General features: G+C 36.6%; 1 protein-coding gene across 2 annotated transcripts; it reads right to left on the bottom strand.

Moving 5' to 3' along the window:
• Positions 1–5,683: 5,683 nt before the first annotated feature.
• ITGB6 (integrin subunit beta 6) lies at positions 5,684–34,702 on the bottom strand. Of its 2 annotated transcripts, XM_088519463.1 has the most exons (13): positions 34,657–34,702; positions 33,527–33,773; positions 32,484–32,649; positions 31,718–31,879; positions 30,947–31,042; positions 24,856–24,945; positions 19,459–19,593; positions 18,825–19,242; positions 17,695–17,917; positions 15,010–15,107; positions 10,238–10,357; positions 7,219–7,385; positions 5,684–5,909 (listed from the first exon to the last, which is right to left on the bottom strand). In XM_088519463.1, the coding sequence occupies exons 2-13, from the start codon at positions 33,703–33,705 to the stop codon at positions 5,808–5,810; spliced, it is 1,956 nt and encodes a 651-aa protein (XP_088375589.1). In that variant the 5' UTR covers positions 33,706–33,773; positions 34,657–34,702; the 3' UTR covers positions 5,684–5,807. The 2 variants fall into 2 exon arrangements, with proteins under 2 accessions (XP_088375589.1, XP_088375590.1); XM_088519464.1 differs by lacking the exons at positions 15,010–15,107; positions 17,695–17,917.
• Positions 34,703–54,752: the final 20,050 nt, after the last annotated feature.

Here is a 54,752-nt window from a genome sequence, read left to right as displayed (position 1 = left end):
AACTCTGCCATGTAACTGACCTCAGCATTTACTTAAATCTTCAAATATGGCAAAGAAGCTAATATGATGCTTAAATTTTAACAATCTATGAGCTTAAAACGATTTAAGCCTTTTGTATGTGCCCCCTGAAATTAAGGTGACAGACATACTCTGTCATACTTTGTTCAAAAGATGAAGGTATACACAGGGAAGCTAACATTATTAACACTATTATAGTGAAATCAGTGTTAGAAGAAGGCAGGGAATTTCTGCAAAGGTCTGCTACAAAAGTATGTGCTCCAAGAAAAAATATTAGAATGTAGATTCATGTACTGAACAGACTTACAAGATAATGTGATCAATATACCCATACTTTGATCAACATCTTACAGATGCTATATTTTTTAAATAATCTGCTAAAGCTATCAGCTAAGTGCCTGGCAGAAATTTTAGAAAAAATACATAAATTCCATAAAGTTTTCATGTTTAAAGCCAAAACACAAAAGTAATATCTGAGACCAATATTTTTCTCTGTTTCTTATGCATATGCAAACAGTTTTGCAAGCAGAACCATTTGGGATTTGGCTGGCCATGTGTGGACCAATCATTCACAGTGACTACGTTCCGTGACAAGCATCTCATTTTGATAAAGCACTACTGATTAACCTCTTTATTCGCCAGATTTAGATAACATAAGAACTGAAATTTGGAACCCATAATTAGCGGAAGGAGACGTTAGGCGGGTGTCTTGCAGCTGCTGCCCCAGACAATATGAAGCAGTAGCTGTAAATACCCAGGCAGAGGTGCACATCACTGTGCCTATAAAAAGTCCAATTCTGCTGCTTTCTGCTCATTTGCTTGTTGCCTTGTGCACTGGCTCATGACATTACCATGGAGGACTTTTCTTGCAGAAACTGAAGGGGAATGAGGGGGTCATGATTCCCTGACTTTAAGGATTTTTAGAGCACTGTGCCCTTCTTGATTCTTTGCAGGCTTAATTTCTCTAACACCTTTATGGTTCTTGTTTTTTTTTTTTTTTTTGTCTTGTTTTTATTCTGTCTGTCATTTTTCAAATCAACCATAACCTGAAACAGGAGCAGGTTTGTAACTTGGTAATTATACTATAATTATAGGTCTGACTTTTAAGTTAGTTGAGAGTTTTAGAGGAAGCGGGTTTTAACCACTTCAAGATCAACAGGAGGGACAACTTGTCTTTGAACTAGTTATTAACTCTGAAGCCAGAAGTTTGCAGCACATGCTCTCACAAACACAGGTAACATCCAACTGCTGAACATCAAATAAAATTTTCCTGTTTCTTCAAACATAAAGACCTTGATTTTATTTATCCTCCTACCTCATTCAGATTTGGAGAGTAATGAAAAAAAAATACTGTTGAGAAAACTTACCCCATGGAGAAATGGCATTTGGCATTTAAAAAATATACTGTGCTTTTAGAACCTTGTCTATTTGAATATGGAAATTTATTAAAACAGTTTTAAGTTACACTATTTAATTTCAAATAAATGTAAGCTGTAACATAAATAACATGAGGAAGGGAGAGGTTGCAATTAAAACCAATTTTTGTTCCTCTCTGCTCTTTGCACTGTGATTGGTGGCAAAGCAAAAACTTAGCAGCTTCCAGGGATATTGTGTCATGCCAAGATCTTGAAAAGGAAAAGCTTTTTTATTTAACTGTACTGTGTCTCATTGTGCTTTCATTGATATCTCTCAGTATGAACTGATATGTACTTCAATGGAGACACAGAAAAACAAAAATTTTGAGGCTTGAGCCATTCATGGAAACCATCAAAAATGAAAATGTATAGACTCCATGTCGAATACGTTCTAAATGACACAGCGTATGTATACAAATCATGCAATCAAATCCATTTCAGTTTTCACAATCTGCTGTGAAATGCAAGAGGATGTGCTCTTATCGCGTGCCTGGAGAAAACAATAGACTTAAATATAGTTCTGTCAAAGATGTAGAGGAATACTAATTTCCTGCTCGAAGGAGCAGCTATGACAAAACACATGAATTTTCATTACAGGAGAAAAAGGAGTATTAACCTTCAGATTAAACAGAAGAGAAAAACTTGGCCATGTAGTTCTAAAGATGTAATGCTGTTACTACACTTCCAGAATTAGCAGCTCTTTGGCTTTCAGCAAGTTAAGCACTTCAAGAATCACTATATAAAAAAACATGCCTTGAATAGTCAATCATATTTTCAGGATAACACTGCTGACAATTGCTTACAATATTCATTCATTATCTTATTTCCCTAAGAAGCAAAACAAAAGAACATCCAGACATAGTGAAGTTCATGTATGGTAAGGTGACACAGTGAAACTGCGTGAAGAAAAGGCAATGAAAGTATGTTTAACAAAGGAAAAAAAGCTCACTCAGTTTTACAGTCTTTATTCAAGGTTAAATAACACCACTTTACAGCAACAAGCTCATGGGATTTACCTGCCTCTTGCAAATGGACTAAGATTTTTTTTTCTTTTATGTTATGTGCAATCAAAATTGTGGAGCAATAACTGCTTTATGTCCACTGGAAAACAAGCAAGAATAGGATAGACAGCACACAGAGTATTGCACTTGACATCTGAGTCTTGTGTCTAAGACTCATTACCCACCACCTGTTTTACAAAACAAAGATGAATGCGAGCTGGACATAAAAATACAGGATAGCATGCAACTTTTAAAAATCAAATGAAAAATTATCTAATTAAGACACATTACTGAAATTACCATTTGTAAAGTGTAAAAGATAAACAAAAGAAAAATCTTCAGCAATTTTATTGTATTTAGATAATTCTTCAGTGAATAGAAGTATGTCTACTAAAAATGTTTTGGCCTTTCCCAAGGTCCAGCCTCAGGTCAAAACAATACTCATGAAAAGAGCAGAAAGACTTTTCCATCCCACTCACTGCATACAAACCCCGTCATATTTGGTGGGGAAAGAAAAGAAAGAAAAAAAAATCTGACAGTGCTACAAGATAAAAATAATACAGTTAACAAAGAAATGAACACTACACTTGTTTCAAGGGCAAATCCCAAGTAAGACCTTGAAAGTTCTTTAAATCTAGGATCTTAGTCAAATTTTATGGTAATTAATGATTTTAAAAGAACGACTCATATGAACAAACCTCCCTCAATGATAGAGGTCTTTCTCATCGAGCCTTTCTGTTTTCTCTCTTCTATGAATGGAGTGATTTTCCTTCTGACAATTTTGAAGAAGCACAGAAAAATTACAGTACAATACGAACAGGAAACTGCAAGATACTTTGCCTGATTTCTGTATGCCACTAATGATTTTTAGAAAGATTGCTAGGAGGATTAATTGGAGTATAAACATTATCTCCATACCCTTTTGGATCTTTGCTGATGAACAGAAGATACAAATGGGAACTGTTTGATCGGTCTTGTGAAATGAAACCTCCTGTAAGAACAGGCAGTAGACCACTGGTGTTTATGTGAAATGCGAACATGATTTCAGTTAAAATCTTGCAATACTGAAAAATAATTTACTACTGAAATGGTTGACCTACAGAAGGGGTCTCAACCTCAGTCCTAAGCTGCAGAATCAGCCATCTGACAAACAGAACTTAAAAGCTATATAACAAGCAATATAGCTTACTAGTTCAGAAGTAATATTTTTCCGTAAAAAGATTGTCATGTGATGACTTCTATTTGGGAAAAAGTAACAGCTATTTTCCATAGGCTAAATCCAAATTTCCCTTGTCTTTTAAGCAATCCTGACCCAAGTGGAGCCTGAGACAAAACTCTCACTGAATGCAGGGGGCCAGCTTTACATCCAGTGAGATTATTCATGCACTAGGGAAACCAGATTGGGTACCATAAATAACCTGCACTGACATCTGTGAGAGTCTAGTGGCTGGAAGGATTGCAAATTGAGGCCTCTGTCCATATATATCTTTCATTCCGAGATATGCAAGAGTACCAAAGAGTATAGACATGAACCTGTAATTAGCCTGTTCCAGTTTAACCATAGCTGTCATTACACATGTGGTTATAGCATCACCTTCTTCCCAAAGGCTTCTGATACTGTTTATTTCTCTTTGTGCAGAAATAGATAATGCAGATTCTAGACCACTAACAGACAGTATTAATCAGTTTGTTTAAACAAAACAATCTTTGTAAACCAAAACTAATAGTTTCACTGAAACTAGATCCTCATCTGTAGCCATTGACTCCAAGAGGCTTTGAATCAGGCCCTAAAACAGGCATCTAAAATATGAGTCTCACATCCAATAATTGCAAAGGATATAGAGACTGAAGTTGCACAGACTTTGTTAATATTTATTGAAAAAAAATGGATATCAAGTTTTTTAGATCAAATACATGCTTTACCTAAGGGAATGAACATTATTGGTGTGTCTGTGATATGTATCAATGTACCTTTGTTTCCAATCCTTCTCTTTCATGTACATCCATATGTACAGTTTGACCATACATTCCAGTATATAAAAGAAATTTAAAATAAAAATCATATCTAGAAGGTACATTATTGTTAGCTTAAAGTAATCCAATAAAGTAATCCATTTTAATGCCATCATATGCTGATTTGGGGATTTTTTCCCGGTGATGTGTATGATAACAGCATTACAATTTATGACAAGTCATTAATAACTGCAGTTAAAACTGAGGTTTAAAAATCCTCATTAGTGTCATAGAAATGAATATCAAGTGAAATTCATAGTTCTACTTACTGCCTAATTTGAAAAAACTGCTAAAAAGAGCTGAATAAATTATTTCTCATACGCATAAAAAGCAAAAAGCTTAGTTGCTGGGCTTAAATAAAAGGAAAAAAAACTCCTAATTTGAGATGCATCAACGAAAGACTAGTGTCTTTAGGTGTGATATTAAGTCTTGTGTGTGAAATTTTCCTGCATGTAAAAAGCTCGTGCCACAGCTCATTATTTTGAGTGTCTAAATAGGATGGAAAGGGTAAAAAAGATTTTTTTCTTTGGTAATCCTCTGGTATAACATTTCTCATCTGGATTCTCTAATTTACCAATACTTCTTTTCACTCTGGGTCCTCTCTGCAGGAATTCAAAGGAAACAAAATAAAAAGCAGTGCATACCTAGAACGAATAAGGGTTGATTTATCTTACCCTGAAATAACTCCAGGGAAGGATTTTTAAATAACATCAAACAGGAAAAGATTCAAGGACATGGAGGGAGGGAAACAAGGCAAGAAAGCAGAATTAGAAAGGAAGTATTTCTAGATACCTTAGGTACATTCAAGACAGGCCATAACACTAATTGTTTCTGATGAAAAAAGTTATTCAGTCCCACAGCTGAGTGGAGCTGAAGTTATTCAGCCCCACCTCTAACCTCTGTAGTTTAAGCAGCATTCATGAAAAATTTATCCTTTTTAAACTTAACCCATCCCACCAAGTAAATTGCTAAAAATACATGCCTAGACACAAATATATAGCATTGCATGGATGAACAAGGTAATATAAAACTCATTGTACATACTGAAGTTCACAGAAATAGGCTTGCTTACGATACTTTTTAATCCTTGTTATTAATGAGCAGATTAAATTATTGGGGATGCCATCTAAGATTAATTCGGGGCGGGGGGGAAGGGAGGCTTTAGTATTAAAGCTTTTTTTTTTTTTTTTTTTTTAAATGTTCCTATTTTTTCCCTAACACAATACATATTTAACTAACAGAATTATTAGACCACTGCAGCGTGCAAACAAATACCACATAATCAGCTGAGAAGAAATAAGGGCAGAAAAATGTTTTTAGGTTTCCTGCCAGTCAAATGAAGTCTGCAGCACTGGAAGCACTAGTAGAAATCTGCAGTCATGGCCCCTTTTTGCTTTTCCTGGTTCTTGTAAGTTACGTTTTTGAATGTGGTTGTTGAGCCTATGTATAGTGGATTTGTTCCCTAAAAACAAACAGAAGAAATGGAAGTCACTGCATGTCACCTTGCCATTGTTTCAGCTGCAGCACACAGAGCTGCAAGGCGCTGTCTTTAATGCACCTCTTCAGCACTGGAATAACGTTGACTCATGACACCAACCATCCCCAACCCAGCCCTATTGGGCAACTCATACACAGTTGAACAAGTGCCTTTCTGCTTTCAAACATGTGTCCTAAGACATCAAAGATGCATCCCAGCATATGTCTAATACAATTTACATATCAAATCTCATGGTTGTACAATTCTAAAAAATGAAAATATATTCTCAGATGTGAAGTGTTAGTTGCCATGGGTCTCTCCCTTGAGACTATCATGAACTGGCAGGAGGGTTTAAGTCCCCTCTCAGCTTTTAATACCTGCCTCTCATTCCCTTTGTGCCATTTTTTTTTTTGGAACAAAAGAAATTGTTCTGGAACAAAAGAAAAAATATATATATTTCTATCTAGCATATTCTTCTTTTCCATCTTACCATATAGCTCTCTCAAAGGATTAGGAAAATATTCTGAAGTGACTCTGCCTGTAAGTAACCATTTTTTGTGGTCTCAAAATCCGAAAGGCAGGAAGTATCTGCTCTTGCAGAAATGTTGCAATCATAACGTTTTGGACAAGAACACAGCTGAGCAAACTGCAATGTATCACATATCCTTCCGACACTCTTTGGACTGCTAACTTAACATTCATTTTTTTCAAATAGTCTCACGAGTTTAAAAACCATTGCAGAAGGACAGAAAAAGCCATGGGCAGGAGGGAAAGAGGAAAAGGGAACATATGGAATAATCCTGCATTAGACATGTGCAAGCTATAGATAGAAGCTGTGCCCTAGATTTCTCTGTCCTTTTACCTACATTTTGGACAGCTTACATTGCTCCTAAATATAAGTGGGCTCTCAGCATAAAAGAGGCAACTGATAATCTCTTCTTCCTAAATCAGCCTCAGTTTGTGGGAGGAATTGTATAATGCTGATAATTCTAGAGACAGTGGCCAACTTTGGTAAGATTAATCAGAGGCCAGGTATCAATTTAAAAGAATAAAATAAAGCAATAAAAGGTTATTCTGTACATATGGAGGAAACAAACTGGGATATTCAACTCTAGCTAGTTTTCACTTATCTCTAAAAACTCATTATTTTAATTTATAGAATATTAAATGCAGTGAAAATCTACCAGAAAATCTAACATTTTAAAAGAACAAAATAAAGATAAAACAGACATTTCAGACATTGTCATTCAGCCAAAGTAAAGATAGGCTTATAAAATTAATGCATGTGACATACCGTTTGCCATTTAGCTTTTGATCTTTCTGCTTCGAATCTGGCCACCTCTTTTCGGTCCTGAACTGATACTAGCAATTTCCATATGCAAAGTAAAACAACGCCGATCAGAAGGATAGCAAGTGTGACACCCACCATTATCACTGGGATATTTGGAAGTTGTGGGCAATCTGTGGAAACAGAAACAGTTCAAACCCAAAAAGTTGTAACTAGTTAAAAAAACAGCCAAGATGCCTCTAGCTCTCATTTGCTGGGAGCTTGTATTTTTCTGCAAGTCCATATTAGCTTTCTCCTGATGATTTGGGAAAATGTCTGAGAAATACCGCATTTAAGATTTAGAAATCTACTGAAGTGACATCTTCCATGGTGCTTTTACAATGCTGAACAGCAACTGCCTGATAGAGATCCACATTCTGAGAAGAAAAGTTAGAAAATCATTCTCAGATTTGAGGCATTTTAACTCTAAAAAATAGAGTGGAGTAAGATTATGAATTTTATGATGTTATCACTGAAGTTTTACTACTAAGTTTTGCTTAGTCAAAAAACAATCAAAAATATAATCATTCAAAATAACAAGAGTAGAAAGACTGCCATCCACTTCAGCGATGCAGAGGTAAGATCTAGGAAATAACACTGCAGTGGATCTTTTCTTTTGTGTAGACTTGGAAATATTCTAATGAAAATATGAGCACAATCTTGGCAAAAATGAATGTTTAGATCCAACTGCTGAATACATGTGACGTTAGACTTAGCTGAAGGGTTAAAGAACTGCTGCTCTGAAGACTGAATTTGGTGTCCTACGTTAGAGCACAGGCCAGTGGAAGCACTAAAAAGAAAATGTTGTCTTAAACAAAAAGCACAACTTTCATAGAAAGGCACCTAAAGCAGGACTTCCAGATAACATGGGTGACAAGGGGTAAAGACAGAATTTAACTGAGTTGGTGGGAGTGCCATTGCACAACCATGTGGCCACGGGGATACCACATATCAGGAAGATGCACGAGGCAACGCTAAGGGAGGTCTCTTGTAACGGCTGCTTGGTCTGGCACCTGGGCACATACATTTCCCTCTCAATTTACATAGAGATGATCAATGTGCAGATGGGACAACTGTTGCATATTTGGTCAGACACATTTCAACCAGAGGCATGAATTCTAGATTCTGTATCTTAAGTGTGTTTCCTTTTCTCTTACACAGTTAAGTTACAAATGTGTTAGGGGTTCAATATATTTCTTAACATTTGCTTTAATTTTTGCTATCCTCTTTTTCTCATGTAACAACTCGAAATCTAAGGCAGAAGGTGGGATTTAAAAATACAAACTAAATCACTCAAAATCAGTATTATTCCAGAATATCATTTCTTTCCCAAGGATTCAGTGTAAAAGTAATCATGTAGACCAGACCAGATGACTCACATCAGCAAATTTCAATTAAGGAATTACTGTAATATTAAGAGGTCTTGGTCATGAAAGTCAGTTTTACAAACTTTTCTGTTGAGCCAGAGTTTAAGAACATTGAAAATTCATTTCAGTTGCATTTGGCTTACAGGGATTATATTTTGCATTACTTTTTTGGTTGGTGCCATTTATTTAATTCGGAGAGGTCTGGTTGAGCAGTGAGTTAATGCTCTGGCTTTTGGTGCCATCTTGACATCCCATGGGTGACACCAAGCTGTAGAACAAGTATTTCAGGTGGTCTCATCCTCATTCACACTCACTGGCAGCCACAGAACATTCCCCCTTTGCTCAAGCCCCAGGAGCAGAGTAACAGATGGCAACGAGGTTGGTTTGGCAGTCGTGGGAGGGCTGCTACAGAAGGCTTAACACACTGTACCTCCCTTAAGATAGCTCTTTTTTTTTTTTTTCCCCTCATATCTTCCTAACATGTATAGTATAGATTTGATAGGGGAAACACCTTCCCATGCTTCTTAAATTCTTGAGTCTTAGGAAGGCAGTTTAGAAAGGAATGTACTTCTCTAATACTACCCCTTATTACAAAAATCTTTGCTCTAAACATAACCTATGTATAACCAGATTACTCTTATTATAAAAGAAGCTGCTGTTTCATGCAGTGAAATCATTTTGAATCTCAATAGGTATGCTATAGAAACACTATATAAGAGTTAACAAAAATAGGAGGATATCTTCAAATCTTATGCCTGACACCAACAAAATAAAACTACAGATCTGCATGATTTTCCATAAAACTTAATTAACATTTAGCCCTGAGGCAGTGGGTGTATCCAAAAAAAAAAAGCACTTTATTGCCTAGAAACCAAACTGTTTGCCTGTTGGAAAGTGGTGTCCATGTTCTCTCCTGTCCCACATGATTAGGATCTTAAATGAAAAATCACAATCAAAATAACAGGAAATAAAGAAATAATGTTAAATGAAAGGACATCAGATAATAAAAAGGTCTCTTAAAAATTTAGGCTAGTGATGGGAAACTCATTCAAAACTTAGCAGTAGTACAATATTAATTATAAAGATATCTTAGCATTCTATTGCATATTCATGTCGTCAGGTATATCCAACAAGATAGTAATTTGAATTTTTCTTGGTCTGGGAAACATATGATATTTCCAAGTTGAACAGAGTTGTTGCATACAATATGAAGGATGTTCAGTGTTATCATTTTAGAACTGTGCAGAGCTTTTATAAAATTAACTTGCAGCCCTTGGAGGCTGGGGTGGGGAGGAGGCTTGCAGCTTGCAGCCGTGGAGTTTATAGGTAGGAAACTCACACAGAGACAAAGCAGTTTGTCTAAGGCCACAGCCGAGATTGTAACACAGCAGTACCTGGTGAATCCATTGGATCATTCTGCCCATCTTTCATGAAAGGCCGGGTGTTTATTTTATTGCAGCACTAAATAAATACTTTAGGAGGTGCTCTTTTGGCTGGGCAGAGGAGAATTACAAAGATAAGGAGGAGCACTGCTGTTTAAAATAGCTCAGCTTGCCAGTGCTGACGGCCTGTATTTTTAAATCAGGCTCAATAGAGAAAAAGCAGTATTTCCTGCTTACCATTCTCTTTTATGCTGTGAATGATTGTTCTTCCCTGTTCATCCGTAGTCAGGAGAAATGTGGTAACACATTCATTTTCCCCCTGCAAAGAGCAGGGAATGGATTTATCCTGTGAGAAATCTACAAGAGGGGAAAAAAGTCATCCAGCAGATCAAGGGAAATTTAACATGTAAAGCAAGAGAGATAAATGGCATAATGTCCATCACAGCCTTGTCTGTATATAAGAAAGAGTGAAAAAAAGCAGAAGTAACCTCAGAACTACTACTAAATTTAACAGCTTTCTACTCTACATTTCTTTAGTTTGCATTTTCTCTCCCCCCCCCACCCCCAACTTGTATTTCAGAACAACAGATACAGGTGTTGTCAATCTGTACTGACCATCAAGTGCACTTTATGAATCTGGTATAGTGTGAATTTCAATGAAAAGGAAGTTACTCCAAGCCACTTAACCACCAGCTGTCTAGGAAATGCAATAGTCCTCAATTATAGGACAAAGTAAACAGTATGTTCTGGTCGGTTTAGAGCTACCCCTAGCAAGTTCAGATTATGTTTCAAAAGTAGATATACTTGTATCACACAGAACTTGATAGTGTTAAAAAGGCTGCTCTTTATTTCTTCTACAATAGTTCTCTCCAATACTAGTGTGTCATGTATTGTCACTACAGTAAATATAAATCAATAACAGAAAACTGCAATTCTAGGATCTTTGTAGTAGAATTCAATGGAAAACAGATAAAATGTAATCTGAGATGACAGTCTGCCCTGTTTTATTTGTCCCTCCATTTAACGTAGATTTACGGAAAAATGTAATCTTTTTTTTCCCCTTTTTTCCCAGGTGATTGCTAACTTGCAAACCTTTCTACTTAAAAAAGTTAATTCAAAAGGCATGAGGGTAAAAAGGGTTAAGTTAGAAGTGACAGATGATGAAAACCAAATAAGATGATCAAAATTTGGAATGACAAGTCCAATGCCAGAAATGCCAAATCCTGATCCTAGCCATTATATAATATTTTTACGAAACAAAAATACCCTGCTTCATAACTGCATACATATCTCTGTGGCTGAGTATTTGTTATGATTCCATATAAACCATGATTTAAAGAACACTGGTAAATTAGCTTTGCTGTTCAATACATTTTTCCATTTTTTTTTTTTAATTTCTACAGGCGAGAGAAAACTGAGTTTCTCAAACATTTCTTTACTGACAATCAACTGTCATTTCAACTCTGTCCATCTTATCTAGTTAAAGCAGGTACAGAAATTGCATAAGCAACTGTGCTAAAAATCTTAAGTTTGCCAACTTTAATACCAAGAATACAAATGAAACACAGAGTAGGAATCCGACCACAATAATAGCATTTTAAAGAAAGGTACTGTTCATCAAGAATCAAGTGGTCATTTTCTTTTTTTAAAAAAACATATTGCCTAGTATCATAAGATTTTGGCCTTCCTATATATCAAACCCTGGTAAACTATACAGAGAGTGTGAAAATTCAAGTAGTTGAACATGCCACTGTCATTTTGTCTGCTTTTTATAACCCAAGGATCACATCTGGTTTGATTTTAATGGGAACATCCTCTTGATTTGTGATAGTCTTACACTTAACCTGCTGTCTGCCCTTGATGCTACAGAGTGATATGTTATCTAGCAAGATAATAGGCAGGAATTGCTGATTTAACAAGACTTGTTTTTGTTGAAAGGACTGAAAACCCCGGACTGGGTGTACCGAATTGGTGACACTCTTTGGCAGTTCACAGGTCCAATAAAACTATCACAGATTTTGCAATATTTGCTGTTTCCCAACTCTTTTAAGCAAGAAGATACAAATAATTTTACTTTAGGAGGAAAACAAAAACAAAAACAAAACACACACACACAAAGTAGTAGTTTCTAGCCTTTCAGAGTGCACAGCACATCCTACAAACATGTTCAAGTATGCCAAAATTCCAAAAAAGCACAAGCTGCAAATATATTAGTTTTTTTAAAATAAAAATTTAATTTAGTCATAATTTGAGACCAAGGAATGCAGAAATATGATATTGTGCAGGGCCTGAGAAATTAAGGCAGTAATAGCATCTCAACTTATTCAGAATTCAACTTATGCTTAGTATTTTTTTTTCCTCTGATGTTGCTTTTAGGGTGAAGGTTCACTTACAGATAGTATTGCTTAAGCCATTTTTAATTCATATGCAGAAAACCTCTCAGTGTGTAGCTACACTCACATAATTTACACCTGTATTTCTTTTGTGTTTTCTAATGGAACATGGTACTTTTCCCAGTGTGGAGTCACACTGGCATAGAAATTGGGTAACCTTAGCTGGATCCTCAAAATGCAAAAGACTAAGCTGTGTTGTAATGGATGCTTAGATAAAGGATGCAACAAAAATGTTGACTGTGAATAAAAATGTCCTTACGAACTTTCTTGTTTGTGTTTGCTCAGCAAAAGGCTTTTTGAGGACAGTTTCATCTAACTTTAAGAGATAACACCAGAGCACTAAGCTAGAAGCTTCTTTAGGATATGTCTCGTACTTTCCTGTTGGATGGGAAATTTGTGTGGAGTTGACATTATAGCAGAGCAACAGGGGAGAGAAGGAAATGGAAGGGGAGGAAATGCTCAAGTTCCCCAAAGAAATTGTAATGGTGTCTTTTGGGTTTTAGGATTGCAAGCCCTACGACTGGGGTCAAGAGAAGATCCTGGGTTTTAGGAATTATGGTTCCGCCTGGGTAGCGATCACAGCAGCAAAGATTCAACTTTGACTCATCTGGCAAAGAAGTGATCAACCCTTCCTTTGAATAAAAATCCAACCATTCAAAATAGGTAAAAAGAAAACAAATATCTAGAAGAGCTATTTGCTGTTGAGAGAAGCCACAGCTCAGTAAATTTGAAACCATCAGCTCCTCACGAGCTGCTGCGTCATCACATGCCCTGTGTGATCTCCAAACCAGGAGCGCTAGTGGTGGCACAAGTGACCCTGCTGCAGGGAAGCAGGAAGGGAAACCACAGCCCACCCAGAACTGAAACCGAGTAGGCAAAAAGTGCTGCCAAGAATATAAAACAAGTTTTCCAAAGAAACAGAAGAAGTGCATATAAGTGTAAAATCATAAGTTTTTCTTAACAGCTACTCAGTTTCACTTAATATATTGCTATGATGTAAAAAAGCTCGTTGATATTTAAAGCACCAATTTTTACTTAATTATACACCCTACATATATTTATATTTCAATCTTCAGAAAGTCTTGAACTATGAAAAAAAAAGAAAAACAGAAAGAAGCATTGTGATACTAATGAAGTTATGCTAAGCATCCATCTCAAATATTTAAATAATTAAATATTGATAATTAAATACTTTAAACTGTTTACAAATTGTCATCCAAACAATTTGTGAACAGTTTTGTTTTTGAGGGATTAGAACAGTTAATCAGCTCTAAGTACAGCAGTTGCTAACTACTGTAAACAAATTCTAAATCTAAAGAAGGCGACAGTCCCAATCAGGGAAGGACAAGACTTGATCTGTAAACTATATATATTTAAACTTGATCTATAAGCCATATCTATAAACTTCACTAACTGCATAGGTACAATAAAAGTGCTCAAATATTTGGTGTGCAGCTGCTTCCCTTTCTACTTGCAGGCTTTTAACAAATACTCCTTATCTGTTTCTGAATTCGACATAAAAAGATTTGTATTTATATGCAAATACATTAGTCTATAGAAGTATAACTTAAAATAATAAAGTACGCACTTAATAGAAGTATACACATTACATTAGAAAGAGCCTTCCTTTCTGAGGGAATTATTTGCAACTTTTGAGCTTTTTATTATGGAGTAATGCCCTCCAAAGCAGTAATGCTGGAGCTTTCTCAGAAACATATCACTGAAATTTTCGCATGTATGTAGCTTTATATAGGTTTTTAACAGTTTAGCATACGTACACATAAAGCATTCTGCATCATCATCCTAATTACTATGTTTGTCAGCATTGTTTAATGCTAATGTTAGGTCTATGATGTGGACATATCACACCTATGTACTGCATCATGTACACTGTGTTTTGCCATAGGACTGGAGTTGTTGACATTAAAATAAATACCCAGTGCCTACTGTATGGGCAAGCAACTTTCTCTGCAAGCAGAAAAAGAAGAAAAAGGAAAGGGCCTTGATGCAATATTTTGTATAAAGTAACACTTCTTTGTCTGTGAGGGCAGTATTTTATATAAGGTCAGTTTCTATTCTGAGAACTCTCATTGATGGAGCACAGCTTCAAATTGCTGTGAGCCGCAGATGATGCATTTCACCTTTAGGGTACTAGAAATGTCTCAATAAAAACTGACAAGAAGCAGAATGTCTTTACATAGATTAAAGGTCTGTGTCTAGGGGAGCTACCTGCTGTAATCAACAGTCTGCATGATGACTGAAATCAGTCATTTAGTATTTGTAAGATAAAAGAAGCCACATAAACTTAGGATAGAGGCTTGACTTGATCTCAGGGGTTTCCATCAGCCACTGGTGTACAGGGAGCAGTATTTATTCAATTCTTTCTTTCTTATATAAACTGCTTAGAAAATAGGTGTGTTCCAATGAGTTAATCAGCTTGGAGGGATAAAAGCAGTTCCTCACTACCACACAACAGTGGTAGACATACTGCAAATGACCTATGACCTAACATAATTCCATGGTAGAAAAGCAAGGCTACTTCCAAATATAAAATTACTGAAAGGGAAAACTATGTCTAATCACACAAACACGCAAAGAAAAAAAGAGTGTACAAACCCTCTGCAGTGCTGACAGTTGCATCAACCAATTTACATTTTTCACTGCATTCTCCCTGTGACTTGTCATCAGAAGCCAAATGACATTCTACACAGCTCCTGTGGAATATAATTCAACAACTCATCATTCTCTGCCTGTCACAAACCACCAGTATAAAGACAAGTTGTATGCATCTACATTAAAAAAAAAACAAGCTTACAAAAGGTCTTGTGATATGGATACAGTAATTCTCAGAAATATGATAGGTATTGACAACAGGAAAAAAAAAAAGGAATAAAGGTATTGTGGATAAGCTCTTTCTTGTCCTCTTTCTCTCCCAGATCTTATTAGACACCAGACAGAAGCCCAGGCAACATTAATCATATAGGTCTACTACAGACATAGGTATAACTCACGCATAAGAGTCATATTCAAAAACACTCTGAACGAGGTTTACGCTAAATACCAGTCAAAGAAACGTCTATCAAATGAACAATATTTGTCATTGACTTCAGTGTGATCAAGCTGGGGCACTTACTATAAGTATTCCTTTGTTGAAAGTCTTTTGAATAATGCATTATATCTATCAACTGACTAAAAACACTGTTCAGCTGTCTCAACAGATGTCTCTTGAATGCAATTACTTGTCTCAGGCATTACTTACTTAAACGTTAATTATACTGATGCAATTTATTGGAAGAGCATTTTCCATTTATTTACTTTATTTAACAATGGAATGACTAAGATATTAAAAAAAAAAAAGAGAGAGAGAGAGTCTAAATCAATTCCCACAGATGCCTATGAAAAAAATTTCACAGCAACACAATGCTTCTAGTAAGACTGGAGTTAATTCATGGAAAAAGGGAAATACAAACAGAATTCATATATGAAAATTTCGAATGGGAAGGGGAAAAAGGAGAAAAAAAAGATAGAAAAGGGAAAGGGAAAAGAAAAAAAAGGAAAAAGAAAAAAAATAAAAGAAAAAGGAAACAAATAAAGTAGAATGCGAATAACCTCAGCAAAACATCCCCAAAAAACCTGGCCACCTCCTGCTGCATTGAGTAACATATCTCCATGAGAATAAAGATGAGGCCTTGGAGATTATTTTCACAGGATGAAGGTGACCTTATCACTAGCTCTGGAAGTGGTGAATAGTAAAAGTGAGTGGGTAATGGGATATCCTCTATCTAACGGAGATAAATTCAGTGTTGTTGGTGTTTTTGTCATATTTGCCATGTTTCTCATCCTACCACTCTCTTTTTCTCAGCTGCCTACCCATTAATCTCTATCCCCTCTGACCTGGGGTTTTAGCTCTTTTGGTTACCCTATCCAAGTATTCCAAATGTTCTGTGTCTTTTGGCTTTCCCAGTCCTGCATCTCAGCAATGCAAGTGACTGCAAAAGAGAGAAAAGATCTAACATTGTGTAGAATATACATGTTTAAATAGGCTAATGTAATGGAACATCCATCATGTAACTTAATATTTCTTTTTATTCTCTACCAAACTGGGCAGAGTAGAGCAGCATCATTGTACTTAGTGTTTAGAGCTCTTGTACACAAAATTTATCTTTACTTAAACTATGCTTACGTAGACCTGTGTGCCTGAAGTTTGAACAAAGCTTTCTTTTATAGGGCAGATTTAGCAATAACATAAACGACATAACATAAATGACAACTAAATTACATGTCACAGAACAGATTTTCATCTCACATATAGTATATGTTGGAAAGACATGCATGAAACTACAATGGTGGAGAGCTAATGTGGAAAAGAAATGGGCCTCAGCTCTAAATAAACAGACATGATTTAGTCATGAATCATTAATGCAACTTACACCAACTCAGGACTCGGTAAGCAAAACCAGGGTCATTAATAACTAGTGTTCTGTGATTCTTAGCTTAAATTTGCACTAAGGCCTGCTTATTCTGGACCAACTTCAGCCCTGCAAGAGCTCAGGTAATACAAGCATAAGCACACATCTATTTAGAGGGGTAAGTTTTGTTTTGCACATATTTTTCAGTTGTTTTTCCTATCACAAACTGTACACACACTATGCATCACAGTGGGCAACCTACACCTATTATGTGTGCTTTGTGAATAGAAGACACTTCACTGCTTACAGTCAGTTTATCATAAAGTTATATGTGACATACAGCTTCCCTCGATTTTATCTCTCGGCTATGACCTAGTTTATCTTTGTTAGGCCTGTTTAATTCAATCAAACTGAACTGAATTTGGAATATGAACTTGTGCTTATAGAAAGCGGAGCAGGTAGTATGACCTTATTAATTCAAACACAGGAGAATATAATAAAAATTCCAAATTTTTGTCAGTTTGTTTGCTGTGAGTTCTCACTTCTGCTGGCTGGGGTATTTTTATTCTGTACTAGAGAGAGAAGGTCATTCATCTGCATTTGCTTGATATCGCTGAAGGCCACCACGCTGAGTATTTGTACAGTCATGAACAGTGTAATGTTTTACTTGTGCTATCTGAAGGTGATTAAACCACCTTCCTTAAAGGTCTGCTATACAGGAGCAATGTCAAGAAACAGTTGGTTACGACTGAGTTACGACTGCCCTATTAAGAATACAGAGACACTCTCGAATTTTAGTCTGTAGCTCTAATGAAATGGCAGCAGTAAACACACTGCCGAGTCTACAGTTACCTGAACGATACAAAAATCAGAGAAGTAACTGGCACGTTACCGTTTAGAACCGCAAGGGTCACCACATAGTGGGCATTTTTCACACGTGCTTCCAGAAGCCCCTGGGTGTGTGCAAGCACAGGAGCCACAGATGCAGTCCCCTCTCCCGCTGCACAGCATCCCATCCTCAGAAAGGCAGGAGCCGGTGTCGGTTGTGCAATTGCAGTATTCCCCAGTCCATCCACTGTGGCACATGCATTCACCACAATCACAGTCACCATTGCCTGCAAAAACAATCATTATACCTAAGATCAAAGTTTTAATACAAATCCAAACGATTGTCTTTAAAATATTTTTCCTTAATAACAGATGTTTTCTCCAACTGTTCTCACTCTTAAACCATCCTTTTACCTCCCTCAGCATTTTCAATTTGAAACTAGAGGATCAAATTTTCACTTCATCTGGCTGCAAGCCAGCGCAGCCCCATTCACTTCACTGGAGTCCTCCAGATAGATTCTTATCTCCCAGCAGAGCACAACTTAATGGGTAAATCCTCTTTCACTAATAGCAGCATGATCCCAGTCTATCTAGTCAGCACCGTGTCACGACAGGTTCATGCCAGTTTGATACTATTCCCACTGTTCTACCAGTACCACTTCTGATTTATAATGACACAGCCCAGAATAAGCTCTCAAAATCTTATTGCACTCATTTTGAAACAAACTGAGAATAGTTGAAATCATTTAGTTCACTGGATTAAAATTTAAAAGATCACAGCATAAAAATGATTAAGTAGGGTATACTTTGAAAATTAGGCCAGAGTGAAATTGTACAGTACTTAACACTAATGTATGTCAATATACTTACTTAAACTTCCCTGGAGCTACAATCATTACAGCTATTAAAAGTCTGACCCCGTGTGATGAAAGCTGATAGGCTCCAGCAAAGCTACGCCAACTTGAACTAGCTACAGAGTGATTAAAGATGTATCATTTTAACATTTGAAAACAGGATTAAAATTGCTTACTGGTTTTAATTAAAGATAATTCAGAAATATAAGTTGCAGCACTTCATAGTGAAAAGATTATAATTTAATACATCATGAAAATAGATGTTTGTAAGATCATAGCTAATAGCAAGGCAATAAGGTTCTAAGCTATACATAGTAAAAATACTTCAGAGGGAACATACCTCCGCACTGAAGTCCTCTGTGCCTCACACAAGAGAAGTCATCACATTCACAACGTGGCCCATAAATTTTTCCATACATCGATGAGTGGCAAACACACTGTCCACAGTAGCAGTCACCTCTCCCACTGCAGGAACTCTGTTCTGTGGAGCCCTTGCAAGAATTAGTGCTGGGGGCATTCTCATCACATTCACAATGTGGACCCACGTAGCCAGGGCTGCAGACACAGACTCCACACTCAAAAGATCCTTTCCCACTGTTGCATTTTGAGCTGTTTGCCTCAGCCTTTGCCTGACAGTTACAGCTGCATTGTGGATGAATTTCAATTTCCAGGACATCACTGAGACCCACTGGTTTGATCACAATACGTCTTCTATTTTTTTCACAAGTAGGGAGACTTACGGTCATATTAAAAGAGACCTGGAAGAGAAAGTGTTGTCTATTCAAAGCTCAGTACAACGAGGACTGCAAGATAGGCTGGGAGCACATGCAGAGGAGGGAACAAGAATGCATGAGCGGTTTCCTGATTTCTTGCAACTTATTTGGGAGAGTACTATTTAATAAAGAATGAACTTCTACCCTGGTATTTTGAAGTCTCTGGAATTAATGTCTTTCGAGAAACTCTTATTTACTTACCATCTCTCCCACTTTCACCTGAGAGCATTTCCTCTTATGTTGAAAAAAGGTGCCATTGTTACAGATTGCAGTGAAAGAGAGATCAAGTCCTTCTGTGTCTCCAAAGACCTCCAGTTCTACTTCAGATCTCAGCTCCTTAAACAAAAAGAAATGATGAATGGATTGAAAACTTTGCCAAACACTGCTAATGTCCCATATCTGTGTAACACAGATTGTAACTTATCTCTACCCATACAGGAGTAAATTAATGGGTTTGGCACTTTATTTACATACTTCTCTATTGCAAGAAAAATGGAGAATGAGTAAAAAAGAAAGCACCAACAGAAACAGCCTTCAGATGAAAGCCCTGGTAGTATCAGTTGAATATCTTGTATCATGGTGCTTATTTCCTGCCCTTCCAGGGGAATAACTTCAATGCTTTATTAAAGCCTTTATTACTAAGTGCTCTGTTGACCGACACAGGCTTTGTCTCCGATCTTACTGAGGAATGGATATTTATCTCTGATTGCATTGCTACCACTTGAATAGCCAGAACAATATTGACATATGCTTTGTTTATCTCCACTATTAGAATCAAGCCTTACAGTCCCTCTTAGAGTAGGGCAGATGTCAAGTCCAGTTTTGCCTCAGTGTGAGGCCCCCCCATAACTCTTTCAGGGCAAGAGCAGAATCTAATTCCACAAATAGTCCATACAGTTGTGTAGCTCACTTGGTGCTTTTTCCCCTGAATGGAAATTGTTGCTTCATGAGCTGCTGATGCTATTTGAAGACATATCCAACACTGTCCTCATTTCTTAAATCAATTGGTACAATAAAGCTTACATTTCTTAAATGAAAAAACACTCTTCAATTTACTTCCTGAGTGCTCTCATACTCTTTTTTTATTATTATATTTAACTTCAAAATATTTTTATGTCGATTTTGATTACACAGCAGCCCTAATCCAAAACCTATATCAAGCCATGTGGAAATTCCCTATGACTTCACTAGACTGTGGTTCCAGTAAAAGGGATTTTTTCAGAAGCACCTCAGCAACAGAGGAGCAAAAGTCTCGCTGATTGGCTTTAAAGCTGTTGCAAGCTCAAATGCTTTTCAAAATATCCGCTGCACTTCAAAGCAGTAGGAGCTTGTTGGCCTTCCCTTAGTGAGTCATTCTAGTAAAGGAATCAGGATGACTCATTGTAGTAAGGGTGTGGTGAATACAGTGGTATTACCTGAAATCAAAAAGTAGAATAAATATAAACCCACATAGAGAACAATTCTCTAACTTTTGAACATGTGCTGGATTCTCTGCAGGTTTGTCCTAGGCTTTTTTATTATGAGCTTTCATTTAGACCTTTTCAGTAAACCAAATAACTTTAATAAACGACAAGAACACGTATCATATAAGACATATTCACAAAATACCCAGTCCTCTTTCCAGCATGCAGTCTGAGCAATGAAGCCGTGCATGAGGCATGAGGTTGGTTATGTGGTTCGCTCTGGATACATTTGATTTTTCCCTCCCATTTGTCTCGGAGCTAGATGCTTGTGTTGCTATTAAAGCAATGCAGAGTTTCTTAGAAAACAACTTGTTTACATCAGAAGGACTCCAGGATCAAATAAAACTCAAGATAAAACTGTGAAAGTTGACTTATACTAAAGTAACATGGTATGTCACTAAATATTCCTACTTCTGCCTGGTGCAAGACTACAAGACTCAGAGTGCAACTGCAAGATAAAATTAAATGCTGCTCAGCACAAGCTCCTAGTAGTTAAAATCACAGTATCTGTACCAGGTTGTTAGGAACATGCACCCATTTATTTCTGTGAGAAGTGTGCAGTCATCGCACCTTACTCAGGTGAGACTGAATGGATATTCCATGACAAATCCATTTTTTTAGACCTTAGACCTTCTTGTAGTGTTTCAAATGTATTAATTTGCCTGTAGTTTGGGACAAACTATGGACAGCTCAGTGAGCTTTAAGCCACTTGCAGAGAAAGATTTGTATTTCCAGGTTTTTATGAGTAAAAGAACACTGAAGTGTTATAAACTTGTGCACTTGATAGGGTACTTATACTCTTTTAAAAGCGTATAAATGTTTAAAAGTGCTTAAAAGGGTGTTATTTCCTCAATCTTACTATGTCATGCACCAAGCACAAAAAAAAATTCTTAAATTTTAAAATGCTGGAATACGTTTTTCATCAAAAGGCCTGATTTCAGCACAATGCAATTTAAACTGGGATTGTGTGATACAGACCTATGCAGATTTAACCTTAAAAAAAGAGAGGCAGGCAGAAATACACTTACAGAAGAAAATGAATCATACTAAGGAAGAACATGAGAACTCTTTGTAACAAATATTTTGACAGCTCAGACTTTCTTAAGTTGCTTACTTCCTCTCTTGAAGCTTTTAGATAGCAACACATGCATGAACGATATTAGCAAATCTCATGTTTGTACAGCAAGCACAGACCCTGAAGTACTTTAAACACGTTAAAAGATTTTTACTACTCCATGAGGCAAATGCTTATTTACTCCTGTTTTGCAGGTGAAGAAATAGAGACATTTGGAGTTGAATTACAGTGCTGGGAACATTGTAGAAGGTCTGTGAAAAAAAAAATGGGATTAGCTCTTCTGTTTAGCATGTGATTTTTAACTGTAAGCCTACCCTTGTTTGCCCTTTCCTACCCTAAAAAAACCTCAAATTTCTTCACTCATGTCAAATAAGGTGTTTCTCAGTCTTTCCTGCTTGGAAGATTTTTGATCCTGAAATGACAGGATTGTTAACCTTTAAGGTTAAATGTAATAAAATGGACTTTAGGATATTTTGAAACCATGACATGCTCCTACCTGTACACTTTGTACACTTTGAAATGTATGTGGGATATTAAGAATGTATAAGCACTTCTGGTGGATGGTCTAGACATGCTGTACTTGAACTAGGACAGAATGAGTTATGACCTGATTGCAGTAACACCATTCCTGCATCCACCCAGCAGAAAGCTGCTATAGGAGGGGAGAGAGCACCGATTTCATAACCCTGCCCAAACTGCACCCAAAGGACAGATGACCTGGGCTCAGCAAAGAGCACCCGAGGTCACCACTGACAGCTCTGTGCGATCTTCCGTTCAAACTGCAGGAGCAACCAAAAAGCCAACACTGCACTGGCCATCAGTACAAGAGAACAAGAGAGGGGCATCCGTTTGTTTCTATATAAAACCTTGATGTACCCTGCCTTGAGTACTACGTGCTGTTCTGGTCTCCACATCTCAGGAAAGACACAGTGAAGTCAGAGAAGGTAAAGAGGTAACAGAGCACCTGAGGAGAGATTTGAAATGCTGGGAGAAGGAGCAGAAAGAGAAGATACGGAATGGGACACGTCTTGGTGATGAAAAACTACAAAATCATGAAGAGTAGAAGAATATACGCTGGATGCAAACCTGTTATTCACCAAATTCTGAAGTACTTGAAGGGGCATTCAGTGAAATTTTAAAACACAGAAATTGACTTGAAATGAGAAAACAAGAGTACTTTTTAAATCAGTGCAATTGAACCTTTTGCTACAGAGACTGTGGAGACAGAAAATATCATCAAGTTCAAAAAGGGGATTAGAAAAAACATCATGCACAGCAGGTATGAAATAGGCAAGAACATACTCTCCAATAGCTATAATACAGCAGCTGTAGATGCCTGCCATGACAACGCAGTCAGATGCATCATTTTTCTGCACCTAATAAAAAATACTTTATATTTCTCCATTACTCATCAGGTGACAAAACGCTGCCCATTTCCAGCTGTTTAAATAGAGGTACCTCTGTCTATACTTTACAGTGCCAGCTTCAATAAATCTTGACAGATTGGACTAATGATATGTTAGATTTCTAGAGTAAAATCCTGACTCCACTGCAAGTTTAGCCCCGAGTTTATTCATGCAAAGTTCTCCCTCTGAATTTATTACTATTATAGAGTCTCATGATTAATCTTAAAGTTCTTTGCATATTTAATTTTCCAAAGGATAGGGAATCTTCTGGTATTTGTATTTCATTTGAAAAACATAATAAAAAACAATTGCATCGATTTTGTAAGAATGAAAAGAATTTGGTTTGCTTTTCTATCACCAAGACCAAAATAATTTTGGTTAAAATAACGATTTTCTTATTCAGCTTATAGGAGGAATAGTGTAACAATTTTTAAGTAAAAAATAGAAAATGGAATTTCATAGAACTATTTTTAATTGTAGCAATGGGTAGAGCAGGGTTTTAATAAAATGTGAGAGGGAGAGAACAGACAGAAATCTATGGTACATCAGTAAATTATATCTATTTCTGTTCAAAAATTTGTAAAAATGTCTAAAAAGCAGCACTGTGTTTATGTTTCTGTCATCTTTTCATATTTCTCTATATAATATAAAGAAACTCATTCAAATCCTCTTTCTCAGCCTGTATTCTGCTTTCAAAACATCAAACAGCCTCACAGGGGCAGTATCAAATTGCTAAAGTAGAGCATAGCAGTAACTGCAGAATAGTGCTTCTTTTACAGATATTCTTGCAGAATAGTTGCATATATGCTCTGGTGACAGTTACTGATAGAAATAGAGCTGCATCATGGTGGAAGAGCTAATACTTATGCTAAGGAAAAATTTACAGCAAGCTTGAAACAGAGGACTATGAAGACAAGATAAATGATACACTGACATAAAATTTAGCATTCCAATTCAAGTAAGGAATAATAAATTTTCTAGGAGAAAAGAAAGGAAAAGAAGGGAAATTGGATATAGTTCTGAATAACATGATACTCAACCTTAAATAATAAAGGTAGCTGCAATTAACAGATTGAATATTCATTGAAAATAAACATGCAGAATTGAGGATGAATATATAAAAGGAGCTTTTCAGCGAAGTGCTGCTAGAAAAATTGCTGATGCCGTGATACCTACTACCATTCATGTTTTCCAAAGGGAACTTCATGGTGAAAACAGGTACTGGTTATATTAATTGTTTCCAATTACTTTGCCCTATGACAGTTCTACAGCTAATAATTAAAACAGGTTAATAATGACTTGACTGACTAGCAAAAGCATCTTAATGTTGTGGCTCTATATTTTGAACAATTTCTAAATAATTATTTTTTTTACTTCCTCATTTAAGAGGGTGAATCCTACCAAACCATTCTATTAACTAAGGCTTTCAGGAAGCTAGAGTAAGAATAGAATGTAATATCATTACAAACAAAGCCACTGTCTCTACACTCAATTCTCAGAAAGAGATTTGCTGTAAAGGTTGGCACTTATGCATAAATAACAATGGTCTTGAAATCAACGCTGAAAATTACCAAAGATCTTTGTTTTTAAAAAATGGCAGTCTAATTCTGAGAATATAAACATGCAACCAGAAAACACATTATAGGCACCTTACCTGATATGCAGCAACGATCAGCTGGAGAATATTTCCAGAATCTTTCTGTAGTTGCCCAACAGTAGCTCCAGGAATAAGCTTTGCATAGTTCTGGAAATATCAATTTAAAAAAAAAAAAAAAAAAATGAAAACCCACCTACATGACAAGGACCAAGTCACTAAAAAAGAACAAAATATATCACAGCAACTAAAATAACAGTAACATTTTAAAGGACCCTCATGTGCCTCAGAAATATATATCCTATTTAAGTCCTATGAAGCAGAGCTATTTTCACTGGAAGGAACATATGTTGCTAAAGCACCTATATTCATCTCGAAGTTTGATACTGTAATATTTTCTAGCTATGTTTTTGATTTTTTTTCTTAATTTCAGGATGAAGATATACTCTGTCAATGGTTATGTTTTTCTTTAATAAAATTAACCCAAACCAGATTTGACTGCTTTGCTCTTGCTGTATTATTTGAAAGTGTGAGGTCCTACATTCAATAGCAGTCTCTCTATTTTTGCAAGCAGCTCAGCATCTTAACCTCTTCTCAGTAAGGGCACAGAAGTTAAGTTGTTTAAACTAAGGGTGACAAATACTTAGAACAGAGGCTCTTAAAAATTGCTGCTGCTTTGTGATCAGCATAACCCTACACCTGTACCAGCGGTCAGTGACTGTGACTGATTGCATGGTAATTGACTTCAGTGATAAAGTCTTTTTTCCTTTTTGTATTAAATTGCATTGTGACACTAACAGGGAATCCTAGATTTTAAATATGCTTGTTTAAAATTTGTCTTGCTCAAATGTTAACAATGTGCACTTCTCTTACTCATACATACGCCTATAGAAACTAATTAGCATCCACAGTTAACAAACATTGCAGTATTAGTTTTCTGTGATTTGTCATACCATAGGATCAATGCTGCTGTTAAAAACAAACAAACAAACAAAAAAACTAAAGAGCTAACAATAAACACAGATAATTTGATACTCTTACTCTCTTCTAAACCTTACATTTCCAAAATCACTGTGATTACTTTGTATATTTGGAATACTTATAATTCATTAGACTTCTAAAGTGCTATTGTAAATCAGTGAGATTAAATACATTTTAGGTTACAGTTGGCAATTTTGCATTCCTGACTCCTCCTATGATTAGTGCTGTCGGAAGGACACTTCTTAAAATATAAAAACTGAGCATTTTGTAAGCAGGGATGTTTCATCAGCTAATTATAAATAATAGGAGGAAATAAATCTGGAATTTTAAGTATAGAGTTTTGGCATGCAAAACAAACAGCAGGGAAGACTGTATTTTCTTTTGTCTTTGAACAAAAGTTTTCTGTACAGTGATACAAGGATATGGTGCATACCCAGTCTACGTGAAATCTCTCGTTCATCTGTTAAGCCTTACCTTGTAGCATAGATTTTTGATTAACCATTAACAAGTTGAGGCAGACTGATGCTTTTGGAGTGCTACAATCTAACTTCTCAATAGGACTTCACTGAAAATAGTCTTTCAGCAAATATTTAATAAACTTTTTTTTTTTTTTTTTTTTAAAGAGAGTTGTGTTAGTGAAATCTGAGAATTTTATCTTTGAGTTCAGTGGGCTTATGTTTAATTTTTAGCAGTGTGAACGAGAGGAGAATTTGCAGTATAAATAGGGAGAGCAGAATTTATAATAACCATTTGAAATTCTGAACAAAAGTAGAAATTGGAGTAGTTTTCACTGAAGTAGTAAAATACAGTCTGAAGCACCTTCTCCTCTGATGTAAAATGGAAAAAAAAAAAAAAAAAAAGGGCACAGAGTAATTTCTGCTTGTACAGCAATCCTGCTTTCTAGGGAATAAAGAGGGACTTTTCCCTCATAGGCGTTTGAGCATTTTTTAAATAATTTTTCTTGAAAACAAATACCAATTGTTCACTGATCTGTAGTTTTAAGATATTCAAAACTTTAGGTGATATAAACTACTTTATGAAAACTTAAATATTTGTATTTTTTAAATATCAAAACAGGATATACAGACAAAAATATTATTGTAATTGCAATATTCACAGGCACTTCTAAGATAAATAGTTCTTTTAAGAATATATTCCCTCCTGCTTTGCTAAGATTTTGAGCTTAGACTAACAATGCAATAGTTAGACATATGTGAACATACTTTAAATGAACATTTTAAAATCATTTTTATAATTAATCTCAAATTATCACTCCTTAGTGTCAAGAATGCCCTCCTCTTTCTTGCACTTAATTTTTAGTAGCCTAATAAATGTTTGACCATGAGCAATGCTGATTTAAAAGTTCTTGCGACCATGCAAAGCAATGCTGGGTTTAAGTTAGATGTGCCCGTGCAACCATACAGCTACTACACAGTTATCTAAAAGAAAGAAAAGAGAAAAGACGCTTTCCCTGACAAGAATGCAATGTTGCAAGTACATATATTCTGCATTTGTGCAATATTTGTGTGTTAGATAATAATGTGCACACACCTGCAGGGGATAAGCTTTGAATCCAGTCTGAAGGAGATCAAGAATATTATATGACTGAACTCTTCTCAACTAAACTTCAGTGGATTATACAGGACTGGAAATATAACGTGTATTTTACAGCCTGAATACTACACTTAAGACTAATGGAATCTACCAAGTCTATTTAAAGTGCTGCTTTCTATGTTCTCACAGTCATTTTAATGTATGTTTATCCCTCAGAATGAAATTATATATAGCCATGGTCAATTTCGGGATCTATTATAATTAGATGCTGAAGACGAGTATATTTTAAGATGAGATATTGGGGAAAAGCTTTCTGCCTCAAGGGAAAATTGAGTTTGGGAAGGGAGTTCTCAGGAAGATTGCAGAATCTTAAATTTAAGAAGTGGTTAAAAAAAAAAAAAAAAAAAAAAGCCAGTCAAGAATGACTTAATATGGTGCCCAGGTACCAGCTCAGGGCCCTCTCTCAATCCTTGTGCTTCAGCCTGCCTGGTTGTGAACTGCTGCATGACTGTGCCTCATATTGTTCAAGACATGCCCAATAAGAGAGTGATCAAGAGGTGTACGGCTGATACAATGAACTGTACAGTGTTCCTCACTAAAAACCAAAGGGAAAGGAATAATAAGAAGGGTGCTACTCTAAGTTACAACTACCTGGAAGACAGAAAAGAAAGGCTAGGGGAAAGGGTCTGTGTCCCAGCAGAGAGCGTAGATGAGTCCCTGAACTTCTCTCCAGTTCTAGTTTCTATTTCTGTTCCCTACATAGCTCAGGGGAGACACCCAGTGTTTCATGGACTGGTTCCAGTTGTAGTGTTGTCCCGAGTAAAGATAATGATCCAGATTTTTGGCAAAAGCAACAAGCTAGTGAGATCTCTCATGAACTGATTCCCAGATTATAACCTTGACAAATGAGGAAGCACTCTGCATCCTGGAGCTGACATTTTTTTGCCTCCCACTAAAGTGGAGGCAAAACACATCACCTAAAATGTCACCCCAGACAGAAACAGCTACATAGTTTGGGTGTGATAGAAAAATATACTTCAGTTAACTGAACTATAATTTGTATCAAATATCATTTGTTGCAGTGCTTTACTTTATCATTATTATTATCTTTTAATAAAGCACTCTAGTCAGAGATCTCTTGCTGCAGATTTCTCAGTATGACTGGCATTCATCTTTATTCATCCAAGAAACTATGTTTATGAAAATATCCTCTAAATAACTCTGAATATATCTTAAAATACTTGATGACTTTCCTGACTCATTCTTTGTCCATATATAAAAAGTTCATTAACATGAGAAGTAACTGAGATCTGATTTGGTTGTTTCAGTTCTCAGCCTTTTGTTGCACTGAAGAACTCTCAGCTATAAAACTTCAGGTTTGCCCATATACATTTATATGTTGCGATCAAGATAATTCTTTGGTTTCATAAAGTTTTTCCAACTTATTTTTCAGTATGGTTATTAGACGGGATAAAAATATTTTAAAGGTGGGCAAATCAATATCAAGTACATATATTTCACACCTCATTCCATAACTCTTCACTGAAAATTCTCAATAGTAATGCAACATTTCATTACAATTAAAATTAAAGTATTTTATAGAAAACTCTTTTTATCAGATAAAACAAGGAAAATTTAGGTCAGTCATGCTTGTAAGTCAATTACAAGTGTAGTGGGATTCTATAGTCATAGGATAAATTAGTTAAAGTTTGTGGTATTAAAAGGCTTTTATTAAATCTAAATACTGCTTAATATTTTCTTAAAGGAGGCCTAGTTAATGGCATGTGAATTCTTTTCATGAGCTTTAATAAGTGCCGCACAAAGTAGCTTGGAATTATCCCATTGAGTAACAGAGCCTTTTTTTTTTTTTTTTTAATTCAAAGAATCTTTTCTCTTACTTGTGTGATATTTCCCCTTGGAAACTGTTGGTGGTCACTCTCAGAGTTGGGCAACAGTGTTCTTATCAGAGGTATTCTGTTTCAGTATCTTTGTGTCAGTGTTATACCAGTATCAAAGTTATCAAGTGGCACCTTTTGTTCACTGGGAACACTAAACGAAAATTTATAACTAAAAAGAAATGCAAGCCATTTTAAGTCCAACTGCAGAATTTTTGTTCCTATAACTTTCTTTGTTAGAAAAATAAAGTGCGACTATCTTCTATCTTGTAGGGTATATATAATCCCATTGAATATATTCTATCTACTGCTTTCATCTTTTCCATACTGCTTTGTCACTTATTCAGATATTTATAGTTGTTATGCCCTGCTTGCTATCCTGTATGTGATGTGGAAAAATCAGTGAAAGCAAATACAAAAATCATAGAAGCTTTACAATGCTGTCTTTCAAAACCTTAGCATACTTTCAAGTTCACGTGTAGTGTCCCATTTTCATCTGAATGAATCAAATTTGCAACACAAAAGTAAATATCCAATTCTCCATGCTTAAGATTGTAAAAAGAAAAAAAGTCTTTAAGGGCTCTTTTGCTCATATTCGCTGCAAAAACAGTTAAGCAAAAGACCGAAATGTACCCAAACAATAAACTCATAGTCATTAAACTGTATCATAGCCGTAGTTGAGACTGTGTCTCAACTCAGAGCATCCAAAGGTCCAAAGGACCAAAAATAGCAGGGGACTTCAGGAGCAGTTACATTTGTGCAAGTTGTAATCAGATGACTTCACAGATGACTATACTTCCTGGACACTCTAGAACCCACAAAACTATTACTAGAGTCTTTCTTACAAGTACCTCAGCCTTTTACAGGACCATGGGTCCATTTTCAGAAATTTCAAAAGTATTCTAGAACTGTTGGGTTTCTGTGGAAATTATGAATTCTAAACAAAGTTAAATGTTATTATTTTCTTTTAAATTTTACATGACAGTAAGAGACACCTCTAATATACCAAAGGATACCAAATTATTCTTCCTTTCTTGAACCTTTACTACAAAATAAAACAGGTTTTAACTCTATTTTGACTCCTCATTTTTAAACATTGACCTTGATTATTGTGCATTCTAACCCTTTATCTTTAAAGCAGGCTCTTAGACAGAAGGAAGGCTCCGAATAGTTCATCATGTTTTGTGATTTTAGTCTTGCTGCTAGTTTCCTATTTGTCTCATTAGAAGGAGACAAAAAAGTAAAGAAAAATGAATAAGACTCCCAGGTCACTGAAAAACAAACAAAGAAAATAACCCTTATCTTGGAGTTAAGCATGAATGAAACAATGATTTTTTTCCCAGAACGTATTATTATCTTATAAAAGTAAAAACCAGCTCAACTGTCCTTACATAGCTTCAAAAAAAATATAAAAAGGCTAACCATAATGATTGCACTGAATAGTTCAGAAATATTTAGTTTGATAGCCCTTATCTATTGACTTAAAAATTACGGTGTGATTCAACTTGAAATTCAATTTAAAAGTTGCATAAGAACATCAAAATCAATACAAGTACTTCCTAAATAAAAGGACCTTTCTATAAATCCACTATCTAATTTACTAGATACTTTTATTACATAAACACCTTATGGGTTTGGATTAATACTAAAATTACCATTTCAGCTGTGAATAATAGTAATCTAAGCAATCACTGGAGAATGAAACTTTTAAATTCACTTACCTCATATATGTGAATTTGCTCCTTTGTTACGGCAAAGATTAATAAAACATTGTTTTGCACAAGTTTGTCAATTAATTGTCCAATTGTGGGATATTCCTGAAAAGAAGAGAGCCACATCAATTCATTTTTTATAGACATACACTCCCTGTCTCCCATGAAGCACATATTCAAATGCCATATAATTAATACTGATTTCTCAGTATAGTATAAACATATAATTAGGTACTACTTATATTCAAAATAAAAGATACTGTATATAATTTCTTCTCCTTTCTGAGGAAACTCTTTGAAAGAAGTACAGTGTCTACCTTGATACTGGGACTCCAAGCTTAGCAGAATGTAGTCAAAAGAATAATTCTGTACCAGGACAACTGAATATTTGTACTAGTTTTTATACTCAAATCTTAAAACTGATTTTTTTTTTTTCTCAGGAACAATGTCCAGCCAATTACCAATCTCCTCCTGAACCCCTTTAAGGGTTAAGGCATATTTTACTTTCCCTTCAGAAGAAAATACTAGCCAGTCCTGCTCCATGTGTTCTCCAGGTTAGAGCGATGCGTTCTTTTCTAATTATAATATACCATAATTTCCTACATACACACAGTTCTCTTTAGATTGGAGCTACAGCTACAAATAAAATAAACAAACACCTGAATCCCCCAACTTTTCCACGTATCAGTGATGAAGATATACTTTCATCAGTCTGACTTGCTCGTGTTAGCCTTTACGTTCGCACAATGCTCGAGTTGTACAAGACACACAGCAAATTACCAGAAGAGTTGACATGGAATATTCATTATTGTGGTCCAAATGACAGCTCCCATCATTAGGGATAACAATCCCTGCCAGTTTACTGTCCATCCCAAAATGGGAATCAGCATCACTCACAAACACCAGCAAATGTAAAGAATCATTCCTCCATCCAATTTTTTCCTGCAATTTAAAATACATTAGTTCAACAAGCTGAACCATATCACTATAGAGAGAAGCAGCAAACAATCTGGAGAAGGGCAGCTCAAAGCATATGAATGGAATCATTCTAAAGGGACTATCCAAAACAACAAAACCTATCTCTTAAGAGACAGTATCATTCCCTTGTCTTTCTTTAAAATTTTGCCTTCCCAATTTTGTATTTGGTAAATGATGCAGGTTATTTCCATGTCAGTATGCATACTCCTTTAAAAATGGTTAAACAAAAGTAGTTATACAAAACAAGAAAGCAGACCAGTCAACTCATAGTTTGTATTTTTTTACTCCTAGAAATGAAAGAGAAAGACTATAATGTTACAATATATACATTTAACTTGATATGAATCCAAGGTAGCAATAAAATATTTGACTGCGTCTTACAGTCTGACTGCTCTTCCACTGATGCTGCCAGTGCTGATTGCACTGATTTCACACAAATCTGCTTAGGCTTCTGTATTCATTAAAAAATCTTGAAAAATAATGATCTGTTCCTTCTAAATACAATCATATAATGCTAGAACTGTTAAAATACAGAGTAATTAGTATTATACCTAGAGGTTTCAATTACCTTGCAAACAGCTGCCTGCATAATCGCATCAAATCCTCCCTCTGGAGTGTCTATATTAGCAGAGATTCTCTGTCCTTTCACAATTTCATTGAATCTTTCTGCATCATTGGTCAATGGCAAAACATGTTTGTATCCAAAGGTAGGCAGGCACTCGTATGGAACACTTCTACAAAACAAGTGAGATGGCTTATGGATAATGCAGGAATAAAGTCACTACAATAATTTATCACTGCAATGTCTATTTTGTCATTGTAATCTATTTGAACCGATCAGTTTTTAGTTTGTTTATCTCTCTTCTCTGTCTGACAGATCTAGTGAAAAACATAAAAAGAATCAGAGTGAATAGTTATTTGCATTTAGCTGGAATATGCAAACAGGTCTGCATAAACATGGAAAATGCCTCTGGAGCTATTTTCCCAAGAAATGTCTGCAGAGATGCAGTCCTTGCAGTGCTCCCTGCTATGTCTCATTTTCATACTTAGAACACACTGGGATTTCTAGTTCCTTAGTCACATTCAGATAGCACCACTGTTCTTCCCTTAGGGCTACAGACAAAGGAATGTCAGAGAGCACTGTTTTTCCTCTACTTAGGAGAGGACTAGGACAACCTAGATTTGGAGCAATACTGCTAGATTCTGGAGGAAAACAGAGGAAAAGAACATTAATGGGTAAATGAAACCAGTATTACTTGTTCGCTTTGCATTTTTACCCATTTAGCATAGCAAAGGCACAAAAATTCATGTATTTATATTTAATTATATTTGAGGATGCATAATTACTCAGAACACATTGGTATACTGATGTTAATCCATTCTAACTAACAACAAGATGTAAAAAGCAGAATCATCCCTAGACCATTCTTTGAATAACATAATATATGACAGAATAATAGAATGAACCTAAAATAAATTCCTTACTGACTCTTTTAGAAGTGGCATAGGGCAGAGGCTCCCATGAGTGTGTTGAACTGAATTTTGTCCTAAAGATTACCAGTATGAGCTAATGTTGGCATGCATGTAGATGTAGGTACTTTTCCTGCATACCTGCAAGGGTTGTTAATTTCTTCAGCTGTAGTTTTGATAAATGGTGAAACCGGTTTCTCAACAAAAGATCCAAAACCTAGTCTGAAGTTGCTTGTCAATTTTGACATTTCTTTGGAGAGAGTTGAACCTAACTCCTTTATTGTATTCAGATCATCATCCATTGAAGCTGAAAGATCCATGAGGTAGTAGAGATCAATTGGATAATCTTCAGTTTGGCGAACTTTGATCTGTATTGTTTCTTCATGTCCTATTAAAGTTATAGGAATATAAAATACATATTAACACTCCTAAATATATCATGTTATGAGCAATGACTTTTTTTCATAAAATTAAATGTATGGTGAAAATGATACCGTATTTTTAAATCATCAGTACAGTTAACATAACAACTCTAAACAGTCTATATTAACAAAAATTCCAAACAGCATGTCTGAAAAAACAAAAGGAGTGCTTATGTGTTTTCTAAATTGCTCTTCAGTGAAACATGGAATTTGGAAACTCTGACTAACTTATGAAGACATCCTTTTGACAGAATACAGATTTAGAAAATTCAGGTATGAAACCAGTTAAATTTAAGGCAGCACTTACAGGACACACTATACACTTTAGAAATCTTAAAACACATCAGAGTGTGCATTTAAGTTTTATTCTCAGTGTCAGTACTATAACATGATCTAACAGGGTGTTTCTTAAAATTCTTTATTACAATTTTTTCCAGGACAAACTCATATCTCAGGGTCTACCTAATGTAGGTCTAGGGAGCTTCCATAAGTGTCACTGGTACCTTGCTAATCCTCAAAGCAAGATTTGATACTACATTGAGGCTACGCTGTTTATCAGACCTTCACAGGCCAGGCACAGAAGCAGGACTGAGGATTGATGTGACATGAGGAGAATAAAAGAACTAGAAAATAAATCCTTACCTTTATGAAGTGCCCAGCATTTCCAGCAGTATTTTGAACTGAACTGAGCTTTCAATTTGCTTAGCCAAACAGCAATTAGCTTTGGACTCAACACAGGTATTTTATTTTTACCCTACAAAGATCTTTTTTTCAGGCCATTTAGTCTGGGTAGCTTGGGTATCAGCAAAACAAAAACTCAGGATTATGCATTTGAATTGAGTGACCTACCTGGTCGCAGCCAAAGAGTTAATTTTTGAGGAGAAATCTGTGTGACATCAGAATTGTTCTGTATTCCAATACTAAGAGGCTTATTCTTCTGAATTTCCACTTTGGAAGGGGGAAATTCAATCAAGTTCAACTGGCATCCTTTTGATAAAAGATTTTCTGGTGTATCACACCTTCCATGAATTCCTGATGAATCTGTATAATTCTAAAACAAACAGGAAAAGAAATCAATGAGTTAAATGTACTTACTGACCAACACCAGCAACCCATTAAAGCAAGCTCAGTGCCATGTAGGGGGAACAGAAACAAAGGGGAAAGTTACATAGTTGGTGCAAAACAGCGTGGAAAGAGATCTAAGTGGCACAGAAGTCTAAATTTGCCCTCCATGGATCATGTCACACAGGTGTATAATTAATGTAACTTACACCTATTTGGTATTCTGGGGGAAACTCTGCTATTGTCAGGGAATGGGAATCGTGCCACTTATGTCTGGCTCCTTGCAGTACTGGGAATATCAACACAAAGCACAAACGAGCTTGTTTTTCTAAGGAAATCACTTACAGGATTATGTTGCAAATTCGCCAGTCTTTCCTTAAAGGCTCTGGACTGCTGACAGTCCCAAGTCACTTAATAACAGAGGAGGTCTCACAGATTATATTCTCCTGCAAGTTTTGTGAGAAATTGGAGGTGGGATATGTTGTGTTCATAGGACATTTTTTTTCCCCTCATCTACTCTTTCTCCTCAATGCACACATTCTCCTTTTACACATCTACTAAATCTGGCAGGCAGTTCCCTGTTACGCTCTCTGATGTCTAACAAGCTCTCCAGCTTCCATCACTCTTTGGAGCAGCTGAGGCTCCCAGTACACTCTCATTTATCCAGCTACGTTTAGCCCAGGGTCTTAATTGACCTTCTCCCATACAGAGGGAACCACAAGCCTATTGCTATCAGCTGGGTATCTTGCAGTTTATTTTTGTTACTCTTTTCAAGGCAGTTGATATGCATTCCTCTCCACAACACTGCTGTGAAGTAGGTATTATCCCTGCATAACAGTGAAGCGAATGGTTAGATTTACAAAGAGGCTTCTATGTTTTACTGCCATTTCCTACAGTTTTGTCTAAAGATTACATCCTCAAATTTCCAATCAGCTATAAGATAGACAGAAAGACAGACGACAGAAGGAAAAAAAAAAAAAAAAAAAAACCTCCTGATTTTCTTAGGTTTATCTTAAAGATCAGTTGGTGTCATGATTTCTGTCAGTATGCATGCACATGAGCCCCACGAAGCTGCTATGGAGCGCCTGAAGTCTAATTCCTGGTGAGATCTCACATGGAGCCTTCTCTGTCTTCATGGTTACTAAAGCCTAAATCAGTTTTAAGATTACCAGTTTTGTGATCAAAGCCCTGGACTGGTTGATGACAGACAAAATTAAATCCTCCCTATACCTCTGAACCCAAATCTCCCCTTTGTCATGAGTATAGTTTAACCACTCTGAGTCAGGTACCCTGCTCCAAATCTCTCAAGTCCACCCTGTTGCAGTTGTTGTATTCTGTATAAAATAAACATTCAATGTGGTAGATCATCGGCTTTCATTCTTTCTTAATTTTCGAGACCCCTTAAACAGTTGGAGTCTAGAGCCAAATTTACACTCCATAGCAAAACATATATATATATACACACACACACACACGTATTTATATAAATGGCTCAGAGCTTCTCAACAGCAGAAACAAAGCAGAGTTTTGCTGCTCCAGTGATGAAAGGCTGTGTAGGACTGCTTCTCTAATAGGAGGAGTAGGAGAAGTAGGGGAAGACAAGTCACTGGCATGAATATGCCTGGAGGGAGTAGTGGTCAATCAGATTTGCAGCTGCCTTAGCTATCAGGATAAGGGGCAGACAAAGATGTCTATGCAGTTTTGGTCCCTGACTCAATACATGTATTTACATTTTATCTTCTCCTCTGCTTTTTGTTTTTTCCTGTGAGAAGGAACAACCTGTGTAAGATAGGAGATGATTCATAGTTACAAATCATCACAACATCACTGGGCTAGGGCTCATTCCTTTTCTGCCTTGTTTACAGTTTGCTCAAGAGCCATATTCTCTCACCAGGAGCCTGGTCTAAGGGAATCCAATTCACAGGCAAACAAGTTCTCCTAAATATTGCATGGAGACTCCAGGGTGTTCAGTTGACACAGAACTCCCCTGGGCAGCAGGATGTCTAACAGCCAAGCGCTGCAACGCTAAGGATAAATCTGCTCAGGGATTCTAGTGTGCTAGGTCATTCGACCAAACCTTTCTGGGAACCACTTGTCAGAACCAGCACTGACATTTTTGATTCACAATCCATGGGCCACAGCACAGGGACATTCCTTTCTCTCAGGCTTTTAGAAGCCACTTTGGATTCAGGCATTAAACTACAAATGTTCTCTAAATTCAGTCACTGAGAAATTTTCTATCCAAATGAGGAAAAAAAATATTTTGAATCTATTAAGAACAGGACTTAGTATCTCATTTCAGCCCTCATGGCTTAAAGTTTTGGGAGTTCCTATACATTTCAGTTTAAGCAGTCCTGAGACACCAGATGGGATAATCGTCTACTGTGCTTCAGTCTGAACCTGATGTCTTTTCTTAGATAAAAATCTCACCAACTGCTTCTTGAGCACAATGCACATAAAAATCACTACCCTAACTAGAAGCTTCACAGGGAAAAGAGTATCATCTCCTGTAATAACACATTTTGAGTTGCTGTTTTTTTTCAAAACAGGCATAGAGAAGCAAGCTCCTCTTCTAAAGATAGTTATAGAGGGTATTTTTTGTCCTATAGAGAAAATAGTTTTCTTAAAGGCATTTTAATGTTAATTCTGACACTAAAGCTTCCAAGTCTTTTGCATTCTTGGAGTGTTTTGTATCAAATAGGTTCATGAGCAAGGAAAAAAAAGTCACATTAATTGCTGTGAAGTTTTCAATAATTTCACTTAAAAATACAATAAATTGTTTTTCATTTTTGTTTTCTGAAAAGACATAACAGTAGTCCAAATTATGTGATCACATTTCATTTCAAAAAAACTCTGTTTTAGAAGTATGAATATGAAAAAAGATTGAAAACACACTGATGCTTGCTTTTACCTGTACCATCACCGCTTGCAAACTGCTGTATTATTTTTAGCAAACATGTTTTAAGAAAAATACCTTTGGTCTTTGGATACTTTATAAAGTAATGCATTTGCCCCATACTGGATATTTTTGTACTATTTTTTTTTTTTTTTTGCTTTTTCTACTTCTTGCACCAAAGGAATAAACCAGAAACTGTCATGAAAACTATTCAAAGTATTTTCTCTGTCATACCTGACAATATATACTGTGTTTCTATACAGTTTCTATATTTTTGAAAGTGCACATACTCACAAAACTGATGAAATAAAGCATTTTACAACATTAATCACAATCAAGAGAATAATTCTAATAGTACTTCTCAAATTTTGGGAAGTCCTTAGGTTACCATATGCAAAGATGTTTGAGAATTTCAATTACAAAAAGTAACAAGTGACTCAAAAATATTACCTAACAGGTCACAATGCATTTAAAGAGAGGACCCTATGTTTCATTTGTCCAAAGTTTTTGGTTTTTTTAAGAGAAAAAAGAATAAGGAATAACAGAACATACTGTATAGATTTAAACTCCACTTCAGATTCCCAGGAAGGCTGTCTTAAGCACTGTATGCATTATAAAACTATGGGCTGACCCATTTAAGTCACTGCTTCATCATTCAGAGCGACTACAAACACTTCAAATCTCACTTTGAAACGTTATCATTTACTCTACCTCTTGAAAACACCAAGCACAGTGTGGTCCAGAAAGCAAACAATCTTCACAAGTCACTGCACTTTCCCGAGAACAATTCCCTACATTCAAATCCAAGAAGACAAAAGAGAATTATTAATGTGTTCAATCATTTAATTTATGAAAATTTTTGTCATTTAGAGAATGTGGCAGATGAAGATGACACATTTAGCCATATTTAGAATTAATGATAACATTCCTTCAAAAGCATATTTCTATTGGTAGATTGTTAACTCTCTGAAAAACAAATGTTGAAAATTAACTTACTTTGACATGCTTTAGGGATGCCCATTCACTGGAATCGCGTTACTTGTTTTCTCCAGTATATTTGATAAAATATTACATTTATTTCTTGTATAGAACACATTACATATTGCTAACATAAACAGAGACATTAAAAAAACCAGATTTTCATTTGCTCTATGTGCTTAAAACACCGTCACTCAGATCTGTAGATATTTGATATGATTTTATTGTGTGAGTACCAGTGAAACACCGAGTCACAGAGATAGTATTAAATTTCTCAGTGGTTCAAACATTGCTTAGTATAACTAAAATAGCTCAAATGCCTGTCTCTCTCATACATGTGCTATGCAATGATCACATAAATCTCAGATGAATTTACAGGATAGCCCTACAGCAGTCTGTTAAAAAAAAGAAAAAAAAATTCATTAACCAGAGAGGAATGACTATGTACCGAATAGAAAGGTAGCCAGCAGCAACTTAAAACTATTAAAACTAAAACAATAAACATAGTTTTGAAAAGCTGACGATCCGTGAACCTTACCTTGTACATTGTTATTTCTTTGCAGAAATAGGAAAAGGAGGCAAAGCAAAACAATCCCCATTCGTTTTCAGTGCTGGCTGCGTGACAAAAAATATTATCATGTTAATTATCATCGGTATAGATTGTTGCAAAACCATACATTCCCAAGGAGTATGTTTTAAGTTGTCACCTGCACTGAACTGCGAAGAAACTTCTGTGCTATCACGACGCAACATGAATAAAAATGAAAAGCTACCTGGACAGGTAAAGACGACAAGCTTTGCATACAAGTAACCTGAACATGGTTATCACTTCCTTGTTTTCCTGTACTCCTTATAAGGTATACAATCAGAAGAAAGGGGGAAAACTCATTCAGGTGACGATTTCTGTCAATTCCAGTTTCCCTGGGTGCTAGAGAGAACTATCCATGACACCACTGCCAAGTATACAGCAGCTCGGAAACACTCCTCTAAAATAACTCCTTTAATTGTTCCCTGGGAGAGCTCATTAGGCAAACAGGTCATACAATTGCTAGGTGAATATACCTGGAGAGATGTAAAAATCCCATTTTTTTCAAATTTCCTGATGTGGAGAGTACCTTGTAAAGACAGCTGTGGAAAAAAAAAAAATCACTAATTTTAACAGAGAAGCAGGCTTCAGTTACATAAGACAAAAAAGTACATTAATTTTATTAACATTTCAAATTGAAAGGGAAACGTGTCGATTGCGGGGTTTTCAACAGGTAAAAGAAGGAGCAATTGTATTCCCAATTCTGTGGCTGACAAGGAAAAAACTCCTCAAGCTTGATTCTTGTCTAGCAACCGGACCAACATTCTGCATCAAAAAAACGTTACTGTTATAAATCTCTTTTCTCTCCACCACCTCCCCAGCCCAAAGAAAGGCAAAACTCCTTATAGGATTTAGAAAAAAAAAGTTCCTATTTGTAGATTTCACGTCTTCCCATCCTTCATGTTCCTTCATGTTTTGGTTTTGTTTCGTGGGTGTTTGGTTTTATTTTCAAAAAAAAAAAAGTTCAGAACAAATTCTCCCTCATCATATTTAGGCATTTGCAGGCAATTTGAAACACTATGGTATAAAAGCACTATTTCAAAAGCTATGTTCTGGCTCGTCCTCAAAACATATATCTGATTTTCTACAGCCAGAAATCCTACCAAAGCTAGGAATTCCACTCCTAACAACTAAGTTGCTCTAACCATGAGCAACTAACTGACTGGCTAAGACCTCCCCTTTTAAAAGCCGTGATAGGTGCAGTCTTGGAGCAGGATATGACAGTAGGGATAGGTCTAAACTAGTAAACTCAACATGCCTGGAAACATTCCTGGCCATTGAGGCCAACTGGCACAGAAAATCCCAAGTTTATGCTTGCAATTTGCCTGCTGGGACCACATTAACTACCAAATTGTGCCCAGAAATTGTTTGCGGAGAGTATTAATTGGAAAAGGTCAAATTCACGCCAAAGAGCATTTTAACAGTTTCATAGCAAAGACTCTCATGCTAGTACCTGGAAATATTCCCAGGCACATCTAATTTTACTAGTATTTACATAGTCTATGGTAGTTTCATAGCCACTCAAGCTGAATTACGTCAAACCTACCTTTGTCCTGCCCTGGCGCTCACACCCCTTCTCTTTTACCTGCTGTTCAAATAAACAAGGAGCTCTTGAATTGTTCCAGTTGAAAACTAATCACCTTCCATGGGAAAGGCTGGGAGCTACTTATCATCAGGATCTGCTCCCTGAATTGACTCACTGTACAGTCACCTGCAAGTGCCAGTTTAGGGGAGTGAGCAGGACAGAAAGACTGGAGTTGGCAAGAAAGGTGGGAATATGTTAAACTGAATTTATCTGCTGTGGAGCCATAGCTTTCCATTTCAAAGCAGAAGTTAACTTTGCACCTCTTCCTAGCCCTGGAAACATAACAACAGCTCTAAGTGTTCTGTGCTCCAAGGATTTCACGGCAAACCTTCAGCCACCAAAAGGTTCCTGGTTAAGGGATCAGACAGGTGAACTGTATTGGCAAATGCTTATTTTTAGACTCAAGATATCAAGTTTTTTAGTATATAGAGAAAGAATAATACAGTCTATATAAAATTTACAAATTCTATTTGATAATATCAGTTCACCATTTGCTTGTGTGCTAATGCTTTATATAAGTCTTGGCAAGGTCCACATGACTGGAGGCTAAGAATAGGATGGCTGCCAAAGACTATCTGCATAAGCCTAGCCTGAATAAAATAACTAAATTTCTGCACTCTAATAAGAAGAGACCTCTCCAGATTGTCGGTAGAACGGAGAAGGCAAGAAGAAAGCATCAAAATAAAACAGAGTGAACAGGAGAATAATAAGGAGAAAATATTCAAGGTTAGTTTTAACTTTTAAAAGTTCACAGAATGAGATCACACCCCCCCTACACAGGTATGTTACCCACAGGAGCAAACAGAAATGGAATGAAAAATTCACTGATGGGGCAGAGTAGAATAAAAGATGTCCAGGAAGGGAGACAACAAATACCAAGAATAGAACTCAGGCAAGGTAAGAAAACCAAGGTAGGTTGCTATTAGATGTTTCTTATTTTAACTTGCTTTATATATCTCATATGACATCTAAAGATTGCTGACTTAAAGAAATTAAAGAAGAAAATGGGGGGGTGGGGGGACTTTCAACTCTCACATATGCTAGAGGAGAAGAATTCTACACCAGAGCAACCACATGATATGAGTTAATCCAACTCCCTCATTTCCCTATATGTTATAGCCTTCTCCCCTTATTCCCTCTAAGCTTCAGTAGCTCTATTCTGCTACTTCCCTTGCAAGAACATGTAAGTTTTACTTCTGTCAGACTAATTCTAAGTTTAGGTCCAGTACCGGGGTCCTTTATTCTTATTTTATTCACACAAGTTAGAGGCATCAATCCAATGCCATCAATCCAGGTGTAACAGCAAGGTATTTTACAATACACACATACACACAGAACACAATTATGATTATTTTTAATCAGTCAGTGCATATTCATTTGGGAGCAAGTTCTGGTCTCATTTAAATTAGAGTTACTGTTTTATAATGGTATCTTAGAGCAGAATGCAACTGTCTTACAATATGGCAACAGAGCAATGCAAACCTGGGCTTCTTTAAAAGCTATTTCTTTATTAATGTAGTTTGTATAGGATAAAATCTTAGGCGCATTATCCATACCTGACCCTTATACTACATGGAGAAAGCACAGAAAGACATTCTAGTCATATAATCCACCTTTAACAAATTCACTAGAGAGCAACAAACCTTAAATACAGAGGTACAAAGAGAATAAGAAATAAAACAAAAATATTAGCCTGACTGTACTTTTTATCAATATTTTTTCCTTTTGAACAAACATGCAGCTTTTCTGACAAGCAAGACCATGTTTCACACATGAAGCTAAAGCCAAAAATAAGGTGATGATCGGCTGCATAAAGCTTCCAGAAAGTATTTGCATACGAAAGCATGCAAAGTAATTGATGTATTCATATCTAAAAAAAAGATCACTTCATTAAAAAAACCCACCAACCTCTCCTGTAAATATACTGTGAACTGATGTTGTATAATTACACATACAGGCAATTCACCTCAAGAGAAAACAACAATTAGTTTCTTCTGAACCAGACAAAATTTCGAGGAGGAAGCATGTCAGCTCCAGGGAAGGTTTATCAATCAGAGATCAGTATGTGCCAGGTCAATCCAAGCAAAGAAAATCTCTTTTAACTAGAAATTGGAGAGCTACATACACAGAAAGAAATTCTTGTAACTGATCTCTCTGTCTCAGACACAGCCCAGCCCTTGATTCTTCTCTGTGCCCTTCTCATACACTCATCTTGAAAACCAACCCAAACACCAGGCAGTTCAAAGACTGCAGGTCCCATAAACTGAGATGGTCCTTCAAACATTTACAAAAGTGGGTAAGCATCTCTTGGAGACCAGAAAACATTTCCCCATCCCTTCATGAGAGAATTTTGTGGAACTAAAACAATGAGATAGGTTTTCGATGCCCTCCATCCTGAAAAACAATGTACACCAGCTCAACGCATCTGCAAGAAGGCCTATCAGAAAGGAAAGGCAGACACAAAGCCATATCTCTCAGCTCTAATGAGTATTTGAATCAGGTTATTCTCTCTCTGCTTTATTTCCAAATCATATCTGTCTTGGAAGCTCCTGACAATCCCTCATGGGGGATCTAAGTGGCTCTTAAAGGTTTAGGTCAAGCTTTTTGACCTAAAAGATGACAAATGAAGAACATTCAAGAGCCTGCAGAAGGGGTGCCACCAAGAAAAATATTTTTCTTCCAATAAGAAACATGTTCTGTGGCTGCACAAGAGGTTCCCAGCAGAAACACAAGTCCTTTTCTTTGTAACATGCCTGTGCACAAGTATCTTCCTTGCCAGCTTGACAAACCTAGTTCCAAGAAGGGTTGTAACAGATGTTTCAGGGGATGTGTGCCAATTAACTAAGCAGGGAACCTGAAAAAAAATACAAAAAATGCTTTCCAAGCTTGAGACTTAACATTAAGCTCCAACAAACTAGAGATGATCTGAGGAGCCACACAGCAGCGTGAATGTCCTGTGAACAGGAGAAGCCAACTCTGTCAGAAACCCCACATGACATTGGGAAGACTTGTCCCATTCATTCCTTTGCTGCGGAGCATATCCTGGCAATACTTATGGGAAAGCTGGCAATAATATTAAAAGATGAAGCAACAACCTCTACCCAGCAATTGCGTTTAATGCGGAAATTCACAACAGTGATAAGTGTAAATAACCAGTAATTTTGTTTTTACATTTTTTTCCTGCATGGGAAAATTTTTCTAGCTATGAAGCAGTCGCATCACCTAATAAACCACTTTGCAAAATAACTGTTCAGCTACATATGTATACAGTGTCTGCTGATATTCTTCGAAGTTTCTTTCTTTGCTCATCAGCACAGTGAGTGGTGGGTATTGCTCCAGCAGGAAATGGTCTCAACCCAAAGAGGCTGCCATGACTGTTTAGGACATGTATAAATGACAAGGTTAGCCTGCAGAAAGTGAAGACATGAAGACAAAGTGCACGAGCTGCTTCACAGCAGCTCCCATGTTCTGGCGTGTTGGGGAAGCAGTACCCAAGGGTTCCTGGGTAGACAAGCCCCCCAGTTGAGCCACAAAGCCCTGCTGAGGAGCAGGCAGCGAGGAGGAGAGGTGAAAGCCTCTCTTGCTCTCCTGTGGAGATTTTGCCTCCAAGCGCCACTCCCTGCCTCCTCAGCAGCTCCTCAACAGCGAGCAGCTGGGAATGAGGGAGAGCAGCTTTGGAGAAAGACAGCTGGAGTCTGTGGCTCCTTCTAGCAGGTCACACAAGCTGCCCTGCCACACATCGGGGAGGATTTTTTTCCTCCAGCTCTGAGGAGAGTGGGGTGTTGCAGACCAATGACTCATGCCATGATTCACTCCCTGCCCTCCTCTTGCTCCTGAAGCACCCACTGCTGCTAGACAAAGGCAAAGAGTGAAATCAACTGGCTCCCCCTGAACAAATGAAGAGGAAGTGAAGGAAAAGGATAAATTGCTCACCAATTTGGAATGAAATGAGACAGACAACACAGGGTGTTTTCAATCAGTATTTACCTGCCCCACAGCTGGTTCCCCTGGCTGGCTTCAGCCAAGGGCGTGAGCAAACCTTTGTCCTCAATTTGCTCTGCATGGATGAAGCATTCCTGGATATTTGTTTGATTTTCAGATTTGAATAAACTGCCTTACTCAAAGCAAAAAGAACCCAAACCTCCTAACTGCATAGGCACTCGGGAGGAACTTGTGGAAAAATCGTACGGGTTTCCACAGGGACTTTTAGCCAGGGCACAGCACTAAAAACATGCCATAGGTTTTCCCACACAACAGTGAGTCTGGTCTAGGTTTCTGTTTGAAACCTAGCTCTACAAAAATCTGGGATGCCAGAGCAAGCACTTCAGGTTAGTGCCAGAGCAAGGCTGAATATTCCAGTGCCAGGAACCACCGAGAATGTTAACTATATAACTTTTTGCCTGACAAGTTTTCCACAGCTTTCCCCCTTCAAATGGGTGCTAACTGTTGAACAAACTGCCTGTTCTCCCCATAACAAGGGAGCCAGAGGTAACCTCCAGATGCACAGGCTGCAGTTGCACAGTAAGAAAGGGGAGGCTTTGGCGCAGACTTGAAACCAGCAGAGCTAGGTGATGCATACAGAAGGCAGCCTTGCTTTTGAAAAAAGGAGGTATTTGTAAGCATGATGTAATCAGGTCTGATTTATTTACATCTATAAATTCCAGACTAGGGGGTTAGGACTAAATAACTTGTAAAAATAGCTTTTCCACAACTAGTCTTACACACAGAAGCCATATTTGCATCTAGGTTCACCTTGCTTGCGCACACACACACCACTCTTTGCTGTAATAGCTAGCTTCAACAAGGTTAACACAGAACAGCCAAAAGCGGTATGCACGCTTAACTCGGCATCCAAAAGGCTACTGAAAATTGAGAAAATGGGCCCAAACAATAGCAGAAACCGGTAAGATGAATGAAGGTTTCAAGGAATCATTTTGAACTTAGACAGTAGGGGCTCTGGTTACAGACACATGGCATGAACACTCTGGGAGAAGAACCGTGTTCAGGCTTTCAAGAGATCTTTGTACAAAGTGCTGCCATCTTATGGCCGATTTGCTGTTCTGAAATAGAAAAGATATTATTTTAAGAATTAACACATACAAAAGTGTTCAGATACTGAAATTGCCCTACTTAGCAATATTTTGTCTTCCTACATATTTAAAAGCCTCCAGAAATGTTCATGTCCTTATGCTAACATAAATGCTGAAAGATATTAAGTGTTATCGGTTTTGCTAGTATCTTTTCTTTTAAATTACTGCTACATGAGGCTCATCTATCAGAGTAAACAGAATATTTTTCTGATTACTCTGATTATTGGAGCTCAATTACATGATTTTGAATTTTCAGAAATCGTTTTCAGTATTCTTGTCAATATGACTTTCAAATCTTGCTTTATTGCTATGTGCGTTTTATCTTAGACAAATAGTAGGAAGGAAATTTAAACCAAAATCGCCCACTCTCATTAAAACAAAAATGGTGAAAAAACAAAGTTCTGTTAGATTAGTGTTTCTACAATCCTTCTTAAAGATATGCAATTGTTCACATTATATATCTAAAGAAAAATCAAGCAGGACCAAGAATATGCAAATGGAACAATTTATAAATTTTTTTAAAAAGTTAATCATTTCAATTATCTTGACTGAGTTACATGAAAAGAAACAAGTGCATTCCAGGAATTCTAAAATTTGATCATGTAAAATCTATCAAAAAATATTTTATGCCTCTTACACACTTGCAACAATTTTGCTTTGTTTTGGATGGACATTTGACAAGTTACCATCACTTTTCAACAATTTAAAATAATCATTCTCAATATCTGCAGTACATTAATATATGCCATAGGAGGCCATAGAGTCATGCTCTCTTTATGAATCAGTAGACTAATTAACAGAAATTCAGAAAAATACTATTGACAATACCACAAAATATAGTGCAAAACACAGGAATGGACATCATAGATGCTGATTATGTGTCCCTGATATACGACTTATTAAATAAACTTATCAAATTCTACCATTAAACTACTCAGACTGTTCCTGTTTCTGACACAGAAACACAAAAAGTGGGTCTACTCACCTTTATGGTATATGCAAGAACTAGTTGAATTCTTTATTATCCAATTTAGAAGCAAATAAGCTCCATTTTACTGTGTTACTTGCATTTACAACAGTGACTTGTTTCTGCTGCTCTTATTAGAAGATTGTTTCAAGACTTCACTCTTGTCATGACTGGAAACCTAAATTCCAGCCTAAACGGACTAACTTCCAATTTATATCCATTTGTTTTAGTGACAACATTGTCCAGCACCTTAAATAACTTCTTTCCTTTCCTAGTATTTGCCCTGCCCTTCTTTCCCCCTCCTTTGGATATATTTATAGAGAGCAATTGTACATCTCTCATTCTTCGTTTTGTCCAGTATTACTACTCTGCATTTGTTTCAATACTCTTTCCTAATTATGGGTGACAGACTGTTCATAGTAGTCCAGGAAATCCTGACCAAAGCTTCCTACAATGGGGTCCATACTCACACATTCCTTCTTAAGTTGTTGCCCCCCCCCGCCTTTTTTTTTTTTTTTTTTAAAGGAGAGTCATATTCATCTTTCCATGGTTCCATCACAGCTGGTTCAGCGTCCTTTCAGGACTGACCTAGATCATGGCGTTTCTCCTCTCTACCAAGCAACAAGCCACAATTTATAATGGAAATTATTTTACCTCAATTTGTTTGTGATCTGGCACTTGCACTATTAAATTCTATTCCATACCACCAGCTCTAAAGTTCCCCCAGCGTGGCCTATGTTTTTCTTGTCCAACAGATGTTTTTCTCCTCTGACTATGCCATTTTTAGCAGCACTGGAAATATTAAGGGAGATTGGCCAAAACCCTGATCCCTGAGAAACTCTGCTTGCTACTCTAGGTAGCCTGATAGGCTCTCTTCCAGAATAGATCGTGCCATAAATACATTTCCTCAGACATCATACTTTTTAATAAATTTATACTGCTTTTATAATATTTTTCCCATTTTACCTCCACATTCTTAATTACACTCTTACAAGATGTGTACAAAAATTTGCAAATTACTAAGGTTAGATTAATGAAGTTATAATCACTTTTCTTCTACAATTTTCTCTCCCTTTTTGGCAGAACTTTTAAAAATTCTTGCTCTTGTACTTGAAACTGAATTTGCTGTTTTTTCAGCATTTTAGAATGAGAATGCCCATCATTCCACTGTGAGACTACCCTGCCCTTTGAATTTAAATTTCAAATTTGTAAATGATAGCTTACTACAGTTAGTTTTTATTTCTAGACATTCTTTCCATCCCATTTCTATTAGGGGAAAAAAAAGAAATAATTTGTGTAGCAGAAGAAGCTTCTAGTGTTTAACATTTTGTTTACAGATTGTAATTCAGTTTGCTGCTGACAAATCTGACTGTATCCTATGTTTCTAGGTTCCCCGTTTTTTTTGCTGATCAGGTACTGGGTGTTTTTTCCTCCCTCTTACATTGTCTTTGTTCAACCTCAATATCTTCTTTGAAAGATTTATTCACCCGGGGATGTTCAAACGTTCTTCATTGTCTACTTATAGTGCAAAATGCATTTTTTAAATTACCTAAATTAGAGAAATTCTAGACTTCAGAAATGCAGCTTTCATGCACTTTACATCACTAAATTCTTTGGTTTCTCCAGATTTTTCCTTCTGAATTACTGTAATGGGCCTGTTTTTTTCATTCTTTCTCCTATTTTCAATAGAATTAAACTGAGATAACTTTGGCTAGGTTATTTTCTACAATCAGCTGTTCTATGTCATCACTACCTAAGACCACCTAAAATAGCATCCTCATATTGGTCCAGTTACTGCTTAGTGATGAAATCTGTCAGCTATTGTACCCTAGAATAACTGGCTCTACCGTTATCAGAAGCGTTTGCTTTAAACTCTTTCTGAGCAGTTAAAATTTTCTATAATGAGACACTGCTTCAAAATTTCCCTTTCATGTTTTAATGCATCCCTATCAGCTATAGCAAATCCTTAGTGGTCCTTCTCAGGTAATCTTCATTTGCCATTCTTCTCCCAAAAAGTTTGTCAAATTCCATTCTGCCGTACTATTCCTTATCTCTACAAGCAAATTCATGCCTTAGTACCTCACTTTTATTTCTAGATTTCTTAACAGTCCATATATAGGTTTAAGAATATTATAGCCATGGTCTTCTCATCCACCACATCCTGTTGTACTTGAGACCCCAGGGTCATCCTGGCACCTGTATTTCTAGGCCGTTTGTGTTTATACACAATCTGTGTATACAAATATCTCAGTCTGTCTTCTACAACATTGTCTTTTTTTTTTTTTTTTTCTTTCTCTCCTACCTTGTTCACAGTTCTTTGAACCACTGTCCTGGCATCCAGGTTATTCTCCTAACATCGCTACCTATCTTATCACTAATTCTTCCATATTGCTCCCACCTGAATTCCTTATCCCTTCACCTATTCACCTTATCTTCCATTTTTGAAACAGGGCAAGGAAGTTACCTATAAATGTCCTCCAAACCTCTCTCCTATTTCCTAGTTTTGAATCCTTTTAATGATTGTACCTACATATAAATAGATATTATTAGTATATATTTTTTCATAATATACTACACAATGCAGTCTTCATGTTATTGGTATCGGTTATATCAATCTTAATTCCAGAAAATAATGTATTTTCTCAGATGTACTTCATCGACTTTTCATGAAAAAATCCTCTTTCCTCTCAAAAGTCAAATGCCTTAGAACATTTCCCATAGCATCAATTCTTAAGACATCTGCTGCCCTTTATTATCTTTCATGCTTTAACACACCCTCTTTAGGAATGAAACACTAGTGTTAGCTTTTATTTCAGGACAAACATACTCAGACAGATTTCCTCTCTCTTTTGTATTCTTTTCAATGTTCTGTCCTTCAGCCTTTTTTCCTACAGCACAAGTGTATAGAAAGTTGTTTCATCCAAGAAATGACTGCATTTCCACAGACATTAAAATGGCTTCCATTTAAAAAATGGAATAAAAATGCATGTGCATACCATGTCTGTATCACCTTGAATACAATATTTTTAGGTTGAAATTATACTATAGCAGTGCTACTCACTTCACAATTATAAGGCAAATTTAAAATAGCTTCAGTTTAAAGAAAAATATTTTGAATTAGGTAGGTAAAGCGAAATCTTGAATATACTTTTGATCTTGAGTAATTGTTCATGAGATGTCTCACCAGTTCTCCTGGAGGTATTTTAGTCATTTTGAGTTAATCATTACCTGCAACTATGTGAAAACCTATTCAAAGCCAATGTGCAATAAAGTGTTCTGTTAGGGAAGAAATGCAGACATTGAGTCATAGCTGTCAGTTATTCATTATACTTCATTCAATTAAGATGTGATTCTTTCCAGCATTATTATTGCTTTTGATTTCCACTGTGTTACTGGTCTGGTGAATTAACTTCCTTAAGTTAGTGCAAGATTCTGCTCATCCTGATTATGTAAGACACTTGAATATTTAACTACCAAAAGGTAACTACACTATTTTAAAGCGATAGGAAAAACAAAAATGAGGGTAAAAAGGTTAGTGAGAATAATATTATTCATGCTAACAAATATCATATGAGACAGAAGAAAGATATTAAAAATCCAGTTCTGTGCATGGATTGCTCAATGGCACAAAGGAGCAATATTGACGAAGTCTAACAGCAAACAATATAATTTGTTCCTAAAAAAGGAATATAGCATTTATTCATGAAGAACGGAAGTGTTAGAAATGTCTACACAGTTTTAGTACTTGACGAACGGATTCAAAACTAAAATATTTTAGCATGCCTGGTTCATGAGAATGATTCAGGAATAACTGGGGAGAAAATAATAATGTCATGATTAAATCTGCTCTTTTAGTATGCTTCTTCAGCAATGCTACTGGCCTAAACAGGGCTATGGCACATGTACTTGTAAGCAGGCCAATTACTGTGCATAATAAAACTCCCCTGGCAGTACTAAAAAACAGAAGAAAGTGTCTACTATTCATTACTACTAATAGACTGTGCATAAGAAGCTGTGGAAAACACTGTATTCTGCTTCCAGCAAAAAGGTTGGATGACATCTGAGTTAACATCAATTGGGAACTTGACTGCCCTCATAAATCTGGGAGCAATAACTGTGCTCAGTAACTTCTGAGGACACACAGCAGGAGAGACCAAGGAAGAATTCAGACAAGTGGAATGACTGTTGCTCTGGAGCCCCATGCCAGGCTATGCGTATGGGTGTAAGCAAACCCTTCAGGGAACAGTAAATGCAGGTTTTATACACATATATGGGAGGTGCCTCTCACTGTGTTTACCATAGGCAGAGCCAAGGGCACAGCTGGCTCCGACCTTGGGCATCTCAGGTGCCTACTGCTACACAGGACAAATCTGGGCAAAACATAAGCAGCAAAAGCTGTTAACAATATGGATCATTAAAGAAATTATTTTTTTACCTGTTTCCCTCAACTTCAGAGTTATCCATGCTCTGTAGTGTGTGAACTTCCCTGAACGTGGGAAATGCACTAATGCCCTCTTCTGCCTGTGCTGTTAGTCCAAAGATGAAGGGAGATGAGTACCTGACCTACAAATCAAAATCATGATAATGACTCCAAGCAGAGCTATCTAATAGTCCAACAATTGACTAGTAATGCTAGTAATGTCTTATACAAAGTACACATGCTGATCTGATGAGGTCATTCTTTTTCTTTCTCTTTCTTAGAAAATTTGCAATATTTATGGTTAAACCAACATACAAAAGCAAATAAACCTTTCTGGTCCTTCATTTAGACTGTGACAGTATCTTAAAACCACCTATCACACTGCTATTATGCACAAAAATTGCATTGTTGATAAAAACATTCATTTTTACCATCCGTTTGCTCACTTGGAGTAATAAAGTCTGTTTTTACTGGATACTGAGTTGATATTTATATTTTCATGTGTTACCATCTGATTTATTCCTACCACCTTTATATGATTTTTTTTTCTTTTCTCCCCTAGTTCAAAAACACATTTTGTTTTCATTTGCTGTGTTTGTGAGTTGAGCTACAGCAGTTTGATTTAGCTAGTGCTTCTGAATCATATATTAACAAATCTGTCACATCTTGGCTTTTTCCTTACATTCTTCTAAGTTCACTGCCTTTACAGTATATAAGTGCTTTTTTATTTTTTTTAAGATCCTAGTACTTTTCTTCTTCTATTAGTGATTTTAAGGGCAGATTACTCACTGGAAAAACTTACTCCTCTATTGCAACTAGAGCCAGCCCAGACTTAAGCACAGATACAGCATCTGAAGCTTCTGGCTGGACAGCCTTCCTGGCTTAAGAAATCCCTTAGTGCAGTTCTTGTGAGAGAAATCTGTCAGCCTCTTTCTGTTTATAATTTCTATTAACACTCCAAATAGCAGGCACCACAGAGTCCTTGATTCAATTCTACAAGGACAGCAGGTAAATATTGTCAGAAAAAATAGTGGCCCAGTATTGGGAACAGGGGATTTCCCAACCTGAGCCTGAATGCCTTCATGGAGGCGGGGGAAACACAAGCACAGAGGGTGCAGAAGCCAGGAAAAGGTCAGACAGGGAACAAAGTTTGCTGAAATCAATTTTAAACAGCTGATTAAAGTATTGGCTTTGATTTTAATGTCCTTCCTGAATCAGACGAATTGCCTTTAGTATAACACTTTGGAACTGAATGGGGCAAGAAACACCCCTGGTGATGGTGAGGATGATTGTTACCAGCCAGGTTTTCTGCCCTGGGGAGGGATGGCAACATTCACAGTCCTCTCCTCTACACAGTTCTGCTAAGGGAGAAATAAGTCAGTCTCTGCAGGGCCCTAGTCACCAAGTGACCTCTGCAGACACAGCCAAGAGACATGATCCTGCTAGAGCTGTTTCCAAGTAGACTGGTAGGGTCTCATTTCTTGAGCACCTACCAGAGAATGAAACCTCATTTTGATCAGGCTCTTCCTCCCAGCTGACAAACCCAAAGACTGTGGAGCCATGTCACAGCCTTCAGGGTGCCTGGGCACCCACAGTGGGAAACACAAACCCTGGGAGAGAAACCTGCCCTCAGCTGGGCACCCCCGCACCCCTCGCAAACAGATGAGAGCAGCTGCAAGAGCAATGCTGTTCAGGCTCTGCAGTTCTACTGAATTCACACCAGCTGCTCTGGCTGTTACTGGCAGCAAGCACTTAGCAAGCCTGCTGGGAAGTCTGAAGTAGTAATCTGTGTTTTCATATACATAAGACACCAGATATCAAGTCAGACAAGAGTTCTGGATGCCGTTGAGATGCTGTCCAGGTCACAGTAGTGATTTAAGAGGCATATTTCTGTCTTCCTAAACTTTCAAAATGAAATGTTGTTAATGACAGCACAGGCATCTTATGAGCTTCCCCAAGCCCCTTCCTTCTTCACAGACAGCGTGAATGTTTTAATTAAGGCTTTGACAGAGAAGCAGATCAGGATTACTACATCAGTTCCCTTTCAAGGCATGTTTCAGCAAGCTGATAAAGATTGCTAGGTTGATGAGACATATCGATATTATAAGACACACCATGTGTCAGGCCAAGCACATTAAAGGCTGATGCTAAGCTTTAAATGAATCATTCAAACTTACCCAGCCATCCAGAATTAATATGAAATGAAGAGTCTGACTAACAAGTCTGGGGGATTCTTTTGTTTTGTAGAAGTAGGAGGATGAGGAGCATGTTCATATGAGACAGCAACTTAAAACTGTGCTCGTGTAGGAATGGTGCACACATTTTGATCATTATGAAAAGAAATTCACATTTGCATTTTATTGAAGATGTCATCATAGTTCTTTGAAAACTAAGATTTTGACAGTTTTGTGAGAGGAAAAAAGAAATCTACATATATAAAATGCACTTTTTTTAAAAAAAGAATTGCCCTCAACATTTTCCCAGGAAAGAACAGGCAATGTTAAAAGTTAATATCATTTTACACATTCCTTTTCCCTTCACTATCTATTGGTATTGGCAGTTAAACTTTCTTACAAAGACGTTCAACTGTAAAAGTATTTTGGGTTAGACTTCAATCACAAGCCATAAAAACATGGCCCTACTGCACTGAGTAGTCCATACCTTTACTGGCATAAATGGCAGCTATATGCCTCATTATAATTGCCAAAAATTTACATTTTCATTCTTTGAACAATGTCTCATAATGATTAATTGTTCTTTATCAGTCTTTATTCCTACTGATTTGATTTCTTTTATAGCTCAGCATAAGCTTAATCAGAAATAGACACACAAGCTTTGCTAAGCATATAGGTGATGATCTTTATTGTATCTCATCAGATTAATAGTTTCTCTTTCTGTTTCAGTAGGCCAGAAATATTTTATTCTCAGAAAAAGCTTTTTTTTTTTTTTTTTTTCTTTCCCTTCCTTATTACAGAATGTGCGCTGATGAAATCTCAAGATGAAGTTCAGTGTGGATTATTATTAAAAGTTGGTGCTGCAATAACATTACTCATTGCTGCTTCACATTCTGTACGTTTTTGTTAAGTCTGTGGCACCTCAGAGCCTGAATCTGTCATCAGGAGACAACACAGAGGCATTCAGAGAGCTCTGCTAAGAGCAAGAAGGCCACCTTTGGCATCCTGAATAGCACTAACTCGGCGATGAAAGACAATTGTTCAAAAATGGCATAATCATGAGAGATGGTGGCACAGCAAAAGTGGTGCTAAGAGCACTGCAACCAGAGATGTAAGTAACAAGTCTATTCATAGCAGCGTTTTTCCCCAGGGAATGGAGTCTTGCAAGTGACTTCATTAACTGCCGG

Source organism: Tinamus guttatus, unplaced genomic scaffold (genome assembly GCF_059628265.1).
Source record: "Tinamus guttatus ecotype Peru unplaced genomic scaffold, ASM5962826v1 Tinamus_guttatus_pri_ptg000060l, whole genome shotgun sequence".
NCBI classification, from domain to species: domain Eukaryota; kingdom Metazoa; phylum Chordata; class Aves; order Tinamiformes; family Tinamidae; genus Tinamus; species Tinamus guttatus.
This window is presented reverse-complemented; position numbering and strand designations above follow the sequence as displayed.

Excerpts from the sequence above, each read along its gene's own strand:
- ITGB6 (XM_088519463.1), bottom strand. The coding sequence starts at position 33,705 with ATGGATCTTTCAGCTTCAATGGATGATGATCTGAATACAATAAAGGAG. Across the intron at positions 19,594-24,855 it reads TGATCGTTGCTGCATATCAG|GAGCTGAGATCTGAAGTAGA; the intron begins GTAAGGTGCCTA and ends TTTTTGTTTAAG. Across the intron at positions 15,108-17,694 it reads GACCCTTGCGGTTCTAAACG|GAGCTGTGTAGAATGTCATT; the intron begins GTAACGTGCCAG and ends TATATTCCACAG.